The sequence below is a fragment of the Dasypus novemcinctus genome, chromosome 12, assembly GCF_030445035.2.
Source record: "Dasypus novemcinctus isolate mDasNov1 chromosome 12, mDasNov1.1.hap2, whole genome shotgun sequence".
Lineage (NCBI taxonomy): Eukaryota > Metazoa > Chordata > Mammalia > Cingulata > Dasypodidae > Dasypus > Dasypus novemcinctus.
This window is the reverse complement of record NC_080684.1, coordinates 24,617,636-24,689,724: the sequence shown is the minus strand read 5'-3', so window position 1 is coordinate 24,689,724 and position 72,089 is coordinate 24,617,636. Positions and strand designations below refer to the sequence as shown.

The window sequence follows — 72,089 nt, the reverse complement described above, 5'->3', positions numbered from 1 at the left end:
CTTCCAGGAGCTTTATTATACTTGCTTTTTTATTTAGGTCTTTGATCCATTTTGAGTTATTTTATTTATAAGGTGTGAGATAGGAGTCTTCTTTCTTTCTTTTGGCTATGGATATCCTGTTCTCCCAGTATCATTTGTTGAATAGACTGTTCTGTCACAGACTGGTGGTTTGATAGACTTGCCAAAAATCACTTGGCCATAGATGTGAGGGTCTCTTTCTGAACCAACAATTTGATTCCATTGGTCTATGTGTCTATCTTTGTGACAATACCATGCTGTTTTTTCACACTGTAGCTAGGTAATATGATTTAAAGTTTGGAAGTTGAAGTCCTCCAACTTCACTTTTCCTTTTTAAGATATTTCTGGATATTTGGGGCCTCTTACTCTTCCAGATAAATTTGATAATTGTGTTTTCCATTTGTTAAAAAAAGTGCTGTGTGGAATTTTTGTCAGAATTTCATTGCATCTGTGTATCAATTTGGGTAGAATTGGCATCTTAATGGTTGCAGCAGTTTGATATGGTTATGAATTCCAAAAATAGATATTGGAATATGCTTGTAATCTGATCTGTACCTGGGCATGATTGAGTTATGATTAGGGCATTGAGTCCCCACCCCCTGGTGGGTAGGGACTCACAGATAAAAGGCATGGCAAAGAACAGAGTTGAGGGTTTCTGATGTTTGAGTTCTGATGCTGGAGTTTGATGCTGAAGACTTACACTGGAACCAAGGGAAGTGAGCACACTGAGGAAAGAGAAACCAGCCCCAGGAAGAAAGGAACCTTGAACCCAGAGAAAAGCAAGGCCCTGGTATGTAGGAACCCAGTAAGCCTGAATGCTTGCAAATGTTGGCAGCCATCTTGCTCCAAACAGACTTTGGTGAAGGAAGTAACTTATTCTTCATGACCTGGTATCTGCAAGCTCCTATCCCAAATAAATACCTTTTATGAAAACCAACTGATTTCTGGTATTTTGCATCAGTACCACTTTGGCTGACTAATACAATGATATTTAGTCTTCTAATCCATGAGCTTGGAATGTACTTCCAACTATTTAGGTGTTTCTTGATTTCTTTTAGCAATGCTTTATAGTTTTCTAAATACAAGTGCTTTTCATCCTTGGTTAAGTTTATTCCTAAACATTTGATTCTTTAGTTGCTATTGCAAATGGAATTTTTTCCCCTGACTTCCTCCTCAGATTGCACATTACTAGTGTATAGCAACATGACTGATTTTTACATAATAATCTTGCATCCTGACACTTGACTGAAGTCACTTATGAGCTCTGACTACTTTGTTGTAGATTTTTGGGGACTTTCTGGATATACAATCATATTATCTGTGAATAGTGAAAGTTTTAATTCTTCCTTTCCAATTTGGAAGCATTTTTATTTCTTTTTCTTGCCTGATTTCTCTAGTTAGAATGTCTAGCACTACATTGAACAACAGTGATGACAACAGGCCTACTTGTCTTGCCCCTGATCTCAACAGTGAAGCTTTCGGTCTTTCACTATTGAGTAAAATGTTAGCTGTGGGTTTTTCATATATGGCCTTTATCATGTTGAGAAAGCTCCCTTCAAGTCTTATTTTTTGTACTCAAGAAAGGATGCAGTATTTTGTTAAATGCTTTTTCTGTGTAAATTGATAAGATCATGTGATTTTTCTTCTTTGGTTTATTAATGTGGTGTAGTATGCTGATTGATTGTGTTGCATTGAAACAACCTTGCATGCCTGGCATAAAACCCACTTGATTATGATGAATAATGCTTTTAATGTGTTATTGAATTAGATTAGCAAGTACTTTATTGAGGATTTTGAATCTTAATTCATTAGAGAAATGGGTCTGTAATATTCTTTTTGTGTACCATCTTTATCTGACTTTGGTATTAGGATGATATAGGCTTCTTAGAATGAATTTGGTAGCATTCCTTCTTCAATTTTTTGGAAGTGCTTGAATAAGACTGGTATTAAATCTTCTTTGAATGCTTGGTAGAACTCACCTGTGAAACTGTCTGGTCCTGGGCTTTTCATTTTGGGAATCTGTTAGATGACTGTTTCAACCTCTTTACTTGTGACTCATTTGTTGAGGTCATCTATTTCTTCTAAGGCCAGTGTAGGTTGTTTTTAAATTCCTGGGAATTTTTAAGTTTCATCTACATTGTTTAGTTTTTTGGCAAAACGTTGTTCATAATATCCTCTTATGAATCTCTCTTATTTCTGTGGGATCAGTAATAATGTTCCCTTTTTCCTTTTTTATTGAATTTATTTGTATCTTCTCTTTTTTCTTACTCAGTCTAGTTAAGGGTTTGTTGATTTTGTTAATCTTCTCAAAGAAGCAACTTTTGGTTTTGTTATTCTCTCTATTGTTTCTCCCCCCCCCCCCCCCTCAATTTCATTTATTTCTGCTCTGATCTTGGTTATTTCATTGCTTCTACTTGCTTTGGGGTAAGTTTGCTGTTATTTTTCTAGTTCCTCCAGCTGTGTAGGTAGGTCATTGACTTTAGCTCTCTCTGCTTTTTTAATGTAAGCATTGAGGGCTATATATTTTCCTCCCTACACTCCTTTCACTGCATCCTGTATGTTCTGATATGTTGTATTCTCATTGTCCTTCATCTCAAGATATTTATTAATTTCTCTTGAGATTTCTTCTTTGATCCACTAATTATTTAAGAGTGTGTTATTTAATCTCCACATATATATGAATTTTCCCTTTTTCTGCTTCTTGTTGATTTCCAACTTTATCCCATTATTACCAGAAAAAGTGCTTTGTATAATTTCAATTTTGTTGAATTTACTCAGTTCTGCTTTGTGACCCAATATATGGTCTATCCTGAAGAAAATCCATGAGCACTTAAAAAGAATGTATATCCTGTTGTTTTGGGGTGTAATGTTCTGTATATGTCTATAAAGTTTAGTCCATTTATAATATTATCCAAATTCTCTGTTTCTTTATTAATCTTCTGCCCAGATATTCTATCCAATGCTACAGTGGTATATTGAAGCCTCCAGCTATTATTGTAGAGATGTCTATTTCTCCCTTCAGTTTTGCCAGTGTTTGCCTCATGTATCTTGCAGCAGCCTGGTTAGGTGCATGTATATTTATGATTGCTATTTTCTTCCTGGTGAATCATCCCTTTTATTAATATGTAATGCTTTTCTTTGTCTCTAAAAGCAGTTTTGTTTTTAAAGTTTATATCATCTAAGCATAGCTACCCCAGCTTTTTTTAGTTATTGCATGAGTGGAATATCTTTTTCCAACTTTTCACTTTCAATCTATTGGTATCCTTGCACCTATAGTGGAGTTCTGGCAGACAGCATACAGACAGCTTATATTTTCTTATCCATTCTGCCATCTATGTTTTTTGATTAGGGAGTTTAATCCATTAACATTCAATGTTATTACTATAAAAGCAGGTCTTATTTCATTCACTTTGATCTTTGGATTTTATCTGTCATTTTATTTTTGCCACTTTTGAGTACTGTTACTGATACAGTCAGTATTTCAAGACTTACTTCCAAGCCTCTCTTTCCTGTTTTGCCTTTTCAGGTTGTAAAACTCCCTTTAGTACTTCCGGCAAGGTTGGGCTTTTTTCTTATAAACTCTCTCCATTTCTGTTTTTCTGTGAATTTTTCTAATCCCACCCTCATTTTTTAAGAGATAATATTGCTGGGTATAAAATTCTTGGCTGTCAGTTTTTCTTTAGCAATATCTTAAATATATCATAACACTGTCATCTTGCCTCTATAGTTTCTGATGAGAAATAGGCATTTACTCTTTTGGGTATCCCTTATATATTTTATATTGCTTATTCTCGTTGCTTTCAGATTTCTCTCTTTGTCTTCATCATTTTACATTCTGATTAGTATGTGTCTTGGAGTTGGTCTTTTCAGATTTATTGGATGGGAGTACATTGTACTTCTTGGACATGGATATCTTTGCCCTTCAATAGGGTTGGGAAATTTTCCACCTTTATTTCTTCAAATATTCCTTCTGCCCCTTTTCCCTTCTCTTCTCCTTCTGGGACAACCATGACATGTATATTTGCACTTTTCTTGCTGTCATTTTATTCCCTGAGACCCCGTTCAGTTTTTTCCATTCTTTTTTTCATCTGTTCTTTTGTATGTTCACTTTTGGAAGCCATGTCTTTGAGCTTACTGATCCTTTCTTCAGCTTCCTCATATCTCCTGATGTATGTCTCCAGTGTATTTTTAACTCAATATATTGCACCTTTCATTTCCATTATGTCCACTATTTTTTCTTCTTTATTTTCTTTTAAATGTTACATTCAAAAAATAAGAGGCTTCCATAACCCCCCCCCACCCCCATCCCACTCCTCCATCAACAACCTCTTCCATCATTGTAGCATATTCACTGCATCTGGTGAATACATTTTGGACACCACATGAACAGTGCTGCTGCACCACATGGACAGTGGTTTTCTATGTATGCTTTCAAATTCTTCTTTGTGCTATCTAATGTCGTCTTAATATCCTCAATATATTTAGCCATTTCATTGAATTTACTAAGGAGATTTGTTTGAACATCTATGATTAGTTGTCTCAACTCCTTTATGTCATCTGCAGACTTATTTTGTTCTTTTAACTGGAACATATCTTCGTATTTATAAGTATGATTGTAATTTGTTGGTGTTTTTGCATCTGCTTGCTAGGTATATTATTCTGGGTGCAGTTTCTCCCTTTAGTTTAGGGTTTTCTTGTTGTGGTTGTGTAGTAGTAGCTGGTTGTGTAGTAGTAGCCATGATGTAGTTGGTGCTATAAACTATGGAGGCTGAAACTGCCCACATTGCCCCAGGAATTGATGAAGCTTCTCCCACTTTTCTCCTCTGTCAGGGATAGGGGCAGAAGTGCAGTGTATAACAATCCAAGTTGGGCAGGACAAGATTGTCTAGTTTCCCAGAGAGATTGCTGAAGCTTCACAACCCTTCATCCCCTTCCTTGGGTAGGGATGGAGCTATAGTTTGGGGCATCAATCTATGCCATGTGGGTCCAAAATGACCATAGTTGCTCGGGTAAATTGATGTGGCATCAGACCCTCTCTCTGCTGGGCATGGGAATGGACCCTCTGGAGTACCCAGCAATCTAATCTTTGTGGGCCAAATCTGGCTGCAGTTTCCCTGAAAGGCTGGGGGAGTACACTCCCTTCTTCCTTTTATGGATGGAAATGGAAACACCAGCACCCACAAGTTCAGTCCCCGTAGGCTAAAAGTACTCATCATTGAATAGATTGGCTGAAGAAGCACCAGCCCCCTCCTGTCCTATTGGATGGTGTGAGTGGTTCTACAAATGCCCAGGAGTTCAGTCTCTTTAGGTCAAAAATATCTGCCCATGCATGGAGAGACTGAGAAAGCACAAACCCCTTCTATCCTATTCAGGTGTGAGTTTGGACCCACAAGTACCCAACAGTTCAGTTCCTATAAGCCAAAAGTATTTGCCTTGGAGACACTAGAAGCCTCCTATCCTATAGGGAGTGAGGGTGAATCCATAGGCATCCAACAGTCCAATGCATGAAGACTGAAGGTCTGCAATTGCCCAGAAAAGTTGTGGAAACACTAGTCCCCTCCTGTCCTATTGGGAGATGAGGGTGGATCCACAAGAACCCACCAGCCCAGGCTGTGTGAACCAAAGGCACCTGCAGTTACCCAGAGAGATTGGGCAAACTCAGTCCATCTCAAGTCCTATTGGGGATGGGGTGGAGCCATAGGTGCCCAATGGTCAAGCTTGTGCAGGTCAAAAGCACATGCAGTTGTACTGAGAGACTGATGGAACACCAGCCCCCTCCTATCCTATGGGGGGACAGAAGTGAAGATGGACTTAAAGGTGCTCAACAAACCAGTTTGTGTGGGCTGAAAACTCCTTCTGTTGTCTGGGGAGACCAAGGATGACCAGCACCTCTCCTATCCTCTTGGGGTAAAGACATGCAGCCCCAGGTGATTGACTATTCAGTCTGTGCAAGCAGAGAGCACTTGCAGTTGCCTGGAGAGGATGATGCAGGTCCCACCAGCTTCCTCTCTGCTGGAGGTGGGACTGGAGTTGACTACGGCTGCAGTCCAATCTTGGTGGAATAAGTCAGTCCCTCACTTCACTGATTTTTAGTTGGCCAAGCTTCCCCTCATGCCAGGGTGGATTTAAAATGGCAGCTATTGGACTCTTTTCCACTTGGACACACTCAGATCCTAGCTGTTTCTAGGATTATACTTTAGCCAGCTGCATCCACTAATCAGTAGCTGAGGTCAGTGGAAAACTGTTTTCTCCTCCACTGTTTATGGGGAATGGAGCTTCTAACCCCAGTCAAGGAATAGATCCTGAGGCAGCTTGTTCTGCTAGATTAGGATGAGCACCATCCTCTGAAGTGTGGCTTGCAGCTTCCCAGAGAGGTGGTGCAGGTCCCCCTACCTTTCTCCCTGCTGGAAGTGAGGCTGAGGTTTAGGTTAGACCTGCAATCTGCCCTGGGCAGAAAGAAGCCAGTCCTTACCAACACTGTGATTTTCAGTCAGCCTTGCTTACCCGTCATGCCAGGGGTGGAGTCAAAATGGAGTCAAAATGGAGACAGATTAAATCTATCTCTCCTAGACAGGCTCAAAGTTCAGTTGTTCCTAGGATTATACTTCAGCCTGCCAAATCCACTAATTAGTAGCTGAAGTTCCACACCGTGTCTTCCTCCCCCATTTCTTGGGAAATGGAGCTTCCAACTCTAGCAGTGAAATAGCTCCTAAGGCAGTTTGTGCCATAAGCATTGACCTTTGTGGCATGGAGGGCTCAACTCATTAATTCTTTCTGCGGATGGACATTCTACTCCTTCCACACTCTCAAGTATATTGCTGGATACTACTCTGGTCTACTAGGGTCCCCAAACATGTGCTGTAGGTAGCTCTGGGTGACCACCAACTGCCCTGTATCATTAGCTGACTCTAAGTGCTCATTAGTCTGCCACCATCTTCCATGATTTCTGGTCAGCAATTTTGAGGTTCATTGACTTTTCTGTCATACAAAAATGTCCTTTCCTTTTTTTGCTATTAACTTTTGACACCCAGTTTCCAAATCATCAACAAGTCTTCTCTCCGTGTGTCTAAAGTTCTTCTACTTCTAAAGGATTCCATTACTCCAAATTAAGTCACAAGCTAATTCACTTGTGCTACATCTTGCCTAAAATAACATTTACATGAGATCCTTATTACAATGGTTCACACTCATTGAATGTGGATCAAAACCAAGAATATGTCTAAATTGGGGTACAAAGTTTAATCCACCAAACTCATCAAACATTTAGTTTAATTATATTCTTGAATTTCTGAAATAAGTGCTATTTCTTGATGAGTGCTGAACAATTTTAATAGCATTAAATCAAATGACTTAACTCTGAGACAGGGATTGCATTTCTCCTACTTTACATGTAGAGACCCAGGCATAAATATTGATGTAACCTGTGAAGTGTCACACCATATATGCAATGAAGCCTTTACTATCTCTAGGCTGCATGACTCAAAACTTTGTTTTATATCCATTAGATATATGCTCTCTCCTAATATATTTCTCTATTGAACACCACTATATTACTTATGTATATAGTTAGTCTTATTAAATTATTACTTTTACTTGTAAAGCTTCTCTAGTCTCCAAAGTTTCTTAGAAGCCCTTCCTATATATGACATTATACTTTTCTAGACAATTATTATAGCCCTAATCAGACACCATATGGCAACATATGACTTATGCATTTGACTCCTTTAGGAAAGGCCAAGTTAATAAGATAAAGATTAAATCTATCAAAATATATGGAGTAAGATAGACATTTAATAAATATATGTGAAATTCATTAACAAGTGGCATGCAGCACATTACATTTATAGCACATTTTTATGTAAGTCATGGTTTCTGGAAACTAATTTGTCATCAGGAGCTGATGTATGAAATTTGGATTGAAAATAAATTGAATCAAGTAAGTTTACTGTAGCAAGTTGAAATTTATTCACAAAACAATAATAAATAAAGTTGGAAATGAGCTACAAGATTCTTAAAAAGTCTCATGTATAAGGTAATTGATGAACTAAATAAACATAATCAGAACAAATGTATGAATTAATTTTCAGTCTTTACTGTAAGGTTATATTTTTATAATACTTATAAATCAGTTTTTTGAAAAACACAAAGTCTTTCATAGCACATCCCTGAAGACTTCTTTGACCTGCTGGTTTCTTAGTGTGTAAATGAAGGGATTTAGTAAAGGGGCGACTGAGGTATAGAGCAAAGCTACACCTTTGGATACAGTCACTCTTTCTTTTGAAGATGGTATAATATACATAAAGATACAGCAGCCATAAGTCAAAGAGACAACAATCATGTAGGAAAAACAGGTGGAAAATGCTTTTGTCCTTTGCTGTGCACAGAGGAATTTCAGAATCGTCTTAATGATGAAAGTCTAAGAAAATAACTAACACCAATGTGACTGCAAGTGTCACCATGGCTAAGATAAAAGACATTAATTCTAGGACATGTGTATCTGTGCATGAAATCTGAAGGAGAGGATAAATTTCACACATAAAGTGATCAATGACTTTGGAAGCACAGAAATCCAATTGGAGTCCCATGACCAATGGCAGAAAAATTATTAGAAATCCAGTTAACCAAGAGCTGACCAGTTGGTAGCATACTTTGCTGTTCATAATTATCAGGTAATGCAGCAGTTAACAGATGGCAACATAGCAGTCATAGGACATGGCAGCCAGCAGGTAGAATTTTATAATTCCCAGTAAAAGGATAAAAAATAATTGAGCTGTACAATTATTATAAGAAATGGTTTTGTCTTGATGGTATTCAGGAATCTGGGAATATGTACTGTTGTGAATATGATTTCCAAAAAGGAGAAATTTTGGAGAAAGAAATACATTGGGGGTTTGAGATGGGGATCCAATGTGGTGAGAAGTATAATGATTAAATTCCCCATCAGACTCAATGGGTAATTGAGAAAGAGAAAGAGGAAAATCACAATTTGCAATTTTGGGTTACATGTCAGTCTTACCAAATGAATTGAATCAATCAATTCCATTGATTGATTTTTCATTTCTCTTTTTTGACCCTTACCAAATCTTTTTAGAACAAGGAGAACAAAATTATAAATATGTACATGCACAAACACACACTCTCTCACATTCTAACACATATTTACCTAACGCAGAGAAAGATACATATTCTCAAACATAATAATTTTTAATGTTTTCTGCAGTTTGACATGTGACATAAATACATGTCACTAGTCAAATCAAAATCACTTCCAAATCCTTAGTTATCTTTGTAACTTTCTCACAATTTTTTCTATAGAAACTGAATTTCTTTTGCCAATATACATTTTAGCCAATCATTTCATAATGCATATTACTAAACACATATACTTTAAATTTAAAAAGCACATTAATTATTTAAAATCCATCTTCTGCTTATGTTTAAAGAAAGTGGATTTGGGAAAATATTACTCTTCTTATCTATAAACAATTACAGTTTCATTGTTTTTCTTCTTTATTTCCTTTTAAATGTTACATTCAAAAAAATATGAGGTCCCCATAGACCCCTCACCCCCCTCCCAACACTCCTCCCACTTCAACAACCTCTTTTATCATCATGGGACATTCATTGCACTTGGTGAATGCATTTTGGAGCACTGCTGAGCCACAAGGATAATTGTTTACATTGTAGTTTACACTCTTCCCCAGTCCACCCAGTGGGCCATGGCAGGACATACAATGTCCAGCATCTGTCCCTGCAGTACCACTCAGGACAACTTCAAGTCCTGAAAATGCCCCCACGTCATATCCCTTCTTCCCTCTCCTTACCCTCAGCAGCTACCATGGCCACTTTCTCCACATCAATGATACAATTTCTTCCATGACTAATCACAATAGTTCCATAGTAGGATATCAGTAAGTTCACTCTAATTCATACTCTCTTCCTCCATCCTGTGGACCCTGGGATGGTTATGTCCACTTACTCCACATCTATATTGAGAGGGGGCTTAGATTCTACATAGATGATGGATGCAATTCTCCTGCTTGCAGTTGTAGGCACTCTTGGCTCCCTGGTGTGGTGGTTGACCTTCTTCACCTCTCAATTAGCTGGCCAGGGTAAGTCATATAAACCAGAGCGTAGAAGCTGCAAGTCTGCTGAGGCTCAGGGCCTGGTTGTCACATAGACAATCCAGAGATTCAGGTCTCCTGAGTATACACCAACCCCAGCACCAACCACAGGTTCGATAAAGTAACGGAAAAAGCATGTGTATAAAGGTCACATGTGAGTCCAACTCCATCACACTCAGGAAATCAAGCTCCAAAGTAGGGCCAACTGACAAGGCACTGAACTCCAGAGCCATCTGCCATGACCATAGAAACTGTGGGTCTCTACAGTCCTCAGGAGAACCAGAACCTGGGGTTGTATCTACTTTGGCTGTCTCTGGGGTCCTGCTGAGGCGTGCATAAGTGCAACCCTTCTGATGACCTCCTGAATCCATTTTGGAGACTCATAGCCATATCAACTCATTTGTCCTTTCCATTTCCCCCTTTTATTCAAGGCCAAAATGCAGTTTTTAACACCTGATATTACATGTAGGCTGAGATATTCTGCTGGCTGAATTGACCCTTTTATTCAAGATCTTTTTCTTGTTACATCATTAGATGGTACCTTGGAGTAATCCTTTGGTGCCAGGGAGGCTCATCCCTGGGAGTCATGTTTGATCCGCAGTTCCAAGTGTTCAGAGTCAAGAGAAGAGATTGACTACAAAGTGTGATGAGTGAACTTTTTAGGGTAACAGAAACACTTTATATCTTGATTTGCCAAAGCCCATGAATTACATACATCAAAACATAAATTTTATTGCACTTAAATTATACCTTAGTAAAGTGTTCACCAAAATAATTTGGATATAATTTGCCTCTTTAGAGTAGTCCCTTGATAATCTTACCTATATACTGTCCATGCAGTAGTCACTAGTCAAAGTGAATTTGTAAATTTAAAATGAAATCAATTAAATTAAATTAAATTAAAATCAGTTCTTCATTTGGATTAGGCTTGTTTCAAGTGCTTAACATCTTCATGTGGCCAGTGTCTATTTTATTGGACAAAACAGCCATTTCTCCATTTCCACCCCTGCAGAAATTTCCATGGACAGCACCAACTTGATATATGATTTTTGCATTTTTCTGTTCTAATATATACATTTAATAATGTAAATTTTCTCTAAACACAGCTTTAATAAGCATCTCTTAATTGTGTTTGCTACATTATAAGTATTTGTATGTTCAATTTTCAAATTGTATGTTCAATGTTCAAAATGTTCAATTTTTGGTAATGTCTTACATGACTCCTTATTTTAAGAATTGTCTACTTAAAAATATTTTGCTGAATTTCTAATAATTTAGTAAATTTCGACTTATATGACTGTTATTATTTCTTGCCTAATTCCACTGTGATTAAAGACCTCGCTCATTAAGAACTTAATCCTGTGGAATTTGCTGAAACTTACATTATGCTCAGTTTATGGTCAATTTTATAAATATTCCAAGTAAAGTTGATACTAATGGGTATTTTGAACTTGGTAGATGTAGTCTTCTATATATTTTAGGATTTGAATATTGCTAATTATATATTCAATTCTATCAATTTGTTTCTCTGCTTGTGTTTAAAAATAATTTATTTTAATGCAGTAGTGGTACATAATATAAAATCATTTTAACTATTTTAAGTGGATATTTCTTTGACACTAATAAAGTGACAATATTGTGTAAATTTCACTCGTAGCTATTTTCAAACTATTTTTATCATCCCAGATACAAACTCATACTCATTTAACAATTATGTCCCATTGCCCATCCCCCACCCCTCATAGTCATGTTTTTACTCTGTGCCTTTAGAATTTGCTTATTCTAAGTATTTCATTTAAGAGACATTGTATGCAATTTACCCTATTGCATTCTGGGCTATTTTGTCCAACATGATGTTCTGAAAGTTCATCCATGTTGTAGCATGTACAAGCACTTCATGACTTTTGATGGCTAGATAATATTCCATCACATGGCTATACCACATTCTCTTTATTCATTCATCTATTAATGAGCTCTTGTGTTGCTTCCACCTTTTGGCTATTGTGAATAATGCTGCTATGAACACTTTTGTACAAATATCTGTCTGAGTCCCTGCTTACTAACTATTTGTATATATAACTAGGAGTTGAATTGCCTGGTTTTATGGTAATTCTATGATTAACTCTCTGTGGAACTGCACAGCTGTTTTCCTCAGTGGTGCTACCTTTCTATGTTCCCATCTGTAATGTGTGAGAACATTTATTTCTCTACAACCTCACCAACACAATTTTATTTGCAGTTTTTAAAAATGTTAGGCTTCCTATTGGGTGTGAAAATAATATCTCATTGAAGTTTTAAGTTGCAATTCTCTAATGGCTAATTATGTTGTATATCTTCACATAATTATTAACCATTTGATTATCCTTTTTGAAGAAAAGGATAGTCAGCCATAGGGTTGCTGATGCAAAATACTGAAATTGGTTGGTTTTTATAAAGGGTGTTTTCTTGGGGTAGGAGCTTACAGATACCAGGCCATAAAGCATAAGTTACTCCCCTCACCAAAGTCTATTTGGAGGAAGATGGCTGCTGACGTCTGTGAGGGTTCAGGTTTCCTGGGTTCCTTTCTTCCGGAGTCTTGCTTCTTTTTCATCTGTGATCTTTCTTTCCTGAACTCCAGCTTAAGGCTTCAGCATGAAACTCCAACATCAAAACCTCCTCCAACTCTGTCGTTTGTCATGTCTTTTATGTGTGAGTCCCCACACACCAATGAGTAGGGACTGAATGTTTTTCTGGTACAAGAGGTTTACCTGATTACTTAATCAAATAAATCTCTAAATTCAATATAATCTAATATGCCCAGAGGAAAAGATCAGTTTACAAGCATAATACAATATTTCTTTTTGGAATTCATCAATCATATCAAACTGCTGCAATGTCTATTTAAATATCTAGCCATTTTTTTATTTCAGTAGTTGTTTTGTTTTTTGTAGTTGAATTCTAAGATCTCTTTATATATTTTGGACATTGGCTCTTATCAGATATTGTGACATTGAAGTTCTTTAATGAATTCTGAAAAGAAAAAAATGTTATGTTTTTTAACTAATCCATTCCTGGGGATGTGGGACCCTTTTGTTCAGATTATGTCTGTGAGGCATGACACAGGTTGGATTTCGCCCCTCTTGCTGGGCCTTATATAGCGAGAGACACAGAGGAAAGGACTCACAGAAAAATGGAGCTCTGTCAATTTGACTCAGCCATGTGAGAGTGAGGAGTCCAGGTTTGCCTCCAGCCTCAGAAAGGCAGAAAAACCCCAAAAGACTGAAAGGTTCTGGAGTCTGTAAGCAGCAAAGTACAGAAGCACAGGAATAGACCCATGAGGGGCTAATGCCAAAAAGCATCTCAGTGCTGAGTAGACAAGCCCTGCCATAAGCCTGATATCTCATGGCAGGATGCCAGGAACACACATAAGTGAATCTGATGAGAATGCACCTATGATGGTGCTTTGATTGGGACCTCTTACAGCCTAGGAACTGTAAACATTTACCCCAAATAAAATACCTTTACAGAAGCCAACCCATTTCTGGTATTTCGCATCAGCAGCCCTATGGTAAACTAAGATATCTAAGTTTTAATTTATTTCCTCCCATCCTGTAGCTTGTCTTTTTACTTTAGAAGGAAGGATTTACTTCTGTGATTTAGTTGTTTTCTGTAAGTCTTTTATGTTTCCACATTATTCTATTACTGCCTTTTTAGTATTTAACTGTTATTTTTAGTGTACTAATTTGATTTGCTTTTCTCTCTATTTTCTAGTTATTTTGTTAGTGGCTACCTTCCTTTTAATTATAAGTCACATATTAAATTAATAATAAACTAGACTAATAACAATGTAGTTTCAATACTTCACAAAACTTACTCATATATATCCATCCCTTCCCATTTATATTACTATTGCCAGTTTAAATCATTATACATTGTATGCAAATTAACATAAATTTTAAATATTATTAGAAACATTTGCTGTCAAGTAGTTTGGGGGTAAATAGCAGCTATAAATCAAACATACAATAATGCAGAATTTTATATTTATCTTTGCAATTACTTTTAACAATGCACTTTATTTCTTCTTATGACTTCAATCAAGTTACTTTATAATGACCTTTTATTTCTGCACAAAGAAGACCCTTTAGCATTTTTTCTAGGGCAGTTCTGATAATGAACTCATTAAGCATTTGTTCATCTGTTAGCACATTAATTTCTCATTCATTTTTGAAAATGATTTTCCCAGATTCAGTCTTACAGGTTGACAGATTTTTTTTCTTTAAGGGCTTTAAATATTTCATTCCACAGTCTTATGACCTCTATGGTTTATGAAGAGAAATCCAAGGTGATTATATTGGGCATTTCATTTATATAACAAATTGCTCTTTTCTTCTTGCTTTCCAAATCCCCCCTTCATCTTTGAATTTTGACAGTTTCATTATAATATTTTTTGGTTTAGATCTCCAACAGTTTATCCTGCTTGAAGTTTGTTGAGCTTCCTGAATATGTAAATATATGTCTTTAAGAAGTTTTCAGGCATTATTTATTCCAGAATTTTTTCTTCCCTTTGTAGAGACTGTGTGAGCATAAAGAAAAATTTGAAAGCCTGCAAAGAAATATAAAAGACCTTATGGGAATGAAAGACAAGAGGATGAGACTAAAAATAGATTAGAGGCAGAAATAGGTATAGTTCAGTGGTTGAGTGCCAGCGACCCATGTAAAAAGTCCTGGGCTCAATCAAAGCCCAGTAACTCAAAACAAAACAAAACAGTAGATCCACACAATGGTAGATTTGAATTGTTCAAAGACAGAATTAGTGATTTTGAAGATGAAACATCTGAACTGGAAAGACAGAGAACAGAAAGAGAAAACAATGAAAAAAAAAAAGGAACAAGGTATTAGGGAATTGAATGACAATGTGAAATGCACCAACAATCACATTATATGTGTTCCATAAGGAGAAGAGAATGGCAAAAGAGCAGAAAGAATACTTGAAGAAATAATGAATGAAACATTTGCAACCTTTATGAAAGACATAAATATCACTATCCAAGAATGCACCCCCTCAAAAATATCTGAATAACCCTACCCCAAGACATCTACAGAATGAAAAAATATCAGAGATTAAGAGAGGATTCTGAGAGCAACAAGAGAAAATTAAGGCAAAATATACAAGGGTACCTTGATAAGATTAAATGCCTAATTCTTAGAAGAAACCACACAGGTAAGAAAAAAATGGGTATGATGTATTTAATGTACTGAAAGAGAAAAACTGCCAGCTAAAAAATCTGTATCTGGCAAAACTGTCCTTAAAAAATGGGGTGAGTTCAAAGTCTTCACAGACCAAAAAATCCCTGATAGACTATGTTACCAAGAGATGAGAACCTAAAAGGAAACTTAAAAGGGAAAAACAAGGGTGAAAGACTTGGAGAAAATGAAGACTATTAGGACAGGTAAATTAAAGAGTAAAAGGAAAGACAATAGTGTGATATGACAACAGAATGCCTAAGGACCAAATGGATGAAATAAGTAAAGTCTTTACAGTAATAACATTGAATTTTAATGTCTTGAACTCCCCAATCAAATGACATAGACTGATAGAATGGGTTTTTAAAAAATAAGCCATCTGTACATTGGACAAAAGAATCACCTTAGATGTAAGGGCACAACTAGATTAAAAGTGAAGGGTTGGAAAAAGATATTCTATGCAAATAGGTAACCAAAAAGACCTGGAGTAGTAAAACTAATATCAGACAAAATAGATTTTAAATGGAAAACTTTTATAAGAGATGAAAAAGGTCATCCCTTTTAATAAAAGAGACAATTTACCAAGAAGAAATAAGTGTAGTAAATATTTATGCACCTAACCTGAATGCCTCAAGGTACATGAGTCATATATTGGCAAAAGTGAAGAGAGGTTTGGCTGTCTGTACAATAAAAGGTGAGGACTTCAATACAACACTCTCAGTATTAGATAGAATATCTGGACAGAGCATAAATAAAGAAACAGAGAAATAGAATAATATGATAAATGAAATAACACTAATAGAAATAGAACTAACACAAATTAATAGAGCATTGCACCCCAAACAGCAGGGTGTACATTTTTTTCAAGTGCTCTTTGATCCTTCTTGAAGGTAGACTGACCATGTGACAGGTCATAAGACAAGTCTCACTAAATTTTTAAAAATTGAAATTACACAAAACACTTTCTTGGATCATAGAGAATGGTACTGGAAATCAATAATGGACAGAAAAAGGGAAAATCCTAAATATAGGGAGGTTAAACAACACACTTTTATATATATAACCAGTGGTTCAAAGAAGAAATTAAAATAGAATTCAGCAAATATCTTGAGAGGAAAGAAAATGAGAACAAAACATATCAAAACCTAGGTGACACTGCAAAGCTTGTCCAAAGAGGGAAATTTATAGACTTAAATGCTTACATTAAAAAAAAAAAAAAGAGCTTAAATTGAACCACACATGTGAGGAACTAGAAAAAGATCAACAAACTAATTCTCAACCAAGCTTAATGAAATAAATAATAAAGATTATACAAGAAATAAATGAAATTGAGAGAAAATAAAACTACAAAAAGAATCAACAAAAGCAAAAGTTGGTTTTTCGAGATCAACAAAATCTACAAACCCTTAGCTACACTGGCAAAGAAAAAAGAAAGAAAACAAATAAAATCCAAACGAAGATGGGCACTTTACCACTGATCCCTCAGAAATAAGAGAGATCATAAGAGATTCTATGAACAACCGTATTTCAGAAAACTAGACAATACAGAGGAGATAAACAAATTCCTAAAAACACAAAAGTCACTTACACTGACAGTAGAAGAAATAGAAGACCTCAACAAATCAATCACAAGTGAAGGCATTGAACAGTCATCAAAAATCTCCCAAAGATGAATAGCTCAGGAGCAGAAGGCTTCACAGGTGAATTCTACCAATCATTCAAAGGCTACCCAATATCAGTCTTGCTCAAGCTCTTCTAAAATGTTGAACAGGAAAGAATGTTACCAAACTCATTCTATGAAACCAATATCACCCTATACCAAAAACAGATACTACTACGAAAACAGAAAATTACAGACCAATATCTCTAATGAATATAGATGCAAAAATTCTCCACAAAATACTTACAAACCAAATCCAAAAATATTTTAAAAGAATTATTCAACACGATCAAGTGGGTTTTATCCACCTTTATGTAAAGGTGGTTCAACACACACAAAAAAATCAATTAGAGTAATAACTCACATTGATAAACTGAAGAAGAAAAATCACATGAACCTCTTGTCTGATGCAGAAAATGAGTTTGACAAAATACAGCAGGCTTTCTCTTTTTTTAAAATATATTTTTCATTTTTTAAGACACTTAGATTACACAAAATGTTACACAAAATAGTATAAGGGATATCCATATACCCCACTACCCACACCTCCCACCCTTTCCTACATTAACAACTTCTTTCATTGGTGTGGTATATTCATTGCAATTGAAGAACATATTTGGAGCACTGCCACTAAGCATGGATTATAGCTTACATTGTAATTTACAATCTCTCCCACTCAATTCCGTAGGTTTCTGCAGTATATATAATGACTTGAATCTGTCATCACAATGACATTCAGGACAATTCCCAAGTCATGAAATTGCCCCCATATTACACCTCTTTTTCCCTCTCCCTGACTTTGGCATCTCCAGTGGCCACTGTCTCCAAAATTATATCATTTCTTTCATTGCCAAAATCACAATAAGTTTACAGTAGAATACCAGTGAGTCCACTTCAGTCCATATTTTATTTCCTGAGAATTCTGGGATGGTGATGCCCATTCCACCTCTGATTGAGAGAGGGTTTCAATCCTTACAACTGGTGGGTGGAACTCTCTTGCTTGCAGTTTTACACACTCTTGGCTTCTTGGTATGGTGGTTGTCCATCCTCACCTCCTTGCTGCTTGTTCTGGGTGAATGCAATGAACTGGAGAGTAGATGTTGCAAGTCTCCTGAGCCTCAGGGCCCAGTTGGTACATGTACATCCCAAAGATTCAAGTCTCTTGGACATATACCTACCAACTCCAGCACCAACTATACGTGCAAATAGAAGAGACAGAAGAGGCATGTGTAGAGAAGTCACAACTGAGTCCAATTCTGACACACTGGGAAGCACAAACTGCATAGTATGGCCCACTGGAAAGGCATCAGACTCCAGAGCTATCTGCCATAATCGTAGGACCTGAGTGTCTCCAGGGTCCTCAGTAGCACCACTATTTGGGGTAATATTTACTTTGCCTGTCTATGAGATCCTCCTGAGATGCGCATAAATGTTAACTCTGGGATGTCCTTCCAAATCACTCTGAAATCTCTTAGCCATATAAACTCATTTGGCTTTACCTTAGCATCCTTTCTTGATAAAAAATATTTCAAAAGATAGGAATAGAAGGAAGCTTTTTCAATATAGTAAAGTGCATATATGAAAATCCTACAGTTAGCATTGTATTCAATGGTGAGAGACTGAAAGTTTTCCAGCTGAGATCAGGAGCAAAACAAGAATGCCCACTGTCACCATTATTATTCAATATTATGCTAGAAGTTTTAGCTGGAGCAATTAGGCTAGCAAAAGAAATAAAAGGGACACAAATAGGATAGGAAGAGCTAAAACTTTAACTCTTCACTAATGATATGATCCTATATCTAGAAAACCCTGAATAATCCATAACACTCTTAACAGAGTTAATAGATGAGTTCGGCAAAGTAGTGGAGTACAAGATTAATATGCAAAAATCAAGAGTGTATCTATAAATGACTGATGTGCAGTCTGAGGAGGAAATTAGTTTAAAAAATCTATTTATAATAGTGACTAGAAAAATCGAATATATAGGAATAAACTTAACCAAGAATATAAAGGACCTATATTCAGAAAACTGCAAAACATTGCTAAAAGAATCTGAAGACTTAAGTTAATGGAAGGGTATTCTGTACTCATGGATTGGAAGAATAAACATTGTTAAGGTATCATTCTACCCAAACTGATTTTACAGATTCAATGAAATCCCAATAAATATACCAGCAGTAGTATTATTTTTTGTTGAGTTGGATGATAGAAAAACCATTAAGGACAACCATAAATCTCCAAAAAGAAAATGTAGGAAAACATCCTCAAATTCTTGTCATAAGTGGTTGTTTCTTTTTTATTTTTTTTAATTATCTTTTTAAAAGTTAATAGATCACACAAAATGTTACATTAAAAAAACATAAGAGGTTCCCATATACCCCTCTCCCCACCCCCGACCCCCATCATTTTTTATTGTATTTTTTTGAAGATACATAGATCACAAATATGTTACATTAAAAAAATATGAGGTTCCCTTATACCCCCCACCAGGGAACTGATAGTGCCTATAACTGCAAGCAGGAGAATTGCATCCATCATCCATGTGGAATCTAAGCCCCCTCTCTATAAAGTGGTAGTTTTTTAAACATTACACCCAAAGCATGAGCAACAAAAGAAAAACTAGATAAATAGGACCTCCTCAAAATTAAACACTTTTGCATCTCAAAGGACTTTGTCAAAAGGGCAAAAATGCAGCTGACTCACTGAGAGAAAATATTTTGCAATCATGTATCCATTAATGGCTTAATATCCTTGATATATAAAGAGATCATCCAACTCAACAATAGAAGGACAAACTATCTCATTAGAAAAATGGACAAAATACTTGAAAAGAGAATTCTCCATAGAAGAAATACAAGTATAGAAGAAATACATGAAAGACGTTTAACATCACTATTAGGGAAATGCAAATCAAAACTACAGTGTGATATCATTTCATACCTATTAGACTGGCCACTATTAAAACGTCAGAAAATTGTAAATGTTGAAGATGTTGAGAGATGGGAATACTTACTTAATTTGTGGGAATGTAGAATGGTACAGTCTCTCTGGAGGACTGTTCGGCAGTTTCTTAGGAGGCTGATTATATACTTGCCCTGTGACCTGGCAATACCGTTACTAGTTATATACCCAGAAGAACTGATAGCAGAGGCACAAATAGGCATGTGTACAATGATGTTCATTGTGGCATTATCCACGATTGCCAAAAGTTGGAAAAAAACCAACTGTCCATCAACTGATGAATTAATTTAAAAATTGTGGTATATACACACAATGGAATATTATACAGTGGTAAGAAGAAAAGTATTTGTGAAGTTTATGACAACATGGATGAACCTGGAGGATATTATGTTGACTGAAGCAAGCCAGACACAAAAGGACAGAAACTGCATAATTGAACTATTTTGAACTCTAGACTATAGGTCATTGGAAAACAGAATGAGGGTAGAGAACGGAAAGCTTAGGATTAATCTGCTGAAATGGTTAATAAGCTGTTTATAAATTTTGGAAAATGAATGAAAATGGTGAGAGCACATCATATTTGTAACTAGTACAACTATTATATGGGTATGACAGTGTTTGAAAGGGGAAATCTAGGGACATGTATATTACTAGAAGGAAAGCTACAAAATGCAACATGGTCTGTGAAGCCTAGTGAAATGTCATGTACATTATGAATATGGATGATATTGCATATATGATTTTTTTCTACAAATAAGAGAGAAATAGAATACAAATAAGAGAGAAATAGAATAGCAGGTATCTATGGCAAGAGAAGCATAGAGAGATTGAAATGCTGAGTTTTGTTTATTTCATTGTTTGTTTTTTGTTTTTTAATATTATTATTATTACTGAAATAATGAAAATGCTCTAAAATGATTGAAGTGATGAATGCACAACTATGTGATTAAACACTCTAGCACTGATTATACACTTTGGACGGATATATTTTGATGTGTGCCAATAAAATTGATTTGTTTGAAAAATTATGATTTCCACAGACAATGTCTACAATAATTTAAATTTCATATCTGCCCATGATCCTAATAACCAAATCAATCAATTCTTTCTTAGCAAACTAATGAGTACGATAGTGTGAATGTTGTGGATAATAGTCCTTCTGATGGTTAAGTTAGGGATGAGGACATATATTTGAATGTTGTTCAAATGACTGTGGTAAGAAAGTAATATCCCCTGATTTCAGGACCTACCCTTGGAATCTGTAAAACTTACTTAGTTTGGGGAAAATAACTTTTCAGATGTGATTAAATTAAGGATCTTGAGATGGAACAATTATTCTGAATTACCTAGATGGACCCTGAACACAATCACAAATATTCTTATAGAAGAAACAAAGGGAGATTTGACAGAGAATAGGTAAAGGTAATGCAGGAGGGATTTGAATGATGCGACCAAAAGCCAAGGAATGCCAGCAGCCACTGAAGCTGGAAGAGTCAATTAGTGGATTCTCCTCTAGGGCCTCTGGAAAGAGTGCAGATCTGCAGACCATGGTTTTAGCCCAGAAAAAGTGATTTTGGACTTCTCACTTCAAGAACTGTAAGAAAATGAATTTCCTTTGTTTCATGTCACAGTTAGTGATAATGTATTATGGTAGGCACAGAAAACTAACAACAGACCAAAGAAAGCAATGGCAACATTTATATTTATATTTATATTATCAATAATATCCATTGTTAATAAAATAAAAAAGGTAGACATTTTTGTGCTCTTTTATGAAATCCTCCCCCCCCAAAAAAAAAGTTATTTTTTTTAACTAATCCATTCCTGTGGTTGTCAGATCCCTTTGTGGACAAGGTCAGTGAGGCATGACTCAGTTTGAGTCTCTACATTCTTACTGGAGCTGATAAAAGGGAGATACATAAAGATAGAGGCACAGGAAAAGGAAGCTATTATTTTTACCTGGCTATGTGAGAGGGAGGACTCCAGGCTCACCTACAGCTGCAGAGAAGCCCCAAGAGACAGAGAGAGGAAGCCAAGAAAGAGACAAGCCTTATGCATTGTTGCCCACAGCTGAGATCACTCACCATCTTAAGTCATTATGTGACAGCATGCCAAATCAACAGTAGCTGACTCTGGTGAGAAAGCATCTTGGATGGTGCCTTGATGGCCTCAAATCTGTAAGCTTTTAATACCAAATAAACCTCCTTTATAAAAAAGACATTTCTGGTACTTGTCTTTGGCAGCCATTTAGCAGTCTAAAACACAAAGAAAATGGTCTTTAAATCTCCTAAAATATGGTAGTTTGTTCCTAGAACAAAAATTCTAAAAGTACTGAAAGCAATTTTTAAAAATCAATTCATAGATTGAAGACTGAGCAAGGAGAAAACAAAAAGAAATCTTTAAAATCTAGGAAGATAGGAAGTGTCAATTAGTCATGACACAATTTCCCCAAGGAAGATACATGAATCTAGTGTTGGTAGAGATATTTGACTTTATTGGGCTTCATAAAATGAAAAAGTGAAGCAAAATTTTGTTCTCATAAAAATTGTTGAATATGTTTCATGAAGATATATTAAACTGGAACCAGAAAAATTTATCTTCCTCAAAAGCCTATGAAAGAAACAAAAATCTGCACCAACAAGAGACAAATATGGACCCTGCTTCCCTTGTATGGGGCTTAAAAAAATAAATAAAAGATCTTCCTTAGAATTTCTATTGCCACCGCTACAATTCAACATATTTAGAAGTAGATTCCATACTACCCATGTAATTTAAACACACAACTAATTCAAAATTTACTTAATAGAGGCCACAGTGATTATAACTCAGTTATCTAACCATTACAAATGCCAATCCTCATATTTGAACTCAGATATACATAACAAACTTCTAAAGAATATGACCTTGCTATTTAATGTGTCTTTATTTGTGAATGATATGTATCCACAAATAAAAGCAAACAGAAACAATAAACTGCTGAATAGACTCATTGAAACTGTAAATTCATGACCAAAGTGGTGGGATATAATATTCCAGAGAGCCATTCCCCCATAGAATCTTTGAATGAGTAGCAAACTGGCAATTTATCAATGTCAATCCCCTGATATTGATCATTGCCTTGTTGTTACATATTGAATGCTCTGTGTGTTTAGGCATTACACACTACTTTTATTGGGTAGGAGAATGAGCATTATATGGTTCAGGAAACAATGTCCCTGACTCAATAAGTAAATTTTGTTAATTTAAGGTTTTTTTCAAATAAAAATAAATAGGAACCATTTAGGTACTGCCTCCTATTTTTGGGGGGTTAATAGAGGCTAATATATACTCTAATGGAAGCAAGAACAATATTTCTGTTTGTGGTAAATTCTCTTATCAGTGGGATTGCTAATATATCACTAGGATAGTGGACTCTGAAATTCTTATTGGAATTCCAGAGTTTAATTAATCCCTATTTCTCTTTTTGGAGAATGTCCTCTTAGATTTGTATTTAAAGCAATTCAAATTAACATTTTTTTCTTTCTTTGCACATAATTGGACCTCCCAAACACCAGTCTCTAGAGATTTCTCTTTCTCTTTTGAGTTTTTAAATTAATCCCCTGGAATCTGATGAGCAATCTGAAAAGCTATAGCTTTTGTGCGTATGCAATTAGAAACAGTAATTCTTAAAAAAATTTTGGTTCTTTCACCTGAGAACTTTCCCTAGTATTCTCACTGAATATCACGTTTTCATGTAGAATTTTTTTTAAAGAGGTACTTTTCTATGTTTAAATATTTAAGAATAAAAAGCAGAAAAATCTCATCTGGCATGAAAAAAGCAGTCTAATTGAACTAGAATTTTGGACCCTTTGATTTTATTGAGTGTAAATTAGAGTGGGAAATATTAAACAGATATATATAATTTCCAGATTGCTTCTGTGCTTCAAATCTTGCTCAAGAAAAGAACTGGAATTAAATTTTGCATTCCAATAGTTAAATATTTTATAGAATCATGAAAGAGATAGTGTTTATCATTTATTATTTGATTCTTATTTCAACAAAAATGCTTTTAAGAGAGGAAAGATATCGACATACCCTGCAGTCGGTAAGTTAATTGCAGTTTGCAAATATCTAGGTATAATGATGGCAATCCTTCAAGCACATGTCAGGCAGTACCACTGACATCTAATTTGTCATATATTTTCTATCTTTATAAAGATGCCGTATTCAATACTTCCTAATTATGCAGGCATGAATATTAAAAAAATCATCACATGTTCACTATATGCAACTCTACTTCTTCAAGAAATTTTGAAAAGTAAAAATAATACGCATCTATTCTGAATATTCTTAAGAAGCCAACATCTAAAGTTATCATCTATTGCTCTCTTTGATAGCACACATGCTAAAATTAGAACGATACAGAGACAATTAGTATGGTCTCTCTGCAAGGATGGCAAGCAAATTCATGAAGCATTCCATATCTTTGTGACTCTAGCAATGGAAGAAATTATATCACTGATGTAGAGACAGTGGTTATGGGAGTTGCTGAAGGCAGGGAGAGGAAAAAAGAGGTGTGATATGGGGACATTTTCAGGACTTATAGTTGTCCTGAATGATATTGCAGGGACAGATGCAAGACATTATATACCCTGCCATAAGCCACTGAATAGACTGGGAGAGCGTGTAAACTACAGTGTAAACTATATTCCATACTGTGTAGCACTGCTCCAAAATGTACTCATGAAATGCAAGAAATGTACCACACTAATGAAAGTAGCTGTTGATATGGGAGGAGTGGTGGGTGTGGGGAGTGGGATATATGGGAACCTCTTATTTTTTTAATGTAAAATTTTGTGTGATTTATGTATCTTTTTAAAAACATAATGAAAGAATGAAAAATAAAGTTATCATCTAGACATATGAAATTAGCAAAAATATTTGACTCTTAGAAAGACCCCCTCCCATTGGGAGTAGAGTAACATTGGTGGATTAAGAGATGAAAATGCAGATATACATATTGATAGATAAATGCTTCATGTAGTCAAAGAATAGAACAAAAATTGTGATTTTACCCCCCAACTTCTGATATTAAGATTTCCCCTAATTAACACCTCAGACATAGAGAACATCAATGTGTTCTTCAGAGGCAGGGGGAAATACAAGGAGATCTCATCTTTAAATAATGGCAAAAATACTTAAAATAGGTATGTTCTATATTTGTTCAATAGTTATCTTTCAAAAGTCAAACAAAATTATGCTAAGAAATTAGATTAAATTTATTTTAAATAAAGGGTGCAAAAATAATTTGAGAAAGCTAATAAAATTCTCTGTAGGAGTGAAATAAATTATTATAAATTCAAGTGAGATACATAATAACTTAGTAGAACAATTACAAATGAATGAGGTAAGTATTTTATAGCTATCCTATATTTTAAACTTCATATGGGAACTGAAAATTAATTTTGACCTAATTCAGTGACTCTTAGGATAGACTTCAACATGTTTACTTAAATGGAAAGATAATCTTTCTCTTACCACAGTGTTATGTACAAAGGAATTATCTATTGGACCAATGCATCCAATCAGCAATTTGGCAAACAAAAAGTATAATGTTGAACCTATTCATCTTGAGAGAAAAAGTTTTGCATATAGCTGTAAAAACAATGATGTGCCAAAATAAAATAATTAGGATCATAAATGGCTATTCATTATCATTTCAATATGAGTTAGGTAAAAAAGGATTTAATTAAAGTTCTTATTCCTAGTTATCAAAATCACCATCATACTTAGTTTAAGAAGACAGAAATTTTAATGTGATCTGCACAAGAAGAAAACAAATATTTAAGATTTTTATACATCTGAAACTATGAGAAAGATCAAATCAGAAAACAAATGTGTTAGATTTTGTTTTTCCTATTACTACATTTCTTTCTCTGATTCATTTAGACTTTGGACAATTTTAACTCTATTTTGCAGATATTTGCAAATGATGAATTTAAATGCAACTGATTATAAGCAACTTATGTGTTCGGAACCAGAAAAAAATTAATAAAGCAAATATAATAAATTAACAGTGAATTACTGCATTGATTTAATATAATTAATGGCATATGTTAAAGAATGCCATTTATACTGTTAAGAAACATAGCTCAATATTTCCAAATGTTTACTGCTATTAAATATCTTTTAATGAGGTAGACTTTTGACAAAGCATTATAAATTGGCACTGGCAAAATTGTTTATATGGTATAAGAATTTATTTCAATAATTTATAAAACACACTCAGAAAGCATATTTAAAATAATACTCAATTTAGAACATTTTAGCAGAATTCATCTTATTTAGATATGATCACCCCTAATTTAAATTATCCTTCAAATAAAAAATGGGGAAAAGAAAGAACTAAATATTTTTACACAGATAACTTGACTTAAATGGAAAAGTGAATTAGCAGACGTATAGGTTAATCAGGTCTACAATATTAGATAGTATTTGCCTTTTCAAACTGGATAAACTATTTGCAGTTGTGTACATTTCTGAATATGCTGTTTTTTTCTACGTTCGTAGCTTTAAAATATAAATTTCAATTACTATCTTTGGAAGAATGGGAGCAGCATATTAATGAAACTAGGAGACAATGAAATGGGGACATCATTGTACTCTTCGTTTATGTCATTTCAGAGTTTACAATTGGCCATCATTTTGAAGGTCAGTCTCATTCTGTGACTGTTTGAATTTCTGTTTTTCCACTCCAGGCCAATTTGGCTTCATCATGTTTTCAGGCAAATGTAGACCTTATATTCTGGTTTTTCTCTTGTGGACCCCAGGAAAGTATGTTCTTAAGCTAACCCATTGCTGTGCCTATAAACATAAGTGTAGATGGGGACTTTTGATTAAATTTACATAAGTGACTTTTAATTAGGTCACTTTTGATTAGATCACTATAAGTCCTTTATTGGACTATGTCAGTGAGGCATGACCATGTTAGAGTTCTACCCTCTTGTCTGGGTATTATATGAGCACAGAACAGAAACCAGAAATACATAGAGAAAGACAGCCACCGTATTGACCCTGCCTTGAGAGAGAAAGGATAGCCTACAGCTGCAGGAAGACAAAGAATTTCCAAGATGCTGAGAGGCATCTTGGAATCAGGAGACTGTATACGCTCTAAATCAGCAGAGCACAGAGGCATGGAAAGAATGCCTGAGAAGCTAGGCCATGGAGCAGGTCAAAGATGAAAAGAAGAGCCCTGCCATTACTTGGTTGCCCACAGGTGAGTTATGTGATAAATAGCAGGGAGGAGAAGGCAGAGACCCATACAAAGTACTGCCATTTTGTCTTGCCAAATGACAGGACCCCAGGATCTGAGCAGCAGACAACATTTTGTGAGAAAACATCTTTGATGATTCCTTGATTTGGATATTTTTCCAACTTCAGAACTGTAAGTTTTTACCCTACCTTTGCTTAGGCAGTCTTTGTAAAACAAAAAACAAATGAAGTGGTTATAATGGATGAACTTCAGCCAACTGAGATCCACAATGAATATTCTGTGTCAGAAAATTCTGACTGGATTTACCTTCCATCTTAAACAACTTTCTGTTGACAAACCCAAAATAAGGCCAAACTAAATTCATGTAAGTAAAACATGAAAATCCCTTTCCCCATCATTTTACTATATGCCTCTTGCTTCCTGCCTTAGTCTTATTATTATTACTGTGGATTAATACATTTTAAGACCCGTGCAGTGCCCATGAATACATTACCTTGTAGTAAAAGGCAACGAACACAATGTAGGAAAAACTTTACTTGGAGATGAGAACCAGTGCATAAATTCTTCTTACACTTCACTCCAGAAAGACCACCTTGAAATACAACCATTCATATGTCCTTTGGTTAGAAGGTAGAAGAAAGAAAATGAGTCATCAGTTCAATAAACTGGCGCAACAACTCAGTAACAAACTGCATAGTGGCTTTCTCTTTTCAATTGCTTCAATCCCATTTTCCCTCCCTCATGCATATTTAGTGTTGATACTCCATTACAAAGCAATAATGAATACAAACTAGAGTCATGACAGATGGCTCTGGAGTTCAATGCCTTGTCGGCGGGCCCTACTTTGAAATCTGTGGTCCTGAGTGTGATAGTGTTGAACTCAGATATGACCTCTCCATGTGTGCTTCTACTGTTACTTTTACTAAGTCTGTCGTTGGTGCTGGGGTTGGTGTATGCTCAGGAGACTTGAATTTCTGGACTTTCCATGTGCCAATTGGGCCCTGAGCCTCAGCAGAGTTGAAACACCTGCTCTCTGGTTTGTTGGACTTACCCAGGTCAGCTAACAGGGAGGCAAGAATGGTCAACCACCATACTAGGGAACTGAGAGAATCTACAGCTACAAGCAGGAATATTCCACCCATCAGCCATGTGGGTTCTAGGCCCTCTCTCAATTTGGAGATGGAGTAGATATTGCCATCCCATGGTCCTCAGGATGGAGGAATAAAATGTGGATTGGAGTGGACTTACTGGTATTCTACTGTACAATTGTGACTATAGCAATGGAAGGAATTGTGTCATTGATGTGGAAAGAGTGGCCACAGGAGTTGCTGAAGGCAGAGAGAGGGAAAAAGAGGTGTGATATTGGGCCATTTTCAGAACTTGAAGTTGTCCTCAATGATATTGCAGGGACGGATGCAGGACATTACATATCCTGTAGTCCATGCTGTGTAGCAGTGCTCCAAACTGTACTCATCAAATGCAATGAGTACCACACTAATGAAAGAAGTTGTCAATGTGGGGGGAGTGGGAGGTGTGGGGAGTGAAGTATATGGGAACCTCTTATATTTTTGGTGTGACATTTTGTGTGATCTATGTATCTTTGAAAAAAAAAGGATATTTGATTTTTTTTTAATGAAAAAAGAGCAATAGTTCATGTTTTCTCTTTGACAAAAAACTGTGGAATACAAGATAAGTTATCATATATGTATTTGATTTAATAGTAATATTTTAGGTATTCAAGTATATATTTAAAACTTTTACTAATGTAGTCACAAACAGTACTACGAAATGTTCATTACTTCAAGAAATACTTATTGTGAGCATATTATGTCCCCTCTATCAGGCACTAGAGAAACATATATGATTTAGCAAAGGCCATTGTCTCAATGTTAGGTAACTTTTTAAATGTAAACAAACATTGCAAAAAATTGCATGTATAAATAATTGCAAAGGTATAAGATATGAATGCAAAGCTAAGGGAGAGCAGGGAAAAGAGAATCTGATCTTGGTGATGCAGAGAGATAATATTTCAAATATGGCATAATTTACATGAAACCAAAGAGGAAAGTACAGATGTGTGTGTATGTGTGAATGTGTGTGTATGTGAATAAGTCTGCTGTGTATCTGTGTGTGTGTATGAAAAATCTAATCAATGATGGAAAATTTGATGAAGTCAGATAAAAAATTCTGGAAAAGATATCATGCACTTGTAGTTCTTTAAGAGCAATAAAAAGGAGAAATATCTATTTCTTTGAACTTCCCAATTGTATATTCTGTGACAATGGAAATTTCAATGTGTGCTGTCTGATACAGTAGTCAATAGATACGTATGGCTACTGCAGACTTGAGATGTGGCTAGTGTGACTGAGAACTTATTTTTCTCATTGAATTTTAATTAATTCGTATTTAAATTTCAGTCATCCCATTTTTCACTTACCCTTGCATGTACTTACATTCAAGGAAGGATGACTCCTGTTTATTTCTCAAAATATACTACAAAGAAACAGCACATGGCAATACGGCAACATATAAGCTTGAGAGATTCAGGTTATCAGAGTAGGATTCTAGAGAGGGAATAAAATTATGTAAGTGATAGGTGAGTAGAAGTGAAAGGAGGTACTTAAGAAACAATCTGACCTGGCAAAAGACATATGTGAAGTCCTGAGGGAGAACAGAATGTGTCAAGTTAATGAAACTAACCCACGAACAAAGAAGCCAACACAAGCAAACAAACAAACAGCACAGAAATGTGAAGAGAGGATGTTATGAAGAGAGTCTGAAAAGATGAGGAGATCAAATCTTAAAAGGACCTTCACTTATAAAGACTGGATACTTAATATTGATGGAACTGATAAACCATGTTTTTCCTTTTTGAAAAGTAAGAAGATAATGTTTCCATTTCTAATGCATCATTCTGGATGCCAAATGAGTTAAAAACAGTTCAGAAAATGGGAGAGGTGTTTTTAAGGATAATTTGATTTGTGTCCATATTGAGGTGAAGATAATCCCTGGAATATTAAGCAGTTTCTTAGACTAAGGTTTCCAGTTGACTCAGCTCTACCTCCATCTGAAAGATTGCAACTGGGCCATATTGGAGAGAACTGTTGACTAGAATTATTACTATCAGAGGGTGTCATGACAATGGTACTCTTAGTAATTTTCTAACCAGAATCTTATTTGGTCTCTGGAATAAAGGTGGCAGGGTAATTGTTAATGCATTGAGAAGGCAACAAGGGAAGCAGACTTGGCCCAGTGAATAGGGTGTCCATCTACCACATGGGAGGTCTGTGGTTCAAACCCTGGGCCTCCTTGACCCGTGTTGAGCTGGCCCATGTGCAGTGCTGATGCGCACAAGGAGTGCCTGGCCATACAGGGGTGTCCCCCGCATAGGGGAGCCCCACGTGCAAGGAGTGCACCCCATAAGGAGAGCCGCCCAGCGTGAAAGTGCAGCCTGACCAGGAATGGTGCCGCACACACGGAGAGCTGACACAACAAGATGACGCAACAAAAAGAAACACAGATTCCCGTGCCGCTGACAACAACAGAAGCAGACAAAGAAGAACACACAGCAAATGGGCACAGAGAACAGACAACTGGGGGGAGGGAAGGGGAGAGAAATAAATAAAAATAAATCTTTAAAAAAAAAAGAGATGGTAACAAAACTCTATCAGTATCTCCTATAAACAAAAATAAATTCAGAATGGATTAAAGAAATATCTAATTGTAAAAAGCAAAACATAGAGGTATTAAATACATGCTGATAATTATATAATTATGCAGTATTTTGCCTTCCTAAAGAGAACACGTCACTAAGAATTAGCAATAGATGGTAAAACCTTTTTTACTTGAAACATACTATAAAAATGCTAAGCGATAAGGACAGTCTCTGAAAACATGGTGCAACTAATAAGACACACATTTATATACATAAAACAAAATTTCTGCTACTAATAATCAATAAGACAATCAACCCAGTGGAAAATAAACAAATGTTATTCATGTATAAGAAATACAAAAATTAAAGAGATGCTCAGCCTCAATATTAAATTGATAATATGAAAACTTAAAAAAGAGAGTTCTGTAATATATTAAGTACTTACTATATCCTGACTAACATGCTAAGCACTTACACATAGCGTATCATTTAATCTTGACAACAGCCTATGAGTTAGGCAATCAGTCTTCTTGTAAGTGAGGAAACTGACGTTCGGAAGGACTAAATAAATTTTGCAATTTTTAAAAGACAGTGAATGTTTTTATCTTCAAAACCAGGCACTGTGGTCACTAAGCTATTGTATCTTTATCATCTAATAATTTGTAGTAGAATTGTTTCTCTCTGCATGAACACTTTTGAACAGACTGATATTATTGAGTGTTGAGTAGGAAATGATGAAAAGGACTCATTCTTATCTGTAGGGAGAATATTTTGAAGTCTTAAAATGTAAAATTCACATCTATAACAAGTAAAGATTTGTTGTACTGTTGTAATTAATTATGTGAAATTGATAACAGTCTAATTTCCTAAGTCTTAATTGTCATGGAAATTACCAAATTATATACTTCTCTCCTCAGATATTTTATGCAGTTGAAACTGGGAGGGGCATGACACGTGGTAGTCAGTAGACCCTGAATTAGGGCCATAATTAACACTCAGGATTCAGGTCAAAACCCTTTTATCTTTATCTCTTCCACTTCCATAACTGAAATCTTTCCAGAGCTTGTTTCACAAGCAGTCAAACTTGGCTGCAGGTTATAAACTGGAGCATGTTCAGAAACATAGATTCTCATGCCTTGGTTCTGGCGACCGGATCCTTCTCTCTAAGCTTCTGGGCATTTCTTTCTCTGTTTCTGCAGTTTTTTCCCCACCACATTAAACCCATTTATGAAGGACTCCTGAAAGGGACCAAGATCCACCTGCGTCATGTCTCACTGAAGTATTCCAAAGGCCCCAACTGAAGTAATTCAACCAAAAGTTTCCATGGCCACAGGAATGAACCAATTTAAGCACATAATTTTCTGGGGTCCACAAAAGACTCAACCTACTACAAGGACCTTCATTAGTCAAAGTGCACCAGAGATAAGGGGGAAAACATAAAAATTGGAGGGGGGGTTAGGAATGCTTTTGTCCCAGCTGGTTGAGATTGCTTTTAAGGTCTTCAATAACTGAAACTAGAAACAGGAGAAGCAAATGAGATGCCAAGCTGTGTTGCTAGCCATAAACCACAATCTACAGAGATCAAGAAAGACTTCGATGAGTGATAATTATTGAGATAACCATTTGCTATTTTAGTAATTTAGATAATTATTACATAATTATTTAAATATATAGTGTTATTTGCTAGATAGCTATCTAATTGTGTATGGTCATAAGAAGTATATATTGCTAAAAGTAACTATTATATAATGAGAACCTTATAATTTGTATATTATATTATGTTGTGATAGCAAAGGTGAAGATAATCTACTTAATTTCAAATATTAAAGTAGCCTTCTAAGAGGAAGCATCACTTATGCTGAAACTAAAATATGAATAAGGAAAAAACCTGCAAGACGTTGTAAGCAGATATATAAAATATGCAAAGGAATGAGGAATTGACTTCAAAAAGTTTCATCTGAAGAGTATAATACTAAAAATATGGTATTTGAAAACATTCTCAATTTTTGTTTTCAGTAGGAATAGTTGAATCCCAGACTTTGGTTCTAATTGCATAAATTGTTTTATAATATCTTAGCCCTACAAATTATGTAACCAATGACATAAATTTAAGGTGTAACTTATTTATATCTGGTTTGAGGGATATTTCCATATATTAAAAAAATTGTATATTATAAATTTCCTAATCCTGCACTTATCCATTTTATTCATATTAGCAATATATACCTTGCATACAATAACATGCAATCATTTTAAAAGAATGCATTTGGATAAATGTATATATCCAAGTAGCAATAAAGATAAAGAATGTCAAACCACACCAACTAGTACCCTTTCCTCTTCCCAGTCATTCCCACTTCTGCCATTACAACTAGGAACTCTCTGATGATACTTGAGTCACTATAGGTTAATTTTTGTCCTCTCTGCAATTTCATTTAAAATAAATCACACAGTATCAACTTGAGATATGGCTTCTCTTGATCAACATAATATTTTTGTAGTCCACCTATGCTATTGCAGAAACCCATAGTTCATTCCTTTCCACTGATGTGATTTAGCAAAATTGCTGGTGTCATTTTATCACAGGCAGCTCTCCTCCTCTATCCCAACACTTTAGTTTTCTTTTCCTTTTAGAATTCTCATCAGAAGACTCAGTCATTACCTTTGCACAGGGGTGAAAATTGGGCATATTCTGGTTTCTGAAATGCCAATTCCTGAATTCCTCTATCCTCATATGATGCACTTTTGCAACAAACTGTGCCTAAGCATTATTAATTAGAAGAGGTTAATTCTCTCCTATATCGGTGACTCTATTTCTTACTCAAAGCAGGGATGAATTTACGTAGGCAGAGTTTAGGGATTGTCCCTAGTGGAAAAGGATACATGATCAAGAAAAGCATGCACATTCCATGGCATCATCTGAGCCCTAAACTGAATGCTTATGCTCTTTTTTTTATGCAGTATGCACCAATGCAACTTTCTTTTCTTTTCTCTTTTGTGCTAGTGGCTCATATGGTATTTTGTTCTTTATACCCGTAAAAATTTTCTGTAGTACAGTACACTCCCTTCTCTCTCCTTCTGTCTTTGGTAACTATAGCATGAATAAGCCTAATTGGTGCTCTATCAGTAAGGATTCAGTTATAAAAGCAAACTGCTCCAAATGCTCTGGGAATTAAGGATTTAATATAGGAATTACAGCCTTGATGAATGTTGGAAGAGCTGAGGGAACAAAAGTCATTTGTGTTGCTGTAGAATATTTGAGAACCAGAAAAAAGTTGGGAAAACCAATATCAATGATGTTGGGTTGAAGCCTTAAGAGAATGGTTCAGAAAAGCTTAGAGGGAAAGGACAGTAACTCTCAGTAATTTTTGAGAATGCTCCTGCCAATAATCTTAGCAGTGAAGTAGATAGTTCCCAAAGACTTGCTGGGAAGCCACTATGAATCTCATTTTTGCTCAACAGTGTTGTAAAAATGTCTCTGGAGAGTAATAGCCACTGTTTGTCCTCCAATTTCCAAATTTTGTACCAAGTCCTCTCATTGGCAAGCTGTAATTCGGAACAATAAAGAGAAGGAGACTCTGCACTTAACAGAACAACTAACAAAGTCATAGATGTTGTCAGGTTGATAGTAGGCAATTCAGTGCAGATTCTTTGAAAACAACCAAGGGCAGAGTCTCAAAAGTTGCCATTCATTACACCACTTGCCTTCCTCAAAGAACGATGTCATTTTTATGAGCAGAATAAGGAGAAATTAGATGACTTTTGCACCTTCTTTTCAATTTGCCCCTATTTTACAAGAATTCTTTGAAGTTCCCAGATGTTATGAAAAATTAACTCCAAGCAGGAGAATTGCATCCATCAACCATGTGGGATCTAAGCCTCCTCTTATTATAGAGGTGGAGCAGTCATTACCATCCCAGGGTGTGCAAGATGGAGGATTAAAATATGGATTAGAGTGAATTTACTGGTAGTCTACTATAAAACTATTGTGATTAGTAATGGAAGAAACAGTAGCATTGATCTGGAGAAAGTGACCAAAGTAGTTGCTCAGGGTAGGGAGAGGGAAGTAGAGATGAGTTATGGGGGCATTTTCAGGACTTGGAGTTGTCCTAAATGAAAGCATATTTCTAAATGACATAGTACATAAGTTTCTGATTGAGGGAAGGATTGGGTGAAAGAATAATAAAGTTAGCACAATAAGTTATTTTACTAGTAAAATAATTTAATTTTTCATCAGTCAACAACAATTCTAGCTATAAAAGCTCTAGATCTATGTCCTAGAGTGAACAAGACTTCTACTGGAAATTGTTCTTGGATAAATTATTTTGTATCAGTATATTCCACACCACTGGAAAGAGAACTATGTTCATTCATTTGATCATTCATACATTAACTCAGCAGATAATTACAGAACTACTTGAAATTAATAATAATAAAGTTCGATTATCAGAGAGCAAGAGAAAGATCCATACAATTTATACGTCACAATAAAAGAAGTACATCTGTATGTGATACTTATAGCAGGAAACTTGAAGAGTTTATAGAGTTGTAACAGAGTACAATTTCTGTTACAAACTTTCTTTTACATCTTTATACCTAAAATAAAGCAATCAAACCTGTTAACAATGAGTAATTTAAGCTCCAATTACTAAAATCTTAGAGGTCCTTTCCAGTCCAATAGATTATTCTGTTAAGTCCAAGTGAACTTGGCCTAGGAAAGTTTTGTATTTGCCCTGAGATTTTAGAAACTTGGGTAAACTTCCTTATGATCTACAGAGGTATAAAACCAATTTGAAAAGCATGACACTTATTCATAATTACAATGATTCGTTTAGGGTTACAATTTCCAGGATACAAACAATAACCCTGTTTTTTTTCAGGTCTTGACATGCTTAGAGATGAAGCTATCAGAAGAAAAGGTAAAGAGAAAGATTGGCATAGAATGCTGGAAAAAATATTTTGTAAGAGTCAGAATAGTCTCAAAAATATTCAATGAAAATTGGGATCATTATTTTAGTAATAAATAAAAATAGCTTATGGATTTGGAGGCTAAGCAAAATTTTCTGTTGCTGAAAAATTGCTCTAAAATCCCAAAGTCAGTACATAATATGGAAGAATTTAAAGATAGTTACCAAGAACAGGGGCCACAGGCATTTACATGTAGCTTACAAAAAGGTGGAGATATTGACATTATTCTCATGAACAAACGAATGGGAAGGGAGGAGATACAGTGCTACCACCTCCCTGGTGCAAAGTTAATGACTGGATAACCTACTCAAAATATGTGTCTTTCCTGATGGATGCTTGCTGAAGTATTGAATATGCAAATCCATACTAGTGCCGACGAAGGAGAAAAGACTGCGCTCTTTTCTTGGGTTAAAATCATTTAATATAATTATCTTAGATGGAAAAGGAACTCAGAGCAATCAAAACTTAGGTTTGGGAAATGTAGAAATCATGATTTCTACATTGACACCATGTGAATTTATTTTATAAGTAAATTAAAAAAAAACAGTTGTTTCAGTTAACCCATTTATTATACAAGGTACTTATTCACCAAGACAACTCATTTTGTGCCAATATATTTTTCAAGCTTATTTGAGGTAAGGCATACTAGGAACTGCATATATGTATAGTATGAATATGATAAATTTTGATAAATACATAGAATAGTTCACATTTCCTAATAATTACATAAAACTAAAACCATCCCCACAGTCCAATATAATCAACATAACTATCACCTCCAAAAGGTGCCCATTGTAACTTTGTAATCTCCTTTTAAGTCCCCTTCTGCCATCCTCCTTCAGAATCCACTCATCTGATTTCTGTTTTAAAGATTAGTTAGCGATTTCTAGGATATCATATGAATGGAAAAATATAGTATTATTTTCCACGAACTTTGTTCACTTGGCCAATTATTTTGATAGTCTCTCATGTTAATATCTTATAAATAGATCATTTCTTTTTATTGCTTAATAGCACTCCATTGAATCAACCTACCATAGCTACTTTATCCTTAACCTATTGATGGGCATTAAGATTGGGTCCAGCTTTTTGTCTATTAAAAGTAAAGCTGTTATCAACATTTGACTTCAATTATTGCTGTGGTCATATGCTGTCCTTTCTCTTGGGTAAACATGTAAAAGTACCTTGCTTGGTTTATATGGTGCATGTAATTTTAAAATGTTAAGAAATCACAAAACTGTTTTCCAGTGTGATTTTACAGTTTAACATTCTTGCTTGCACTGTATATGATTTTCAGATTGTTCTCCTCATCTTTGCCAAAATTTGGTCTTCTAATATGTTTCTTTTTAATCATTTTACGTGGTTTATAGTTGTATCCCACTGTGATTTTAATTTCATTTCCCTAATGACTAATGACTTGATCATCTTTTTATGCTTATTCCCATGTGTGTATTTTTTCTGATAAATTGTTTAAATTTTGCCAATTTTTTAAGTGGCTAATTTGTTTTATATATATATTTTAAGCATTTTTGTGTTTTACAGACCTGTCCTTTTTCCAGTTATATAATTTGTAAACAGTTTCCCAAATTCTTATTCTTGTTTCATTCATTTATAAATGTCTTTTGAAAAGCAGAAGTCATAATTTTGATACATTTCCACTTATCAGTTTTCTTTTATGGATCATGTTTTGCCTAACCCGAAGGTCACAAAGAGTTTCTCTGTGTTTTCTTCTGCAATTTGTATGATTTTATATTTATATCAATGATTCATTTTGAGTTAATTTTTATATATTGTATGGTGTATGGATCATGGATGATAATATTGTATATAGTTAGCCATTTTTTCCCAGCACTATTTGCTGTATATTCAGCTCCCATCAAAAAAGGAATTATTAGGTCCAAAATTGTAATAGAATTTAGGTAAAGACTCTGATCTAAACAGACCAGGTTTTCCCTGCTAAAAGCATTTTCAAGCTCAAAGATGTTTAGAGTGCTTTGGTTCTTGGTTATCTTCTATTAAGTTCCATCTTGATATTTACAAGGAAGTCTGGTCTAAGTCAAAACTACCTCAGGCATCAGCAAAGATAGAGAGAGCTACATAACTGCTGTTAATTCCCTCATCCTCCACACTTACGATATTTTACAATGATCCTTGATTCACGAAACTGAGAACGAGTTATAAAAAACTTACACTTGGAAACATCAGCAAGATTTTCAGTGAATTTTAAATCCTTTCTTTAGTTTTAAAGGTATAAATTGGATCCTGTGATTAAAACAGAATAATAAGTATTATTTGCTATCAATGCAGCGTAAAATGTACGGAGAAAATAAATCTAACACAAATTAGGACTTAATATTACATTGAATAAAAAAGAAGAATATTTTTCTGTCTTTTTAAAATAATACTTTAAGTTTGAAAATAAATAGAAATGGTAAAAACGTCTCTTAGGGCAACAGTAAATTTAAATCAATTTTATTTAAGACTTTGTCTTAGAAATGTGATAATGTCAGTAACAAAGATGAAGATGGTGATAAAAAATGAAGATATGTTGGTTGTCCTGGCAATGGAAGTCTTAAATCCTTGACTGTGTACTTGGTCCGAGGAACTTTACCTAGGATTTAGTCTGAGTTTCCTCAGGGATAAAATGAGTTCATGAATTAGCATTGTCATACTACAAATCAAATGATGCTATACTTTCACATATTAAGACTTAATTCAAACATTAACAAAACAAAGAGTTTTCTTTTTTAATAAAGAATGAAGAAGAAATATAGATATAAAAATAAGAATGTTTCTGGTATATACTGAAAAATAAATAAATCTTCTCTAGCCTAAAACTTTTTCTCTCTCTGTGCCTGTCAAATCTCTTTCTCTTTTTCTCTCCTTGTTCAACTCACCTTTTTCATTTCTCAGGCACTTCTAATTTCCACATGGAAAATGCTCATGAGAGGTTCGATTGAAATATACATTAAAAGTGGCCTTTCAGATGACATGAGAAAATAATTCTCCAACTTAACTTCATTTAGGAAGACTCCATTTAGTGTTATGTGGAAAGAAGATGATAGAAGGACCTGAGAAATGAGAACATCAGGACACATTGGATGCTTTCTAGACTGAGGGTATCAGTCATGCGTAGGTAACTTTAAATATAAAATATCTAGGAAAAAAGGGGCAGGTAGTTCTGATTATTACATTATATTATAATAGTTAATCACATATTCAAGAGCATTGATGTAGAACTTCATAATTTATTTCATTTTATAATCTATGACACTATTTCCAAATCTCAGATAAAAATAAAATACCTTATTCCTTTTTTGATTTTGAGATCTTACTTGATTCCAGGTAAACTGGGAATGAGACACACACACACATTACTTCTGGCAATGACATATATATTTTGTGATGAGAAGAGGAATGGGAGATGGAAGAAAGAACATAGTATTGTAACATTTATTTCCCAAATGATAAATGGATGACTTACGAGCATGTAATAAAAATGACAATTTGAGTTGAAATCAGACTCTAAAGTCTAATAAACAAGGAAGGTAGCAGGTTAAAATCATGTCAACCAAATATCCTGTTTCTTGGTACATCCTGATTCCTTACTTGATTAATAAATCTCTTCCACTTTGGATAACTATGCATCTCTGTGATTCCTATATCACAGGGAATTCCTTATGGTGATTTGAAAACACTTTTTTAAAGTCATTTAATGCATACTTTATGGAGGTTGTAATAGAGAATGAGCCATCTAGAAGAGGTAATCTCAAATCCTCTGACTCCATTATCGCCACTTTTTAAAAGTTTAATAAAATCTCTCATTTCTTTCTTCTAAATATCTGACTCTATTACCTAATTCTATACCTATGTTTACATTTAGATACATATTAGTCAATCAAAGGGGTGCTGATGCAGAATACCAAAAATAGGTTGGTTTTTACAAAGGATATTTGTTTAGAGTAGGAGCTTACAGAGACCAGGCCATAAGGCATAAGCCACTTCCCTCACCAAAGTCTGTTTTCATGTATTGGAGCAAGACTGCTGCCGAAGGCTGTGAGGGTTCAGGCTTCCTGGGCTCCTCCCTTTCAAGGTCTTGCTTCTCTCTGGGTTCAAGGTTCCTTCCTTCAAGAGCTTGCGTCTTCCTGGGCTCAGGATTTCTCTCTTCCTGGGGCTGGTTTCTTTTTCCTCTGTGAATTTACTTCTTGGACTCCAGCTTAAGACTTCAGCATCAAACTCCAACATCAAAAACCCTTGCATCAAAAGCTCCAACTTTGTCTTTGCCATGCCTTTTATCTGTGGGTCCCCACCCACCAAGAGATGGGGATTCAACACCCTAGTGATGTGGCCTAATCAGAGTCCTAATCATAACTCAATCATGCCCAGTAATAGACCAGATTATAAATATAATCCAATATCTATTTTTGAAACTCATAACTATATCAAATTGCTGCATATACTAAGCTTCAAAATTTCTCAGAAGTTTAAAGTTAATAGCCCCTTAATTGTTTTCCTGATTGCAAGGCAACCCATATTCAATATAATTACAGGAGAAATCTCCTAACTATTCAAATTGAACATTAAAAGTTTCCATCTTAAACACGCTTTCAATGACTTCTCTTTGATGGGAATATCAGGTAATGGCCACCACTTCAAAATAAACTGAGCTGCATATTAAACTTTGGATTCATTGCCTTTTACCCAGAATTATTGACTCAGAAGTACTACTGACTAGAAATACATTTTAAAGCTACCTAAGTGATTCTTATATACATGGATAACATGCTTAAGTCCAAATACTTTCTGGTACACAATCCCTTCATGTTTCAACCACCCCTGACTTACTGTCTCCCCTACCTTTACCAGAACAGAGAAATGTGAATCCTAACCAAAAACATGTCTAAATTGGGTTACCAAGTGCAATCCACTAAACACATCAAACATTAGTTGCATCACATTCTTGAATTTCACAAAATAAGGTCTATTTCTTACTGAGTGATAAAAAGTTCTAATAGTATTAAATCAATTGACTGTTAGGTAGGGATTGCTTTACATAAGGAGAAACCAAGGCATAAAATCTGAGTAACCTGCACAGTATCCCACAATATGTATGCAATTAAGCCTTTACTAACTCTAGGTAACTCTAGGCTGCATGACTCAAACCTGGTTGTATAACCATCAGACATATGACCTCTCTAAATATATTTCTCTGTCAAACACCTCTATGTTGTTAACTTACATTTCTAAGTCGACTTTCTTTTCATATGTATATTGTTGGTCTCATCATAATTATTACTTTATCCTGGAAAGCCTTTTAGAGCTCCAAAATTTCTTAGAAGCTCTTCCTATCTATCACATAATATTTTGTAGGTCTTTGTTTCAGCCCTAGTCACACATTTTATTGCAGCCTATGCTTTATGTGTTTGCCTTCTTTAGGCAAAACCAAATTGTTAAAAAGAAGGATTGAATTGCTCATAATGTTTGGAGCAAGCTAGATATTTAGTAAATAAATGTCAACTTCATTAAAAAAATCACATGAACCATGGTACATTTACAGGAACCTTTTTTCCCCCTAAGTCATACACTAATGTGCATTCAAAATATGAATTTAAAGTGGATTAAAAAAATTAAGCAACTAAGTTTAACACAACAGGGAGAAATTTATTTTAACAAGGAAGAGTAGAATAAAAGGTGAGAACTAAGCTAAAAAATTCTTTAAAAGATAACATAACCGATGAGCTAAATAAACATAATCAGAACAAATTTAGGTGTTTTTTTTTTTTGGTTTTACTGTAAGGTTCTTTGCATTATATTTTTAAATCAGTTTTTTGAAAAATACAAAATCCTTTGTAACACATTCCTGAAGACTTCTTTGACTTGCTGGTTCCTTAGAGTGTAAATGAAGGGATTTAGTAAAGGAGCAACTGAAGTATAGAGCAAAGATACACCTTTGGATAAGGTCACTCTTTCTTTTGCAGATGGTTTAATATACATGAAGATACAGCTGCCATAAGTCAAGGATACAACAATCATGTGAGAAGAACAAGTGGAAAAAGCTTTGGTCCTTTGCTGTGCAGAGGGGAATTTCAGAATCGTTTTGATGATGTAAGTGTAAGAAAGAATAACTAACACCAATGTGACTGCAAGTGTCACCACAGCTAAGATAAAAGACATTAATTCTAGGACATGTGTATCTGTGCATGAGATCTGAAGGATAGGAGAAGTTTCACACATAAAGTGATCAATGACTTTGGAAGCACAGAAATCCAGTTTGAGTCCCATGACTAATGGCGGAAAGATGATTAGGAATCCAGTTACCCAAGAGCTGAGGACCAGTTGGTAGCACACTCTGCTGTTCATTATGATTGGGTAATGCAGTGGTTTGCAGATGGCAACATAGCGGTCGTAGGACATGGCAGCTAGAAGGTAAAATTCTGTAACTCCCAGTAAAAGAATAAAAAATAATTGAGCTGCACAATTATTATAAGAAATAGTTTTGTCTCTAGTAACAATGGTATTCAGGAATCTGGGAATGCACACTGTTGTGAACATGATTTCCAAAAAGGAGAAATTTCGGAGAAAGAAATACATTGGGGTTTTGAGACGGGGATCCAACAGGGTGAGAAGAATAATGATTAAATTCCCCATCAGGCTCAAGGTGTAGTTGAGAAAGAGAAACAGGAAGATCACAATTTGCAATTGTGGATCATCTGTCAGTCCTACCAGAATGAACTGTATATCCTTTGATCGGTTCGTCATTTCTCTTTTGTGGCCCCTGTCAAATCTATATAGAAAAAGAAGAACAAAATTGTCAATGTCTACATACACAAACACACAAGCTTTCTCACATTTTAACATGTAATTACCTAAAGCAGAGAAAGATAGATATTCCCAAACATATCAATTTTTATATGTTTCTCCAGTTTGAAACAGCAGGTGACATAAATACAAATCCTGGTCAATTCAAAAATTCCTTGGAAATCCCTAATTTTCTTTAAAGTATTCCTCACAATTATTTTCCTTATGGAACCTGAATTTCTTTTGCCAGTATACATTTTAGTCAATCTTTTCATAATGTACATTACTGTGTATGTATATTTTAAATAGAAGCATATTAATTATTTAAAATGCATTTTCCACTTATGTTTAAAGAAAGATTTGCATAAATTTTACTTTTTTACCAATAAACAATTAGTGTTTCATTTTTGATACTTTGTTCAAAATTGATCTAAATGGAATTTCCTTATTTATCTATCTTGACATCTTCCTCTTTATATATTTCATTGCATTCCACTCCTCTATATCTATGTTTTCATAAATTTTGTTAATTTGTTCTAATTCACACACAATAAAAACATCTTAGTCTTTCATAGAAATGATTAAATTATGTATGATATTATACATGTAAAAATATGCTGTTATTCATTTATTTACTTATTTAATAAGTATCTTTAAATCTTATTACAATGTAAAAAGTATAGGATATTCCTAATCTAAATAGACAAGAATATCAACCACAGTTAAAATCAAACCAAATAAAAGAAAAAGAAAATAATTGTATTTTACTTTTTCTCTTTTCTATTAGATTCAGGTTATATGCATTGCCACATTACAATACTTTTACTATAGCTGGGAAAATTGACTTGTCATTTTAGAATGATTTCAGAGTGATTTTTCAAAATGTAAGTTTAGAGTTGTATTAGAACTCTTGTGTTGGTTAATGGCAAAGACACTATTGATATTCATTAGTTAGATAAAGATTCTAATTTCATAAGTTTTGAAACAGTCCCTTCATTTAGAGTATACCATGATTATTACCAATTTTCTGGATTGGCAATTTGCAAATAGTCGTTTTCCAGAATATAAGATAAATAATTTAAAGCAAACTGTGATGGAAAGACATAAGTAAAATATTTTAATAAAATATATTTAATCTTATTTTCAGCTAACTTTTTTGAAATTTATTTCTTTATATGTCTACTTAATTTTGGCACTTTTCACTTCTTCCAGATTTTTAAAAACTACTACATATTTAAGAATAATACTAATTTTTATCCATTCTATATATAAGAACTCTGTTAACCCCATTTTTCCTATCTTCCTATAAATTGGAAATTGCAGGCTTAATCCTTGTATACGTTACCTGTGGACTTATAAATGAAATGGTAGACTAAAGATAATTTCTGAAAAATCAAACGTTCCCTTTATTTTTATTATTTTACATTTTCCCTTGCTAATATTGCTGTCTTTATTGTATTATTTCCTAAATGAAAAAAAGTACAGTAAGAGTTTGTATATTTCATGCAATTTTTCAAAGTAGATACTAGTGAATAGTTGTTTTTAAAGATTACTGAAGGCTCGCAGGCATCATTTCATTGATCATAGGCTTTGTACAAATATATATTTCCACTCCTGTCATTCCAAAGCTTCCATTTTTGCTCTATTCCTGATTTGAAAATGATTTTTCTAGGAATTAGGCAAATAATTTTGCTTCCCCGTGTGTCTAACAGTCTGTTCTTCAGTGAAGTTATCTGAAATTTTAGTGAAAATTCGCATATTCTTTTGTCCACATCAGGTCACAGCATAGTAGCATAGTACCTAGTTCATAAAAAAAGGTCAAAGAAAATGAAACAAATGCAGCAATGTATGAATAAAATACATGGTAATAATTATTACATACATTACCTCAAAATTACTCTTCTTTAAAAAGATCTTTTAAACTTGAAAAGTCAGTTGTCAAATTATACTCTCTGTATTTGACTTCCTGGTCATCTGCCTTAAATCTGACTTTGAAGCAAGGTTAAAATTATAGGTGACTTACCTCTTGGCATTTTTGCATCTACTCTTCCCGTTTGTGATTGGGAAAGATGTATACTAACACAATTGATAATTTTATGCACTTTTAAGACCATTTCTGATTTTTACAATAGGGGCATTATGTACAATGATTTTTATGGGAAGAGGCAGTGTGTACATATGGTGTTTCTATATAGATTTTCCACTTCACACAAAGTCCTTATTTACTATGAGGCTTGGAACCAGGTATCAAAAATGTTAAAGGCCAGTCATCTTTCATGCCAGATATGTTGCATTTTGTGAAATACTGTTCTTAATAACCTCCAGGAAATGTATTATAACTGTGATAGCTATCATTCAAAACCTAAATAAAGATAGGAATCCTTAAAATAAAATTATAATGTAAAAAAGAAATAGAAGGGAAAAAAATCATCTGATGTAAGTTAAGCAAGTTCTCCAAGTAAAAAAATATGACTATGCCGATTGTACACTGGCAAAATGCTACAATTTTATCATTATGCATTTACTACACACACAAGGGAATCTATTAAAATAGAAAGAAGAAAAAAAGCACCACTCAAAAGTACTAATTATTTGCAATAACATACACCACTGAAATCCACATTAAATAAAATCTGAGGTGAGAGAATGCCAGTGGGGTTCCATAAATGATTAAGAGAAATCAATGAATTATGTAACAGTAACATTAGCAGTTTCATTGTCGAAGTCAACTCTGGAATTTCCCCAGTTGGTTTGTACCACAAGAAATATTATTTTCCTTCCAATAAGCAAAACAATCTCTTTTAAACATTATTATAAACAATTTTAAAGTGAAACTTCAAAGGGTTTTGATGAAAGCTATTCAATTTTATAAGTACACTGAGTTTAATTTGTTAAATTTTTCTGATAATGTCCACAACTGTAAATAACACCAATCCTTCCATTTGTCATTAGATAAATAAATTGTGCAATAGACATATAATGGAATACTATTCAACAGTAAAATAGAATAATCATATATATATATACAAAACATGAATAAATTTAAAAGCATTATGACCAGTAAAAGACGAATGATACAAAAGATCACTGGTTGTTTGATTCCATTTACATATTTCTGGAAAAAACTGAACTATAGGGACTGAAATTTGATCAGCAATTCCAAGGGTTGAGAGTGAAAAGACTGACTACAAATTGTTATGAGAGAAGTTATAGGGTGATGGAAACATTTTAATCTTGATTTTTTTCCCCAAAGCTCATAAATTATATATACCAAAAGTGTAAATTTTAATTGTATTTAAATAATCCCTCAAAAATGTGTTCATGAAAATTAAATGGATGTAATTCATCCTTTTATAATAGGCTAGATAAGATTAATTACATCTGCGTGGGTCATGCAATAGCCACCAGCCACAAGTGGGTTTATAAATTTAAGTTAAACAATTAAAATAATCAGTTCCTCACTTGCCTTAACCTTATTTTAAGTGCTTAACAGTTTCATGTGGCCAGTGGCTACTTTTTTGGACAAGACAACTCTTTCCATTCCTGCAGAAAGTTTCACTGGACAGAACAACATATTTGATTTTAGCTTTTGTCTATTCTAATATATACATTTAATAATATAAATTTTCTCTAAACACAGCTTTAGAAAGCATCTTTGAATTTTGATATATTTTTTATCATATAATTCAGATTTTTCTCTAACATCTTACATGTTATCTTTTTTCACCTATTTTATGAATTCATTTAGCTCATGGAATATATTTATTACACTGAATTTTAAGTGTTTGGCTTATTCTTCCAATGAATAAACTTCCTCTCTGATAGATTCTGGCAAATTCTTTTTTCCTTTGAATGGGTTATACATATTTGATAATTTTTTGTTAAGAACTAGACATTCTGAGTATTACATTAGTATAACTCTGGAAATCTAGTTTCTCAGTCCTCTGAGATTGCTAGGTTTTCATTGTTGTTGTTCTTCTTGTTCTTGTTGAGGTCTTGAGCTTTCAGTTTCTGAATTTTCTAAATTATTTTTCCTCCAAAAAAGGGAATAGAAAGAAAAGATGAAACAAACAGGTACTGTCTCTTGAAGACTCCCTGCCACTTTTTCCTGAAGAGGTTGGAAAAATGGCCAACCTTAACCCTGGCCCTCTGATGATCAGAATTACCTGAACAAAAACAGTGATGAGTGATCAGACCACATCCCAACAGATTTTGGTGAACTGGGTCCTTACCACCTACACTGTCAAAAGCCAGCTAAAACAGAAACCTGTGCTAAGAACTCACTGCTGCTTGCCCTGGGGTTGGGAGATGGAATTGGTAGTCACTGCATGGAGGGTGAAATTTACTGATAATTACTGTATTTTACCATCCTTTTCCTCGAGCTCTAACTGTGTTGCTACACAGTGTCTCAGTAGACTCCTAAATTTCAAAATACTTGATTCCAACAGTTTCTCTCAGTTCAATAGCTGTTTTCATTGAGGGACTGATTTCTAGTATGTTCTTACCTGCCATCTTCAAAGAATCCTCTTTTCCTTCTTCTTTATGCAGTACAGATACAAATACATAAGCCTAAATTTAATCATTGGAAAGACTAATAAGTTGTATAACAATTAATGAAGATCAGTGAAAAAATAATAAAGAAGGGTGACTAATAACGAAATGAAAGAGGAAACTACAGATTTTCCATATATTGATATATAATAATAATGTACTCTGAAAAAGTAGTTTTGAAAAGAAATTCAAAATTTTCAATGGAACAAATATTATGAATAGAAAAATTTACAAAATCTCTGAGAAGAAATAGAAATTTTTAAATGTTCCATATTTATTACAGAAAGAGGAAATGCTCATGTTTCAAATTCATTATAAATGTTCACATAAGTTGTAAATAACATCACCAGGCCACTTTATACTTCTTTTTGTTTCTTTATTGCCATATATGTATCTGTAGTTTATTTTATGTATTATAAAGCTTTGACTCCATGATTCTATTTTCATGACAGATATGCAGATTGCACATCAATAGAATATTTAATAGTAATTGATTTATATTCAAAATCAACAAGACCTAAGTTGAGTAATTTAATTCGTGTATCAGGTAGAACTTTTCACAACTATCATCAAATAATCATAAACATAACATACCTAAACTTAAATATATTAAATTTTGAAGAGAATATCTAGCATTTGTGTGTGTGTGTGTGTGTGTGTGTTTAGGAAAAACTATCTTCTTAAGATATTAATTTGCTTTGGTAAAAAAAAGCTGCCTGATTAATGTTAGCTCTCTGGTTAATAGTTAGCACAAAATAAATTATTTCCTGTAATCTTGCGAAAATAACTTTCTTCTTTAACTTTTTATTGTCGTGATATTTATCTAATTTCACACAGTCTATCAGGTATTTTTTAAATTAAAACTAATAAATACCACCAAATAACAGTTATTTCTCAAAAAAAAAAAAAAACTGAGAAACCTTCTTGAGAATCCTATTTCTAAACCCAGATCTGTACTACTTAAAAGTAATAGAGTTTGGTGCCTTGCCAGTAGACACTACTTTGGAATTTGTGCTCTTGAATGTGACAGAGTTGGACTCAGATGTGACTTCTCTACACATAACTCTTCCATCCCTTCTACTGAACCCGTGGTTGCTGCTGGGACTGGTGTATGCCCAGGACACTTGAATCTCTGGGCTGTCCAAGTCCCAGCTGGGCCCTGAGCCTCAGCAGAGATGCAACTCCTACTCTCCAGTTTGTTGGACTTACCCAGGTGAGATAACAAAGAGATGAGGTGGACAATCACCACACCAAAGAACCTAGAGAGTCTACAAAACAAGCAGGAGAGTCTATCAGCCACATGGGATCTAAAGTCCCTCTCAATTAAGAGGTGGAATGGGTATCACCATCCCAGAGTCCTCAGGATTGGGGACTAAAATATGGACTAGAGTGGACTTACTGGTATTCTACTATAGAATTATTGTGACTCTAGTAATGGAAGAAATTATATCATTGATGTGGAGACAGTGACCACATGAGTTGCTGAAGGTGAAGAGGGGGAAAGAGTTGTACTATGGGGGCATTTTTGGGACTTGGATTTGTTCTGAATGATATTGCATGGACAGACGCAAGATATTATATATCCTGCCATAGCCCACTGAATGAACTGGGGAGAGTGTAAACTACAATGTAAACTATAATCCATGCTGTGTAGCAGTGCTCCAAAATGTATTCATCAAATAAAATGAATGTCCCACACTAATGAAAAAAGTTGTTGATGTGGGAAAAGTGGGGGTGTGTGAGGAGTGGGGCACATGGAAATCTCCTATATTTTTTAATGTAACATTTTGTGTGATCTATGTATCTTTTAAAAGTAAAGAAAAAATGTGTTTAAAAAAATACCCAGTGGTCCATTTTAAAGATAGATATATGAGAAAGCTGACGATGCACACGTTTAAAGCTAGTACATTTTGCTATACATCAGAAAATTGTATGTAGACTTGACTGTCTATCCAAACTGAGAATTCAAATATATTTCAAGAGAATAAAAAATATATATAATGGAAAAAAAAGGTAGTGTAACAGCCAAATAAATTAATCCTTTCAGTATTCATTTCTTAGTTTATTATGAGGAGATAGTAGGAATATTTTTGTACTATGAAATTGTTTTTAGGTAATATTTTTATAGCGATTTGCACTTAATAGTAGTCAATACAGATCCAGAACTGGAGGCCTGGTGGCCATGGAGCACAGAAGGGTGAGGCACCGGCAGATCTGGAAGCCTGGCCCTTGTGAAGTAGGCAATGACATGTCTGCATGGTAGCCATGCCAAAAAACCATTGACATGCCAAAATCATCAGCCCCCAAAGGGCATGTGCAGAGGTACGTGTCCAGGGACACCATTGCCATTCAATTGTCAACATCAGGAGTAGAGGAAGAGGAAGAGAAGGAAGAGTTCAGGGAGTACTTTGAGAATGGGCTGGATGTACAAAGCATCCTAACAGGGCTCAAAGCCAAGGAAGACCACTATATTAACTAGTGGCCATGGCTCTCCTGTCCTTGTCTTGCCTGTCCTGGCAGATGGACTCTCCATGTCCCAGTCCCCTGTTACTTTGTCCATCTCTGAAAATGCCCAAAAAGGACGCTAAAATTGAACACTAATTGGTGTCTTTCAGAAGTCATACATTAGCCTTTTCAGCTCCTTAGTAAAACTATAGGGGAAGAAGTTGGCAGCCATAGGTCCAAAACTTTATTTTCAAGTGCTTCAGAACTCTCCAATCTGTCTGGCTTGAATGGTCACGTGAAAAGCAATAACAACTACAGCATCAAAGAAGAAGAGTATGGAAATTGCTCCAGAAGTGATTCCAACATCCCCAGAAGTGACCACCCAAAGTCCACCTTTAAGTGGCAGCAGTGGAACTGAAAAGTTCCCAGGTTAGCAGTCAAAAGGATTTAGGTCTGAAGGCAAGTTCTTTAGCTCTTTAGAAATGTTCTTTGTCTGTCTTAGTGAGCAAAGAATATGAAGAGTTCTGTGAGCTATATAGTGAGGACTTTGATTTGGAAACAGAGAGTCAAGTTGACAAACACCAAGATCTCCCTCTGGAGCCACAGGTACTTGCAGAAAATGGCATGATTTTTGACAGTGAAGATGTGGTAGACTCTGCCAAGCACCCAGAATTACCAGTGAAGACCTTGGGCTTCATTTTATTTTGTGTCTTTGTGAACCTCATCCTTTCCCATCACCATTATGTCAGTGAACTCTTTCTGAGATTTAGCTTTGGAGTCATCACTGCAATTTGCATAATTTGGTTTTTTATATTACCAATTGTTCATAAATATCACAGATTACATAAAAATCTACAGCATTAGAACACGAGATCTCTGGATATCAAAGAACCTGAAATATTAGATGGATGGATGAGTGAGATTTACAATTATGATCTAGAAACTAACCATGTGACTTTGATATATTCAGTCCTTGTTCAACTTGAGTGTGGGAACTTAAGACTTTCAAAATCCAATAAAAATATATCCAAGAGGGTGAGCTACAAAGAAACAAACCCAGAGGTCACCTACATCAGCCAGAAAATATGCAACCTCTCATATAGCAAGATTTATCATGTACCTAAAAATCTGACTCAAAAACAAATCTGGAATAAAAGAGGTCATCAAGCAAGACCCAGACTGACAAGGAAACTTCTGAAAAGAAACCACCATCTGAGAGAAATCTGGTAAGTGAAAATTCTAAGAAGCTACCCCATCCTCGAGAGGGAAAAATCTCTGGCCAGCGAGACCAGATACAGTATCTCTTGGGATAACTGACCAAGAAAAGGAGGAATGGTTTACCTGATTTATTCTGACATCTAAACTGAAGTCAGAAATCGAGAAGCCACCAGGTGTCTCTGGAAACAAGCAGGGGTTTTGCCCACTCACAGCAGACCCAGCAGCCCATCCAGGGACCTGAACCACAGCAGCAGCCAAGGCAGTGTGGAGGAAGTTATGTCCTACCTGAAGATGAAGGCATTTTCGGGCAATGTACGACAGAAGATGCTTATGGACTGCAGTGTATACATGGCCTGGTGTGTCCCCCAAGAAACCTGAAGCTCCAAAAAAGTCCCAGTGCAGAGTGAAAAGAGCAGCCCCACAACTGGGAAAAAAGTTGCCAAGGGCTCTGCTGTCTGAGGAGGAAGACAGGAAACCTGGGTGAATGCCTTGCTTGGAAAAATATTTTGGAACTTCTTGGGAGAGAAATACTGGTTGGTCTGGTGTCTTAAGAAAATCTAAATGAAACAGCAAAATAAAGCTCCCCTACTTTATGAATGAACTCTGACAGAACTCGACATGGGAGTGACTGTGCCAAAAATCTTCAGGCCTTCAAGCCATATGTTGATCATCAAGGACTCTGGATCTAAAGGGAAATGTCCTACATTGGGTCCTTTCTGATGACTCTTGAGACTAAAATGAATTTGACCAAATTAGAAAAAGAGCCTCTTGTTGAAGCCCTGAAGGAAGGAGAAATTGGCAAAGAAGTTTGCAGGCCCAGGGCATACTGCCTTGTCTGACAGTGATGAGGAGTCCTCCAGCTCTGACTCCTTTGGTAAAGACCATGCACCAGATCCCAGTGGGGGAGATAAGCACATCCTTCCAGGGGCTGAAGGGTATGTTGGAGGTTATCGAGAAAGTAAGAGTATGAGGTTTATAGACAAAACCACCAAGTCAAAATATTTCCAGAAAGCAATGGAGACAGAACTCATTAAAAAGAAAATGGAAGAGGTTTCCAATACTCCCCTACTGCTAACTGTAGAAGTACAAGAATGTAGAGGAACCTTGGAGGTCAACAGTCCACCACCCATGACTAGCTGAATATGGTATGGTTTCCAGAAACCACCATATGTGGAACTGAAAGTTTGACCAATACTTGGAGAGACTGAAGTGACTTTAGTTCATGAAAGACTGGATAGAGAAGAAACTGGAGGCAGAACTTCAGAAAGTTGTTGTCATGCCAAACATGGATGATGTTTCCATCCCTATAGTACACTCAGCCCTGGACCCACACTCTACTTCCTGCTTCCTCAAGGACCCACCGGTGAAGGGTGTTGAGGAGCTGTGATGGTAAAGGAGTAACATTCCCAGTATTAGATGTAGCCTCCAGGTGTGGTGTTCTTGGCTGCCGTCTGTGCTGTACACTGGCCTTTACTTGTGTCACAGTTGTTTTGTAAAGGACTGACTTCTGCTCTCTGCTGCAGGTGCCCATTCCACTGTGAGGTGTCAGTCCACACATGCAGTGGCAGGTGTCTGGATAGCCTGCTGTAAAGCTTTTTCCCTAGTCAAAGGAAAGTGGAAAAATCATCAAGGTGGATCCAGAAGTTACAGGCGACTCACACCGTGGCTTTTTTAGGTCCACCAGTTATTATGACAGAAATATAGTAAATGAAGAGCAAATCTGTGTAATTGGAAAGCTTCCCCTTGCCTCCTCAACTCCTCCAAAGCTTTTTCTCAGGCAGCCAGTGCACAACGGAACATTTTTTGACTTCTAGTTTATATGTGTGATTGTAGCCTTTCACACTCCCAGACAATGTCAACTTGGTAAAATATGTGAAGGGTGGGGAAAGGAATGTTGTGAGTCATTTCACTGGTGGTAAAAGAGATATCATAGCAACTCTTTTCATATACAATTGTGCATTTTGGAAGCAAGTATCCATAGAACATGCATACACACTAACACACTATCAGCTGTGCTGAGAACAGGCAAAGCCATGAGAACATCCCAAGCCTTTTACCAGTGATGTACAATTGCCTGGTTTGTAACTAGTACTGAATATTTTCCTAAGACATGAGCATACATGAAAATATCAAACACTGCGCATAGACTGGATTGTTCCTGTAGTAAAGATACATATACGGTGGGGACAGAAAGCCAGAGCAATCTTTCCACCTGGCATTTCCTGTCTGGTACCAGAAGTTTTATTTAAGAATCTAAGTGCTTTGTTAATCTAATTGGTTTGGGATAATCCTGTGAGCAGTTCCCTTTTTTGATGACCAAAATGGAGAGCTGCTCTCTATATCATCCTGAGATTCAAAGCCAAATGGTTGCAAAACATCAAAAACTACACATCTCAAAATTAAAGTGAACTTTTCTTAATGTTGGCAACCTTATTTTGGGCGAATCAAAATAACTTTACAAGTTTGGGGGTTCCTTCTAATTACATAATTTGCTTTGGAAGTAAACATAAGGCAAATTTTTATTTTTCAATACTGCATTCAATGTCAAAATTACCCTGAGTAATTTTTGATAACTTACCTCTGTGGACCAAACTAATGATTGTTTTTTAAACAGCACGTTGTCTGATCTTTGAAGCAATTAATATATTGAGAAAAGTATAGCTGGACATGTATTGGATTATTTTAATTGTACAATTAAGACATTTGAGTTAAATTATTTGGCCATTCCAAAGAAAATAGTAGTCAATATACAATATATTTTTTGTCAATTTAATAATCACACAATTACCTAAGAAATACAAAGATAAGGAAATAAACTTGGAGAATTAAATAAAACAATTTTGATGTCATGAATAAGAATACATTGCTTGGAAAAAAGTGTGATTTCCACAGGCAGTATCCATAAGAATTTAAATTTCATATCTGCCCCTGATCTTAATCACCAAATCATCAATTCATTCTTAGCACACTAATTAGGACAATAGTGTTAATACTGAGGACAATAGTCCTTCTGATGATAAGTTATGGGTGAAGTAATATATCTGAAAGTTGTTCAAATGACTGTGGTATTGGAAGCAGATGTGGCTCAACTGATACAGTGTCCACCTACCATATGGGAGGGTCCAGGGGTTGATACCCAGGACCTCCTGATCCATGTGGTGATCTGGCCCACATGCAGAGATGACATACATAAGGAGTGCTGGGCCATGCAGGGGGTCCCCCATGTAGAGAAGCCCCATGCACAAGGAATACGTCCCCACAAGGAGAGCTGCCCCATGTGAAAAAAGCACGGCCTGCCCAGGAGTGGCACTGCACACACAGATAGCTGACACAGCAAGATGACGCAACAAAAAAGAGATGCAGTTTTCCGGTGCCAATGAGGGTGCAAGCAGACACAGAACAAACAGCAAATGGACGCAGAGAGCAGCAACGGGGGAGGGAAAGGGGAGAGAAATAAATAAAATAAATCTTAAAAAAAAATTACTGTGGTAGGCAAGTAATCACCCTGATTTCGGGGTTCTATCCTTGGAATCTCTGAATGTTACCTTATTTGGGAAACATAACTTTTTGGATGTGATTAAAGTAAGGGTCTTGAGATGGAGTGATTATCTTGAATTATCTAAATGGACCCCATGTGCAATCACAAGCATCATCATAAAAGAGAGTCAAAGGGAGATTTGACACAGAATAGGCAAAGGTGATGTGGCTATGCAGGAGGAGATTGGATGATGCAACCAAAACCCAAGGAATGGCAGAATCCACTGAAGCTGGAAGAGTCAAGTAACAGATTCTCCTCTAGAGCCGGTAGAAGGGTGCAGGTCTTCTGACTCCATGGTTCTGGCCCAGGATAAGTGATTTTAGATTTACAGAACTGTGATGGAATGAATTTCCTTTGTTTCAAGTCATGCCATTAGCGATAATTTGTTATAGCAGGCACAAAAAAACTAATACGCAGGCCAAGGAAAGCAATAGCAACCTATACATAATTATGATATCAATAATATCCATCCTTAATAATATTAGGAAAGGGAAGGGACTTTTACTTCCTGAAAGGTGGTAGTAAGATTTTTTTCCTGGTACAAAAATCCTACAAGTGATGAAAAAAATTTTTTAAAAAATCAGAAGTTGGATGGCTGAGCAGTTGAAAACAAAGAAATACCTATAATATCCAGAAAGATAGAAAGTGTCAATTAGTCCTCACAGATATTACCACAAGAAAGTGACATGAAACAAATTTTGACCAAAATATTTGACTTTACTGAGATTCATAAAATGAAAAATGAAGCAAAATTTTGATCCCATAAAGAATGGTTGGATGTAGATTTCATACTATTCATGTAATTTAAACATAGCACTAATTCAAAATTTATTTAATAGAGGCCACAGTGATTAGAACCTAGTTATCCAGCCATTGCAAATGACAATCCTCTTATTTGGACTCAGATATAAACAAAGATAAAATTGTAAAGAATGAGAACTTGCTAATATATATCTCATGAGTCATGGTAACAGGTAACCACAAGTGATAGCAAGCAGAAATAAACTGCTGAAAAGACTCATAAAAACTATAAAAGCCATAATCAAGATGGTGGAATATGACACTCCAGAGTGCCATTCCCTCTTAGAACGTTTGAAAAACTAGCAAAATCTGGCAATTTATCAAAGTTAATCCACTGATATTGATCATTGCCTTGTGATTATGTAGTGAATGCTCTGTTTATTGTAGGCATTACACATCACTTGTACTGGGCATGGGAACAGACATTATTCGATTCAGGAAAAAAATTTCTCTGTCTCTGTATATGTAAATTTTGTTAATTTAGATTGTTTCTAGATAAAATAAAATAAGAGCCATTTAAATACCTCCTCTTAGATTTATGGTTGAGAAACCAGAAAGTTAATGGAATACTGATATATTCCCTACGGAAGTAAGAGAAATATCTTGTTTGGGGTCAATCCTCTTATTAGTCCTATTGCTAATGTATCATTAGGATAGTGGACTATATGAAATTCTTATTAGTAACCCTCATAGAGTTTAAATAATTACTCTCTCTCTTTTTGGGAGAACATCCCCTCAGATTGGCAAGTCACAGCCAACGTTATTTTCTCTTTTTGAATCTCCCAAACACCACTCTCCGGGGAAGATTTCTTAACCTTTCTCCTAATTTTTTTTCCTTAAGTCTCTTATGAGCAAAAAAAAAAAAAAATTGTAACTTTTTCGAGGATAAGTGAAAGTGGGAAATATTAACAGATGCATATAATTTCCAGATTTCCTTTATGCTTTGAATATTTATCAAGAAAAGAACTGCAATTAAATTTTGCATTCAAATAATTATTTTATAGTATTATAAAAGTGATAATATAATCATTTAACATTTGATTCTTATTAAGAAAATGCTGTTATTTGAGAAATGATATTAATATACCCTGTATATGATAAGTAACTTGTAGTTTGTAAATATCTAGATCATAAAGAAGGCAATTCTCCAAATATAAGTCAGATAAATACCACTGAAATCTGAGTTGTCATGCATTTTCTATCTTTATAGAGACCAGTACTCAGTACTTCCTGATTATACAGGAATGAACATAAAGAATATCATGACAGCATTATTTGTACTATATTGATCTGAACTTTTTCAGGAAATTTTGAAGATTAAAAATAGTGAGCATCTCTCCTAAAGATTCTTAAGTAACTAACATCAAAATTTGTCATCTAGATTTATGAAATTATCAAAAATTCTTTGACTCCCAGAAAGTTTTTCCTCCACTGGGAGTGGAGGAAATTGGAGAATGAAGAAATGATAGTGCAGATATATATGTATCAATAAATGAATGCTTTATGTAGTCAAAGAGTAGAACAAAAATTGTCGTTTATCCTCATTTCCAATATTGAGATTTATCCTAATCAACACTTCAAACATATAGAACATTTATGTGTTTTCCAAAGCTAGGGGAAAATACCAGGAAATATTACTTATATAATAATAGCAAAAATACTTGAAAAGAACAGCATCTTAGATTTTGTCCAATACACATCATTCAAAAGTCAAATGAAATTCTTAAAAGTAGTTACATATTATATTTATATTAAAGAGTGCAGAAAGAGAAATTCAGAGAAAACTAATTTTTTTGTAGGTGTGAAAGAAATTCACGTGAGATGTGTAAATCTATAACCTAATGGAACAATTAAAAATGAAGTACTTTATAAAAAGCCTATATTTAAACATCATATAAGAACTGAAGTGTAGGTTGGTGGGAGGTAGAATGTGGGATCGAAGGGGGAGATGATATTGAATATAAGTAGAATTTTTATCTGGTAATGGTTGTACTTGATGGTGACCCATTATAATGAATTTTATAAAACACTGTTGATTTATGGATATGATTATGGCTGAAACTAGAACTCTAGAAGAGATTAATGTTAAGTGGAGGACTGTTGGAGGATAATAAAGGGACTGTATAACATTGATTTTGGCAGGAGATAAGGATTGTGGTTAATAATATAAATACAGAAATGTTCTTCTATAATAAGATGTTATAGTTGGATGACCCATGGGAAAAATATAACTAATGTAATTTATAGACTATAATTAACAACCATACTGTAATGTTTTTGTAGCAAATTTGGTGCTATAATAATACTAAAGTAAAAAAAAAGAATATGGGTTTGGTTTGGGGAGATATGATTATGATTAAGCATCTTTTTCTCTCCATTTTTTTCATTACTAAGGAGACATTGATGATGCCATTTAACTATTCTGTGTTTATCTATATATCTTTCTGAACACTAGAGGAATATTTCAGTTTGTAGTTGAAGTTAGATGATATAAAAGTTCCTGGACAGAACTTTTTAGGAGTAATGCTTCCTTAACTTATTGAACTGCTTTTTTCTATTATTTTTTTTAATTTGAAATAAAATCACTTAAATAATTCATATGGTGCTGTGGATGTGGTATAAGTGGTTGAGTTCCTACCTCCCACATGGGAAGTCCTATGTCCATTTCACGGTGCTTCCAGAAAAAATAAAAATGAACAACAAGCAAAACAAATGAAAAAACCAACTCAAGGAGATCAATGTTGCTCAGTGGTCGAGCACTTATCCCCATCATAGTTCTATGTACAAGGGAATAGTCTAATGGACATACCTCAGTCAGCAATTTGACAAAAAATTATGGACCTGTTCACCTGCAAAGAAAAAGCCTTACTTAATAAATTTAAGAACAATGAAGTTGAGTGCCAAAACAAAGTAATTAGGATCATAAATGACAATCATTTCTGTATGAGTTGAGCAATAAAAGGATTTCATTAAATTTCTTACTCCTAATTTTCAAAATCACCCTCATACTTAGATTAAGAAAACAGAATTAGTTAATGTGGTCTGCACATCCAGAAATAACTAATACTTAAGATTTTATAAATTTGTAAACTCAAGAAAATCAAGTCAGAAAACAATTGTGTTTTGTTCTCCCTATAGCTACATTTCTTTCTCTGATTAACTTAGACTTGGAACAATATGAACTTTATTTTGAAGATATATCCAAATGATGAGGATAAATGCAAATGATTGTGGGGTGACTGATGTTCCTGGAACATGAAAACAATAATTGAAGGAAATATGATAAACAGTGAAGCACTGCATTGTGTTAAAATAGCTAATAGTATATATTAGATACTATATATTAAGAACTGTAACTCAATATTTCTATATATTTATTCAGTTTTAAATTATTTTGATGAGGTAAAAGATTTTTGAATAAGCATTGTAAATTGAGAATGGCAAAATTGTTTAGATGTTATAAGAATTTATTGTAATAATTTACTAAACATTCCCATAAAATGTATTTTGAAGAATACTTATGTTCCCTCTATTTATAACATTCCAGCAGAATTCACCTTATTTAGATGTGATCAACCATAATTTATATGACATTTCAATTCCAACGATGGGAAAGAAAGAAAGAATTTAGTATTTTTACAAAAGTAACTTTGGCTTAAAATGGAAGAGAGAATTGGCAAATGTATAGGTTGATTGAATCTGTAATTTTAGGTATAATCTGCAGTGTAAAACAGGATGATTTATTTATACTTGTTTACATTTCTGAATATGTTCTTTTTTCTGTATTTATAACTTCAAAAAACCCTATTTCTGATTGTGGAGTCATTTTCCTTTTTCGAGTTAGGAGGACTAAAAGCCGAAATGCAAAACCTGTCAAAAGAGAGGCAATTCATTCTTCTGGGACTGACAGGTGACCCACAATGGCAAATTTTACTTTTATGTTTCTCTTTGTCAATTACACGTCACGCTTGATGGGAAACATTTATTCTCCCCCTCACCCTGCTCGATCCCCGCCTCAAGACTCCAATGTATTTCTTCCTCTGAAATTTCTCTTTCTTGGAAATCTCATTGACAACAAGCTGTATTCTCAGACTCCTGATAGCCATAGTGACTAAAAACAGAATCATTTCCTACAGCTCTTGTGCATCTCAATTATTCTTTTTCCTCCTGTTAGGAATTACTGAATTTTACCTTCTGACTGCCTTGTTTTATGACCGCAATGGTGCCATCTGCAAACTCCTGCATTACCCAATTATAATAAGCAGCAAAGTGTGACCAACACGTACTCAGCTCATGAACAGCTGCCTTTCTGATCACTTTTCCACCATTGGTCATGGGACTGCAACTGGAATGCTGTGCTTCCAGAGTCATTGATCATTTCATGTGTGACGTTTCACCTATTCTACAGATTTCTTGCACAGACACTAGTTTGTTAGAATTGATTTCCTGTGCTTCAACAGATGTAACACTTGTCACGTTGCTATTAGTGATTCTTTCTTACAGTTATACTATCAAGACCATTCTTAAAATCCCTTCAGCTCTGAAGAGAACAAAGGTCTTTTCCACTTGTTCTTCCCACATGATTGTAGTCTCCCTTACTTATGGAAGCTGTGTCTTCATTTACATGAAGCCATCGGCAAGAGAAAGAGTGACTCTATCCAAAAGAGTAGCTGTTATCTTTGTCTCTGTTACCCCTTCATACAACCCCTTCATTTATACTCTCAGGAACCAGCAAGTGGAAAAAGCCTTCAAGGATACACTCTAAAAGATTTTTATTTTTTCTCAAAAAACGAGGATAAATTAAATTTGAAACCTTGAATAAAAAAGTAAAAGCATTATCTCTTTGGTTAATTATCTCTTTCACTAAATCTATCCTTCAATTAGTTAACCTTCTCATAACACTCTAAACAAAAATCTCTTTTTCTACTTCTTTTTATAATTAATACTCATTGCTGTTTTATAGTATAAGCACTCACTTGACATTCCAACCAAAAGTGTAAATTTCACTTACTCCCCAGGACACAGTAATCTTCTCCTTGCAGAAACCATGATGAGCAAAGAAAACAACTAATTTAATTATATAATAATATTAGTTTTGGAATTGCACATGGCTCAATGTAAAGGTAATCAGTTAATTATTTAATTAAGCATCCATTTATTAATATTATAGGTCTACCCATGTGCTACATTAGGCATGGTTTTGCCCTCAGTAAGATAACACAGCATCCAGTGGGGGACACAAAGGAGGAATCCAACAATGATTTAATAGTATAACTCATCTTAAGATAGAGCTATATACCAAATTCTCTGAGCACCTTAACAAACATTGAATTATTTTGATGAGTCAGGAATGCAGTTCGAAAATATAATTCTTGTGACATTTGTGATATATAAGATAGAAGCAGTGAAAGGATATTATAGACATGAGCATAAGAACATTCACCATCTCTGGGGCATTTGGAGGTAGGTCAAGTGTCACTCACAAGTATTTGGATCCTGCCAGCCAAATTTTAAATTAAGAATTATATGTGAGCCTGGTCAAGTTTTTCAAACTCTCTGCTGTGGAGTTTACCCATTTATTAAATAAATGTAATAATACTTCTAATTGATAAAGAATATTGAAAATGAAATGAGACGGTATGTATAAAATGATTCTCAACTTACTCCTAGCATGGACTGCCTTGGGTCCTCTTAGATGCCTTAGTTGGGGGAAAAGTTTGCCTCAGCTGGGATAATATGTAACAAGGCAAGAAAACTAGTCACACTTCAAGGATAATAGGCTCATATGGGCGGTGGACTTGGCCCAGTGGTTAGGGCGTCCGTCTACCACATGGGAGGTCCGCTACCTTGACCCGTGTGGAGCTGGCCCATGCGCAGTGCTGATGCGCGTAAGGAGTGCCGTGCCACACAGGGGTGACCCCGCATAGGGGAGCCCCATGTGCAATGTGCAAGGAGTGGGCCCCGTAAGGAGAGCCACCCAGCGGCGGAAGAAAGTGCAGCCTGCCTAAGAATGGCACCACCCACGCTGAGAGCTGACACCACAACAAGATGATGCAACAAAAAAAGAGACACAGATTCCTGTGCCACTGACAACAACAGAAGCAGACAAAGAAACAAGACACAACAAATAGACATAGAGAACAGACAACTGGGGTGGGGGGGAGGGGAGAGAAATACATAAATAAATCTTTAAAAAAAATAGGCTCGTATGTCCTGAAATATACAAGGATTTGATCTGATTGGTCTATAGTACTAATAATTTAGGGCAAATAAGAATCACCACCTGGTTAGTTTATTTATTTATTTATTTTTCTTTTTTTAAATTTTCTTTTAAATGTTACAATAAAAAATATGAGGTCCCCAAATACCCCCCACCCCACCCACGCCACCCCTCCCCCATCAACACACATCCACTGCACCTGGTGAATTGGGTAGTTTATTTAAATAGAAAGTCAATGGCCCAATACCTGAAAAAGTCATTTCCTTTATCTGGAGTGAAGTATACAGATATTGATTGATTGCTGTTGGTGATGCTGAGAAAATGGTTCGTATGAAGCCCTTCTCTCTTACTGTAAGAATATATGTGATCAGAATTTTATCTTTCAATGATTCTCTTAAAAAATGTGCTAAGGATGGGTTTTTACATCTTTGAGGTCAGAAGACAGGTTAGATGGCTAATATTTTCAATTTTGTGAGTAAAAGATACAATGGTGTCAGTGAATCTGTAGCTCAGGGAGTTGGCTCCAGAGATATTTTGGAGAACAAACTGAAGAGAACAGTTGAATATTAGTATATTGGGAGATATGTAAACAGAGACTGTAAAAAGTGATTCTTCTTGGGCCCTCCTCTTTGTTTACTCCTGTATGCCCACCCACATTTTTAAGACCTCTTATTGTTTTATTACAGATGTTGTAGGTTTAAAAATAAATTATGCATAAGATAGAGAGTTTCCATATACAATCCTATTGCTAACACCTTGCATTAGTATAGTACATGTGTTACAGTTCATGAAAAAACATCTTTAAAATATACTATTAACTATAATTCTTCAATTACAATAGGATTCAATGTTTGTGTTCTATACTCCCAGGATTTTTGCCATTTAAAAAAATTCTAGTAACATATATTCAACTTAAAATTTCCCCCTTAAAATCACATTCTAGTATATAATTCAATGCTGTTCATTTTTTTCACAACATTGTGCTACCATCACTGCCATCCATTACCAAAATTATTCCATCAAACCAAATAGGTACTCTGTATAGCATTAACTCTTCATTTCTTAACCTCCATGGCCTCTGGCAAACTGTATTCTAGTTTCTGGTTCTGTAAATTTGCTTATTCTAATTATTTCATATCAATGAGATCATACTAAAATATTTATTATTTTGTTTCTGGCCTATTTTACTCAACAAGGTGAATCTTTAGATTTATCTATGTTGTTCATGTATCAGAAATTCAATGGTATATATGTCTCATTTTATTTATCTATTCATTGGTTAGTGGATACTTGGGTTGTTTCTATCTTTTGGCAGTTATGAATAATACTGCTATGAATATCATTGTGCAAGTACCAGTTTGAGTCCCTACTTTATTTGTGTATATACCTAGAAATGGGATTCCCAAGTCCAATGGTAATTGTGTTCTAAAATTTCTGAGGGAAAACCAAACCTTCTTCCAGTTGGAAGGCCACCAAGCTTACTCAACTGGTACAGAATGACCCTTCAACAAATGGTGCTGGAAGAACCTGATATCCATATCCAAAAGAATGAGAGAGAATTATCATCTCATGCCCTATACGAAAATTAACTCAATATGGGTCAAAGACCTAAATATAAGAACCAATACCACGAAACTCTGAGAAGGTAATGGAAGGCAGAATCTATAAGATCTTGTAGTAAGAAATGGTTTTATAAACTTTATACCCAAAGCACGAGCAATGGAAGACAAAGTCAGTAAGTGGGATCTCCTCAAAGTTTAAAACCTTTGCACTTCAAAGGAATTTGTCAAGAAAGTGAAAAGGCAGCCTACTCAATGGGGGAAAATTTGGGAGCCTCTTATCCAATAAGGATCTAATGTCCACCATATATAACAAAATCCTACATCTTTTAAATGAAAAGACAAACAAGCCATTTTAAAAGGACTCAAGAGATTTGAATAGACACTTTTCCAAAGAAGAAATACAAATGTCAAAAAAGCACATAAAAAGATGTTCAACTTCACTAGTTATTAGGGAAATGCAAATGAAAAATACAATGAGATATTAACTTATATCTGTTAGACTGGCAGCTATTAAATGAACAGAGAACTACAAGTGTTGGAGAGGATGTGAAGGAATAGGAACCCTCATTCACTGTTGGTGGGAATGTACAATATAGAATGGTATAGCCATTGTGGAGGATGGTTAACTACAGACTTGCAGTATGACCCAGCAATCCCACTGTTGGGTACATACCCAGAAGAATTGAAAGCAGGGACACAAACAGATACATGCACAATGTGCATAGAGGTACTCATTATTCAGTACTGCCAAAAGTTGGAAGCAACACAAGTGTCCATTAACAGATGAATGGAAAGCAAAATATAGTACATACATATAATGGAATATTACTCAGCTATAGGAAGGAATAATGCACTAACACACACAACAACATGGATGAATCTTGAAGACCTTATTTTGAGAGTAGTAAGTCAGTTACTAAAGGACAAATATTTCATGACCACACTGATATGACCTAAGCCTACTGAGCAGACTCACAGAACCAGAGTCTGGAAGATAGGTTATCAGGTGATAGAAAGGGAGTAAAGTAGGGTGAGCCTATACTCAAAATAGCCAAACCACATTTAGGTGGATGGATATGGTTTGGTAGCAAAGGGGGTTGATAGTGGTTATGGCAGTTTGATATTTATGAATTCCAAAAAGAGATATAGATTATGTTTGTAAACTGGTCTGTTCCTCTGGGCATGGCCCCCTTTGATTTAAATTCAAAGGTTTTGCATTTACTTGATTAAATCAAGATTAGCATTTTGATTTAAACACATCATCAGGGCATAAAGAATTGAGTCGCTATTGCCTTGGTGGAGTATATAAACAAACACTCAACTGAGAAGATGGAGGGAAATACACAGAGGAAGAAAGACAGCTCCATGGACACAAAAAAGACCTGGGGAAGAGAGATGAGCTATTTACGTTACAGATGGCAGCTGAAGAGACCATAGCCCTAAGCAGCTGAACAGTCCCAGAAAGAAATGAGCCCTGTAGCCTACAGCTGAGATCAGAAGATGCTGGGCCCAAGGGCCTTAAGAGGAGAGAGGAAGGCTGAACCCTCATAGATGTCTCCCCTCAACTTGCTTCAACACATTGCAAAAGACTTTGGTGAGGAATTAATATTGAATTGAACTGTTTAAGTCCTTGTAACTGTAAGGTTTTACCCCAAACACCCTTTATAATAACCAACAGACTTCTGACACTTTGCATCAACACCCTTTTTTGGCTGACTAATACATGGTGTAGTGATGTGAGTGTGGTCCATGGTTCTGGAATGTGAAAGGTAAGCAGGTAAGGGGTTGGGATGGACTATCCATGGAAGGACTGGAAGAAAGTTAAGTGAACTCTGGGGTTTTTAGGCCTGTGGTAGAAACTACAAGGATAAGAATGCTTTTTTGGCAAGTATGGCAGCGAGGTTTGTAGGTGCAGGGTGTTGATGGTGGGGGTATATATGGCAAATGGTGCACCTGAGGCATGCTTCTATGGGATATGAATGCATCCATCTTGTCATAGTGTGTCATCAGTGGGTGGAAACCCACACAATAAACAAGAAAATGTTAAATTTCCATCTGGGGAGTCAAACATCTCCAATATATAGGCAATGCCTAAAAAAAGAAAGCCGACCAGTATGTCAAGCCCTCAATATTAATGCAAATAACTATGAAGCTTATTCCTTAAAACTGAAACTTAGTGGTTGCCTTACCTTCCAAGGGGAGGGTAAGGGTGGAATGGGTGAAACATTGGGCATCTTTGGTGTATTGGAGTTGTTCTGAATGATCTTGCAATGATGGATATAGGCCATTATACATTTGTTCAGAACCTATAAAACTATATGGTGCAAAAGGTAAACCATAATGTAAACAACTGACCATGGTTAGGAGCAATGCATCAAAATGTTTCATATATTTTAACGAAGGTACCATATTCATGTTGGGTGTTACTGGTAGAGAGGGATGTGGGGGGAGGAAGGGAGGGAGGTATATGGGTATCCCCTGTATTTTCTATGTGACTTTTCTGTAAACTAAAGCTTCTCAGAAAATAAAGTGAAAAAAAAAAAAAAGTCACTGGGGTTATGATCGGGGGAATGTGTGGGGAGCTGTGCACCTGGGACATGCCTCTATGGCAAATGAATATATTCCAGTAGTTATGGGCCATTGTCTTGGTGGGTGGAGACCCATACAATAATGAAAAGAATATTGAATTCCTAACCTAAGAATTCTGCTACATTCTCTAAAGGAATAGCAAGAATCCACTGAGTACATGGGTAGTGTCCAGTGAAGAAGGTCAGATCAGTACACCAGGCCCTTAATATTGATGGTTGGACTTATGAACCTTGTTCTTGTGAAATTAAATCTTCACTTAGTATTATATATTGCTTTAAAGTTACCTCCTGAAAACCTCTTGTTCTTCAAATGTGGCCTCTCTCCAAGCCAAACTCACCATTTAAATGCTCTACCTTCCACCCAGCTTGGGGCATGACACCCAGAGAAGAGCCTCTTAACATCAAGGAATTATTACCAAGCACCCAGTGATACTGACATGTGTGGGAAAAGACCTTGACACAAAGGGGGGAAATGGTAAATACAAGTGAGTTTTCATGGCTAACTGATTTCAAAGTGAGTTGAGAGATCATTCCAGATGTTAAGCTATGCATGTCTCAGCAAGATCTCATTATTGCCACAGGAACAGTGCCACAAAGGACAAGGCTCCTGAGGGCTCTAGAGGCATCTAGATGCTATAGGTAATGCACACAGCCTCAGGAATTTGGAACCTTGTCAGTGGGCCTTAATTTGGCATGTATGATCTCCAAAGTAACAGAGTTAGACTCTTTCTAATTTCCCTACACATAACTCTTCTGCCTCTTTTATTGGAACTTATAATTAGCACTATATTCATGAAATATATGTCTCAGAGACTTATATCTTCAGTCTGTTCATATATCAGTTGAGCCACAAATCTCAGCAGAGTTACAACACCTACTCTTATGTTCTTTGGACTCACCCAGGACAACTAATAAAAGGATGATGATGGAAAACACCCATTCCTAAAACAGAGAGCATATACAACTGCATCCAAGACAGTTCCATCCATTTGCCCCATGGGATCTAAGCTCCCTCTTTATATATATATAATTGATTTCTTTCTCCTTCCCTCCCCTCCCAGTTGTCTGCTCTCTGCGTCCATTCGCTGTGTGTTCTTCTGTGACCACTTCTATCCTAACCACCGGCACCGGGAATCTGTGTTTCTTTTTGTTGCATCATCTTGTTGTGTCAGCTCTCCATGTGTGTGGCACCATTCTTGGGCAGGCTGCACTTTCCTTCATGCTGGGCAGCTCTACTTATGGGGCACACTCCTTTCGGGGCACACTCCTTTCGGGGCACACTCCTTGTGCTTGGGGTCCCCTACACGGGGGACACCGCTGCGTGGCACAGCACTCCTTGCACGCATCAGCACTGCGCGTGGGCCAGCTCTACATAGGTCAAGGAGGCTTGGGGTTTGAACCGCGGACCTCCCATGTGGTGGACAGGCACCCTATCCGTTGGGCCATGTCTGCTTCCCTAAGCTCCCTCTCAATCAGAAACAGAATTGGTATTACCATCCCAAAATCTTCAAGATTGAGCAACAAGCAAACATAAGGGGGAAACACAACTATGGACTAAAGTAGATATATTATTCCAGCAATGGAAAGGCAGTGGTCATCAGAGGATCTCAGGGGAAGGACAGGAAAGATTAGGTGTGATATGGAGCATTTTTTGTTACACTGGTATCATTCTACATCATATTGCAATGATGGATACAATCTATTATACATTTTACCAAAACCTATTAAATTACAGTGCAAAATCTAAATTATAATGTAAACTATAGACATGGTTAGTAGCAATGCTTCAATATGTGTTCATCAATTGTAATAAATGTACCACACTAATGAAAGATGTTTTTAATGTGGGAATGTGTGTGGGGGGAATGGGTGTAATTTAAAGCTCCTTTAAAAATAAAAAAAGGGAAAGAAAAGTAGTAGCCATGCTACTGGGTATGAAATGGTATCTCATTATGGTTTTCATTTGTCTTTTCTTTTTTTTTTTTTAAAGATTTATTTATTTATTTAATTCCCCCTCTCCCCCGGTTGTCTGTTCTCTGTGTCCATTTGCTGCGTCTTGTTTCTTTGTCTGCTTCTTTTTTTGGCTACTTGTTAATATTCTTTGAAAAGTGTCTATCCAACTCTTTTTGAATATGCAGTTTCCAAATATTTTCTCCTATTAAGTAGTAAAGTAAAGCCCCTTGATACACATACTTTTAAAATTTTGATGAGGTCCCATTTATCTGTTTTTTGTTACTTGTGCTTTGTGTGTAAAGTCTAAGAAAACCACTCCCTCACACTCCTGATGAAGTTTTTAGGAGTTTTATAATTCTGGTTCTTATGTTTGATCCGTTTTGAGGTGATTTTTGTGTTTAGCATGAAGGAGTGAATCCCCCTTCATTCTTCTGCATAAGGACATCCAATTTTCCCAATACCATTTGTTGAATTAGCCAAGGTCCATTTCCTCAAAGTTAAAACAGACATTGCAATAAATTGCATGTACAAATAATTGCAACAGAGTAAGATACAATGGAAAGTTTTGGGAGGACAGGAAGGTCAGAGAACCTGATCTTGGTGCTTCAGAGATATTTCAAAGATAACAGATTTCATATGAAACTTTAAAGGACAGTGTAGGCATGTGTGTATATGTGTGTGTGTGTGTGCATCTGTGTACATGTGTTTGAAAAAGTTTATCATTTACCAGCAATGCTGAAAAATAGTGTAGGCATGTGTGTATATGTGTGTGTGTGCACCTGCGTACGTGTGTGTTTGAAAGTTTATCATTTATCAGCAGTGCTGAAAAATGAGGTTGGAGCAAAAAATTATGGACAAGATGCCATGCCCTTGTCTAGTGTCCAAGGAGCAATGAAAAGAAGAAATATCTGCTTCCTCAAACTTATCAATACTATATTCTGGAACAATGAAAATGTTCTATAATGTGAGCTGATACAGTAGTCAATAGTCATGTGTGGCTATTGCAGACTTGAGATGTGGTTAATGGGATGGAGAACTTATTTTTCTCTTATTTAATTTAAATTTAAATTAATTCATATTTAAATTTCAATAACCACATTTATCACATAACCTTGTGGATACTTACATTCGAAGAATAGAATGACTCCTGGCTGTTTCTCAAAATACAATAGTATTACAAAGAAACAGCACATGGCATTCTGGAAACATGTAAATTTGAGATAATCAGGGTATCAGAGAAGAATTCTATAAAATGAATACAATTGTATAAGTGAAAGGTGAGTAAAAGTGTAAGGAGGTGCTTAAGAAACTACCTTTATTTGGCAGAAGGCATATGTGACTTCCTGGTGATGAAAAGAAAATGTCAGATTAATTTTTTTTTTTTAGGTTATACAGATAAGTTTAAACTTTTTAAAAACTTATTGAAATATATCACTTATAATAAACATACATAAACAATAAATGTGTAATAGTTGTGAACTTATAAAACATACACAGCATCAAATGTATATAACATCTCACCCTACCACTAATAACTTGCATTGTTTTTAAACCTTATTTAACTAATAATTAAAGAGCATTGTCAATATATTAAACTAAACAAAAGTATTTTCCCCTAACCAATCTGATTATCTTTATATCATTTATATATGAATGTACAGATTATTTTTTAAAATCACAAACATGCCAAAATAAAAAAGAAGCAAACAGCAGAGGAATGTGAAGGGAGGATGCTATGAAGTCTGAAAAGGTAAGAGGATATCATATCTTAACAGACTTTGCCTACTATAATTGGATACTTTATATTGAGGGAGTTGGTAAGTCTTGTTTTTCCTTTTTGAAAAGTGAGAGAATATTTCCATTTGTAATGCATCATTCTGGACACCATATGAGTTAAAATGGTTCAGAGTTCAGGAAAGGTGTTTCTAAGAATGATTTGATTTTGTCTTCATATTGAGGTGAAGATAATCTCTGGTATCTTAGTTTCTTAGATCACGGTTGTATTTCAGTAGACTCAGCTCTGTCTCCATCTGGAAGATTCCAACTGCACTTTATTGGAGAGAACTCTAGACCAGAAATATTACTAACAGAGAACACATCATTGGTGCTCTTGGTAATTTACTGCCCATACTCATATTTTGCCTCTAGACTAACAACATTAGGACAATGGGTAACTCATTTGTAATGGAGCCATGGACCTGGTCCCCAGTGTGCACAGAATCCAATACTGTGACACCAACATTTTGAGAAGAGAGTTTAACTGTAAGTTTGACCCTAAGGAGACAGGAATTAAGCTCAAATCCATCTCCCCGATCTGAGAATTGGAGTTTTTATGGGATGGGAACAAGGAAGAGAGGGCAGTGATGGGGATTTGGATTAGCATATACTGATTGGTTTATAGAAACACTCATATATTGCCTTTTATTGGTTTTGATATCAGCTCATCTCATAATCTTTGATTCCAAGAAGGGTGAGTTCTTACTGTCTCAGGGATTATCTAGGAATAGGATTTTGTGTTTCTGCCCATACTCTGGTTTATAACCTGTGGACGGTTTGTTTGTTGTAAAACAAAAACAAAAACAAAAACAAAAAACAAACCAAAAACCATGGAAAAGATAAGGTTACAAGAACAGAGAACATTCCTACAAACTGGTTTTGGTTGCCTATGGTTTCACATTGAGAAGGCAACAAAATCGAGTCCACATCTCACATAATAATAAATTCAGGGTGGGTTAAAGAAGGCTCTAAATGTAAAAAGAAAACCATGAAGATATAAATTAAAACTGATATTTACATAACTCTGAGTTGTGCTGGGAAGGCCTTTCTAAAGAAAACAGGCTGTAAAACCATTTTGAGATAAACCACACTGTAAAAATGATAAAATAGAAGGATAAGCTCCAAAGCATGTTGCAACATATAAGACAGACCAAATGTGTACATTTCTTAAGCAAGATTGCCACCTACTAATAAACAAAAAGACAATCATCTGGTGGAAAATGAAGTTTATTCATGTATAAGAAATACAAAAATTAAAGAAATCTTTAATCGCAGTATTAAGTGGATAATATGAGCAAATAAAAAGAGATATCTGTAATGTTTTAAGCACTTACTATAGCCTAATTAATGTGTTAAGCACTTTTACATAGTATCTCATTTAATCTTTACAAGAGACAATTAGTTTTCTTATGCTACACTTGGGGAAATTGCTATCCTGAAAGGCTAAAAAAATTTTGCAAGTGTACAAAGACTTTAACTTCAAAACTGATCACTAAGTTACGGGGCCTTAACGTTAAATAAATTGTAGTATAATTGTTTGTCTCTCTGAATGTACACTTTCTAAATGACTGATATGATTCCAAGGTGATTATGATGTGATAAAAAGGACTATGTTTTTTTTTGGTAGGAGGGATATTTGTATCTCTCAAAATGTAAAACTCACATCTATGTTGTAACAATACTTGCACATATGCAAATGAATGCATAAGGATTCATATGGCATTGAAACTATTGATGTGAAATTGGTAACAACTTAATTTCCTAGTTATTAATAAACATGTTAATTTCCCAATTATAAACAAGTCTCTTCTGATATTTTATGAAACTGTTACAAAGAATGAGTCATGTGTAGATAACTTGGCAAGGGATAATATCCATTACATATTATTAACTAAAAAAAAAGAAAATTGCAGCATATTTTATGTGGTATAACCTCATAGGTGTTAAAAAAAATCCAAGTTTGTGAATATATTGAAAAACATATGGTAGAGCATACAATAAATGTTTGATATTGGTTAACTTGAGGATTGGAATGATAATGAGGATAGGTTGGAAAAGTAAGGGCCATTCCATTTGTCACTCCAAACCACTGAGACACTTGATTCTTATAACAATAAGCATGTATTACATTTAAAATTGAAAGAAAAATTTTTTAAAGACAAGAGTTTCAAGTACCTTTCTTATTTTAAAGATATTAAAATGTTTTATTTAGTCATTTATTGTGTTTTGTGCTGGTTGAAATGTATAAATGAATAAATGGGTAATATTTTCAAAGAAGTGACCCTGTAGTGTAGTTTAGCCCTGGATTTAACCATCCTCAAAGGAAATGAGAATAAATTATCTCCTGAGTGCATATTGAGCACCATGCCCATGTTACGGAAATTAAGCAAAGTCAAAAAGAAACCAATTGATGCCATAAGTTGATTGATACACCTCTCCTTTTATCTTGTTATATAGCTTAGTTTTCCAGAAGTGTATAAGGCATGACACCACTCATATCTTTCTTTTTTAATTTTTTTAAGTTTTAAATAGAATTCTTTAATCAATGCTGTTGCTAATCCCAAACTTTAACATGAGAAGGCATGAAAAAGAGTAAAATACCTGTCACACAGTATTGCTTTTTGTTTTTGACAAATTCAAGTAAATATTTCCTCTCTGTCCCTATATTACTTATAACAGAACTGATCATCGAAGCATTAAGCAGTGCTTTGTTGTTTTGTGTTTTAACTCATCAAAAAATTTTTTTTTCATTTTCTCTCCTTTTATCTTTCTTCT

At 35.2% G+C, this 72,089-nt stretch overlaps 1 protein-coding gene, 1 non-coding gene and 3 pseudogenes across 2 annotated transcripts; 3 read left to right on the top strand and 2 right to left on the bottom strand.

The window, feature by feature from the left end:
- Positions 1-8,143: 8,143 nt before the first annotated feature.
- Positions 8,144-9,076, bottom strand: LOC101433914 (olfactory receptor 6C6-like; annotated as a pseudogene).
- Positions 9,077-24,349: 15,273 nt separating this feature from the next.
- On the top strand, positions 24,350-24,456 carry LOC111761404 (U6 spliceosomal RNA). The gene has a single exon (XR_002794781.2). It is a non-coding gene; the product is annotated as a U6 spliceosomal RNA (small nuclear RNA).
- Positions 24,457-41,684: 17,228 nt separating this feature from the next.
- On the bottom strand, positions 41,685-42,623 carry LOC101433481 (olfactory receptor 6C6). Its single transcript, XM_004481677.3, has one exon. It carries the CDS (start codon positions 42,621-42,623, stop codon positions 41,685-41,687), a length of 939 nt encoding a protein of 312 aa, XP_004481734.2.
- A 6,874-nt stretch (positions 42,624-49,497) lies between these two features.
- On the top strand, positions 49,498-52,263 carry LOC101433049 (testis-expressed protein 2 pseudogene; annotated as a pseudogene).
- Positions 52,264-59,076: 6,813 nt separating this feature from the next.
- Positions 59,077-60,215, top strand: LOC139440091 (olfactory receptor 6C6-like; annotated as a pseudogene).
- Positions 60,216-72,089: the final 11,874 nt, after the last annotated feature.

Coding starts and splice junctions, on each gene's coding strand:
- LOC101433481 (XM_004481677.3), bottom strand. CDS start 42,623: ATGACGAACCGATCAAAGGATATACAGTTCATTCTGGTAGGACTGACA.